Source organism: Hylobates moloch, unplaced genomic scaffold, assembly GCF_009828535.3.
Source record: "Hylobates moloch isolate HMO894 unplaced genomic scaffold, HMol_V3 SCAFFOLD_5, whole genome shotgun sequence".
In the NCBI taxonomy this organism is placed as follows: Eukaryota; Metazoa; Chordata; class Mammalia; order Primates; family Hylobatidae; genus Hylobates; species Hylobates moloch.
This window is the reverse complement of record NW_026652280.1, coordinates 131,420,674-131,492,762: the sequence shown is the minus strand read 5'-3', so window position 1 is coordinate 131,492,762 and position 72,089 is coordinate 131,420,674. Positions and strand designations below refer to the sequence as shown.

At 38.6% G+C, this 72,089-nt stretch overlaps 1 protein-coding gene across 4 annotated transcripts; it reads left to right on the top strand.

The window, feature by feature from the left end:
* Positions 1–25,782: 25,782 nt before the first annotated feature.
* Positions 25,783–46,395, top strand: RWDD3 (RWD domain containing 3). 4 transcript variants are annotated; one of them, XM_032155301.2, is made up of 5 exons: positions 25,783–25,920; positions 37,776–38,263; positions 40,094–40,209; positions 40,307–40,412; positions 45,964–46,395. In XM_032155301.2, the coding sequence occupies exons 1-5, from the start codon at positions 25,836–25,838 to the stop codon at positions 45,997–45,999; spliced, it is 831 nt and encodes a 276-aa protein (XP_032011192.1). In that variant the 5' UTR covers positions 25,783–25,835; the 3' UTR covers positions 46,000–46,395. The 4 variants fall into 4 exon arrangements, with proteins under 4 accessions (XP_032011192.1, XP_032011193.1, XP_032011195.1 ...); XM_032155302.2 differs by lacking the exon at positions 45,964–46,395 and having other exon boundaries at positions 40,307–40,786; XM_032155304.3 differs by lacking the exons at positions 40,307–40,412; positions 45,964–46,395 and having other exon boundaries at positions 37,776–38,216; positions 40,094–40,170.
* The last annotated feature ends 25,694 nt before the right edge of the window (positions 46,396–72,089 follow it).

Genomic DNA, 72,089 nt, shown 5'->3' with positions numbered 1-72,089 from the left:
TAGAGACTGCGTCTGTACTAATCTGAAATCCACATAAACAGTTTCTTTTTATATTTCAATGCTTATTGGGCACTTTGTATGAAGTACTGTTGTAGGTTCTATGTAAACAAATATGAGGCAGAACATGAGGCCTGCCCTCAAGGAGTTTATAATCTAGGCTTGTTGCCAAGCAACTTTAAAAAGATAACCTTTTTATTTTAGAGCAGTTTTAAAGTTACAGAAAAATTGTGAAGCTAGTACAGAGTGCCAGTATACCCCACATACCCTCAGTTTCTCCTTTGGTTAACATTTTAGGTTTGTTTGGTGTATAACATTATAGTCAGTTTAAATCATACAACTGAGAGAATTTTGAATTCTGACCTTTTCACTTTATGATGTATTATAAGCATTGTTTCCATTTAAAATGAATATTAATGCTGGCCAGATATTCTAGATATTACCTTTGCCAGCCACCTCATTTTTCAGATGAGGAAACTGAGGCACAGAGAGCTCTTAAGTGTTTTGGTTAAAACCAGAATATGGAATAAAACTGTACTTGCAGGCAGCTGTCCCAGGTCCCTGAATGTCACATGCTGCTGCTTCTCATTTACCAGGGAGAAGATGTGAGGATGTAGGGACTGCTACCTCTCCACTCAACCAACCAACATTTACTGGGTACACACTGAGGATCAGCGATTGTGCTGGTGGTGAGGAAAACAGCACGGAGTCTGGCCAGTCGCTCTCCTCAAGGAGCTTACATTGTAAATGCCTGGGAGTTGAGATCACAGAATAAAAGGACATTGAGTTACCGTTTTATTTTGGTGAGGTGTCAAGGACAGTGTACTGGGGAATGGGAGTGGAATAATTTCAGAGGGTTGGAGTGGTGGGCTGAATAATGGCCCCCAAAGATGTCCATGTCCTAATCCCTGGAATCCATGGATATGTTACTTTACATGGCAAAAACGACCTTGAAGATGTGATTAAGGATCTTCTTGATCTTGGACTATGGAGGCTGGCCCAGTGTAATCACAAGAGTCCTTATAAGGGAAAGAGGGAAGCAGGAGAGTCAGAAGAGATGTGGCTGGAGATGCAGCTGGCAGTGTGAGGGGATTGTTGGCTGGAGGCCAGGCCAGGGAACAAGAAATGTGGGCAGCCTCTACAACCTGGGAAAGGCAAGACACACATTCTCTGCGAGAGCTTCGAGAAGGAGTGCAGCCCTGCCAATGCTTTGATTTTGGTCTGTAAGACCTATTCTGGACCTCAGACCCCCAGAACGATGAGAGAACAGATTTGTGTTGTTTGAAGCCACTAAATTTGTGGTAATTTGTTACAGCAGAAATAGGAAACTAGTGAGCTGGCTCTGTAGACTACTTTTTATGAAAAGAAAGACATGCTATTCAGATATTGGAGTACAGAATGTTAGATTTAAAGGTTCATCTCTGCTCTAATCTAATAGCTTCATTTTTTTTAGTTGAAATTAATGATGCAAAAAGTATCTGCCAAACTTTTTCTTATTTAAACTGATTAGATTACTTTTGTTTTGAAACTATATATGTAGCAGCATGATTCATGATAGCCCCAAACTGGAAACAGCCCAAATATCATCAATAATAGAGTAGAAAAAGAAATTGTTATATATTTCTTCAATATCACACAGCAATGAGAATGTATGAACTACAGTTGCGTGCAGTAATGTTGATGAATCGCTTGAACTCATGTCATTGTTGCTGGAAAGAAGCTGGATACAAAAGAGTTAATACCCTATGATTCCATTTACATAAAGTTCAAAAATAGGCAAAACTAATCTACGATGTTAAAAGTTACCTTGGACAGTGGTGGGGGCTGAGTAAGGACTGGGAGATGGCAGAACGGAGACCTTTGGGACACTGGCAATGTTGTATTTCTTGGTCTGTGCTGGATATATGGGTGAGTTCACTTTGTGAAAATTCATATTAATTGTACAAACTTGTGCATGTTATATAGTAATAAAAAAGGGGACTTAAAAAAAACTGTATGAATGTGTTTGATTTGAATGGTGGTTCTAACAATAGCTTGCCCTAAAGAATATGAACTTTTAGAAGGAAAGCAATGAGCAAAATCCCATGCTGGGTCCTTCCTGGATCCATTGCCCAAAAGGAGAGCCAGCAGTCCTCCGTGACTTTAGAATACTGAATATACAGTTTTGTCCTAAAATCCATTTGAAACACTTGCTTTATGTGTTGACTTATTAACCTCTCTGCCTCTGGGACACATTATTTTTCAAGCTGGTGTTTAAAAAGATTATTTAATTGTGGGTAAGTAGGTTGGAAAGGAAGTCTTTCTAAGTTAAGGATAAATAACAGTTGCCTAGTAATGATTCTGTGGAAGAACAAGGCTTTCTGGTGTGTTTGGAATTGTCTCTGCTAAGGGCACTCTTATTTATTTTAAGCAGGCTTCAAGTGGAAAGCTAAGCCCAAAGCCTAACTAATGAGACCCTTCACACCAACTATTGTGGCAGGATAATTTGTACAAGGCGGATGAATTCATTTACAGAATGCTGAACAATTTATATATTAAAAAGTGTCTAGATTAAGTGATTTATATAATATGTATTTAAATAAAAATATTCAACAATTTCAATGAAAAATAGAGTTTTCTGTGACAAATGTTTTATAAGCTGTGCAGTCCTCACATCATTTTTGATTTCCTGAAAGTAAAAATGTGTAGATAATAGTTGAATAACTTGGAGAAATTCTTGCTCTTCAGCAAACATTAAGGAGAACTTCAATTAAATTTAAGTAAGTTCTCTACCCTTCCAGGCTTGTGCTGTTTGTTTACTGTGTTTTTGAGGCCACAGGCATGTGAGCACTACAAACATTAACTTATCTTTGCTAAGAAGGATAAGGGCCAACACAGTACTTAGAATTCCCAAAGTACTTATATCAACCAGATTATTTCCTCATAAGGTTCATTACCACATAGAATTCTGACCTCTAGTTTTTCTTTAAGCTTACCTAAGGCTGAAAAAGTTTTGAAGGATTCTTAAAATTTTTTTTACAACTTTAAGGGAGCTCAAATTATGAAGTTGGATATTAACTTGGCACAGTTTGATTTTTGCCAACTTATTTCCTACCAAACAAAATGGATTAAAGTTAGTGCTCAGCTCTGGTAGAGAATATTCAAAACAACAACAGTGATAACAAACAACAGAAACACCCTGAAAACATAAATAAAAGGAAAATAATATACAAACACTGCAGTGCTATCTGAGTAGCTAGTCAAGAGAAAATATGAATGCTCTTATCTTTAGGTCAAAGCTGACAGGATTTTTATATCAACTTCATTAAAGTAATAAAAAAGAATAATTTTTTATGCTACTTTATCCATACTAGTACTTAGGTTACAAAATTGGTTGGGAGAAATTTTGGGACAATGATATATTAAAGAACAAATGAACAGAAAAGGAACGTATCATGTACTACATAAAATTTTTAAAATTTAATTTTAAAATATTTTCTTGTTTGTGAAGTCTTAGACTAATTAAAATCAGTACTTACTAAAATAATAATACTTAAAATACTTACTTACAACTGTAATGTAAGAGTTTTTAAAATAAGATTACCTCCTTTCTTCTCTCCTTACTTGCCCTTTCTCTCCATCAGTGATTAAGGTGCAGTGACAGACTTGCAGTGCTTCTCAATGTGCATTGAGGATTTTATTCAATGTAGGTTCTCATTCAGTAGGTCTGTGGTTGATCCTGGAAATCTGTGTTTCTAATACACTGCCAGGGGATGCCAATGCTGTTGGACCTTGGACTAGGATTTGAATAGCAAGGATTGGAAAGAAGATGTATTAGTCCATTCTCAAACTGCTATAAAGAACTACCTGAGACCAAGTAATTTATGAAGAAAAGAGGTTTGATTGACTCACAGTTCCACAGGCTGTACAGGAAGCATGGCTAGGAGGCCTCAGGTGACTTACAATCATGGCGGAAGGCAAAGGGGAAGCTGGCACATCTTACCATGGAGGATCAGGAGAGAGAGAGAGTGAGGGGCAAACTGCCACACACTTTTTTTTAAATTATACTTTAAGTTCTGGGGTACATGTGCACAATGTGCAGTTTTGTTACATAGGTATACTGGTGCCATGTTGGTTTGCTGCACCCATCAACTCGTCGTTTACAGTAGGTATTTCTCCCAGTGCTATCACTCCCCCAGCGCCCCCAACCCCTGACAGGCCCCAATGTATGATGTTCCCCTCCCTGTGTCCATATGTTCTCACTGTTCAGCTCCCTCTTACGAGTGAGAACATGTGGTGTTTGGTTTTCTGTCCTGTGATAATTTGCTGAGAATGATGGTTTCCAGCTTCATCCATGTCCCTGCAAAGGACATGAACTCATCCTTTTTTTAGGCTGCATAGTATTCCATGGTGTATATGTGCCACATTTTCTTTATCCAGTCTATTATTGATGGACATTTGGGTTGGTTCCAAGTCTTTGCTATTGTGAATAGTGCTGCAATAAACATACAAGTGCATGTGTCTTTATAGCAGCATGATTTATAATCCTTTGGGTATATACCCAGTAATGGGATTGCTGGGTCAAATGGCATTTCTAGTTCTAGATCCTTGAGGAATGACCACACTGTCTTCCACAATGGTTGAACTAATTTACACTCCACTCCCATCAATGTGTAAAAGTGTTCCTATTTCTCCACATCCTCTCCAGCACCTGTTGTTTCCTGACTTTTTAATGATCTCCATTCTAACTGGCATGAGATGATATCTCATTGTGGTTTTGATTTGCATTTCTCTAATGACTGACCAGTGATGATGAGCATTTTTTCATATGTCTGTTGGCTGCATAAATGTCTTCTTTTGAGAAGTGTCTGTTCATATCTTTTGCCCACTTTTTGATGGGGTTGTTTGATTTTTTCTTGTAAATTTGTTTAAGTTCTTTGTAGATTCTGGATATTAGCCCTTTGTCAGAGGGGTAGATTGCAAAAATTTTCTCCCATTCTGTAGGTTGTCTGTTCACTCTGCTGATAGTTTCTTTTGCTGTGAAAAAGCTCTTTAGTTTAATTAGATCCTATTTGTCTATTTTGGCTTTTGTTGCCATTGCTTTTGGTGTTTTAGTCATGAAGTCTTTGCCCATGCCTATGTCCTGAATGGTATTTCCTAGGTTTTCTTCTAGGGTTTTTATGATTTGGGGTCTTACATTTAAGTCTTTAATCCATCTTGAATTAATTTTTGTATAAGGTGTAAGGAAGGGATCCACTTTCAGCTTTCTACATGTGGCTAGCCAGTTTTCCCAGCATCATTTATTAAATAGGGAATCCTTTATCCATTGCTTATTTTTGTCAGGTTTATCAAAGATCAGATGATTTTAGATGTGTGGTGTTATTTCTGAGGCCTTTGTTCTGTTCCATTGGTCTATATCTCTGTTTTGGTACCAGTACCATGCTGTCTTGGTTACTGTGGCCTTGTAGTATAGTTTGAAGTCAGGTAGCGTGGTGCCTCCAGCTTTGTTCTTTTGGCTTAGGATTGTCTTGGCTATGCAGGCTCTTCTTTGGTTCCATATGAACTTTAAAGTAGTTTTTTCCAATTCTGTGAAGAAAGTCAGTGGTAACTTGATGGGGATAGCTTTGAATCTATAAACTACTTTGGGCAGTATGGCATTTTCACAATACTGATTCTTCCTATCCATGAGCATGGAATGTTCTTCCATTTGTTTGTGTCCTCTTTTATTTCGTTGAGTAGTGGTTTGTAGTTCTCCTTGAAGAGGTCCTTCACATCCCTTGTAAGTTGGATTTCTAGGTATTTTATTCTCTTTATAGCAATTGTGAATGGAGTTCACTCATGATTTGGCTCTCTGTCTGTTATTGGTGTATAGGGATGCTTGTGATTTTTGCACATTGATTTTGTATCCTGAGACTTTGCTGAAGTTGCTTATCAGCTTAAGGAGATTTTGGGCTGAGATGATGGGGTTTTCTAAATATATGATCATGTCATCTGCAAATAGGGACAACTTGACTTCCTCTTTTCCTAATTGAATACACTTTATTTCTTTCTCTTGCCTGACTGCCCTGGCCAGAACTTCCAATACTATGTTGGATAGGAGTGGTGAGAGAGGGCATCCTTGTCTTGTGCCAGTTTTCACAGGGAATGCGTCCAGTTTTTGCCCATTCAGTATGATATTGGCTGTGGGTTTGTCATAAATAGCTCTTATTATTTTGAGATACATTCCATCAATACTTAGTGTATTGAGAGTTTTTAGCATGAAGCGTTGCTGAATTTTGTCGAAGGCCTTTTCTGCATCTATTGAGATAATGATGTGGTTTTTGTCATTGGTTCTGTTTATGTGATGGATTACGTTTATTGATTTGCATATGTTGAACCAGCCTTGCATCCCAGGGATGAAGCCGACTTGATCATGGTGGATAAGCTTTTTGATGTGCTGCTGGATTCGGTTTGCCAGTATTTTATTGAGGATTTTCGCATCGATGTTCATTAGGGATATTGGCCTAAAATTCTCTTTTTTTGTTGTGTCTCTGCCAGGATTTGGTGTCAGGATGATGCTGGCCTCATAAAATGAGTTAGGGAGGATTCCTTCTTTTTCTATTGATTGGAATACTTTCAGAAGGAATGGTACCAGCTACTCTTTGTACCTCTGGTAGAATTTGGTTGTGAATCCATCTGGTCCTGGACTTTTTTTGGTTGGTAGGCTATTAATTATTGCCTTAATTTCAGAACCTGTTATTGGTGTATTCAGAGATTTGACTTCTTCCTGGTTTAGTCTTGGGAGGGTGTATGTGTCCACGAATTTATCCATTTCTTCTAGATTTTCTAGTTTATTTGCGTAGAGGTGTTTATAGTATTCTCTGATGGTAGTTTGTATTTCTGTGGGATCAGCAGTGATATCCCCTTTATCATTTTTTATTGCATCTAGTGGATTCTTCTCTCTTTTCTTCTTTATTAGTCTTGTTAGCAGTCTGTCAATTTTGTTGATCTTTTCAGAAAACCAGCTCCTGGATTCATTGATTTTTTTGAAGGTTTTTTTGTGTATCTCCTTCAGTTCTGCTCTGATCTTAGTTATTTCTTGCCTTCTGCTAGCTTTTGAATGTGTTCGCTCTTGCTTCTCTAGTTCTTTTAATTGTGATGTTAGGGTGTCAATTTTAGATCTTTCTTGCTTTCTCTTATGGGCATTTAGTTCTATAAATTTCCCTCTACACCCTGCTTTAAATGTGTCCCAGAGATTCTGGTATGTTGTGTCTTTGTTCTCATTGGTTTCAAAGAACATCTTTATTTTTGCCTTCATTTCGTTATGTACCCAGTAGTCATTCAGGAGCAGGTTGTTCAGTTTCCACGTAGTTGAGCGGTTTTGAGTAAGTTTCTTAATCCTGAGTTCTAGTTTGATTGCACTGTGGTCTGAGAGACAGTTTGTTATAATTTCTGTTCTTTTACATTTGCTGAGGAGTGCTTTACTTCCATATGTGTGGTCAATTTTAGAATAGTGTGATGTGGTGCTGAGAAGAATGTATATTCTGTTGACTTGGGGTGGATGCCAGTCAGAGCTCTACTGTATGAGGTGTCTGTCGGCCCCTACTGGGAGGTATCTCCCAGTAAGGCTCCCCAGGCGTCAGGGACCTACTTGAGGAGGCAGTCTGTCTGTTATCAGAGCTTGAACACCATGCTGGGAGAACGATTGCTGTCTTCAGAGCTGTCAGTCAGGGACGTTTAAGTCTGGAGAAGCTGTGCCCACCACTGCCCCTTCGCCCAGGTGCTCTGTCCCAGGGGAATGGGGGTTTTATCTATAAGTCCCTGAGTGGGGCTGCTGCCTTTCTTTCAGATATGCCCTGCCCACAGAGGTGGAACCTAGAGAGGCAGTCTGCCTTGCTGAACTGCAGTGGGCTCCACCCAGTTCGAGCTTCCTGGCAGCTTTGTTTACACTGTGAGCATAAAAACTGCCTACTCACACCTCAGCAATGGCAGACGCCCCTCCCCCCACCAAGCTCCAGCATCCCAGGTCGATCTCAGACTGCTGCACTAGCAGCGAGAATTTCAAGCCAACGAATCTTTGCTTGCTGGGCTCTGTGGGCATGGGGCTCTCTGAGCCAGGCACTGGAGGGAATCTCCTGGTCTGCTGGTTGCGAAGACTGTGGGGAAAGTGCTGTATTTGGGCAGGAGTGTACTGTTCCTCCCGGTACAGTCTCTCTCACGGCTTCCCTTGGCTAGGAAAGGGAAATCCCCTGACCCCTTGCGCTTCTCGGGTGAGGTGACACCCCGCACTGCTTCGGCTCGCCCTCTGTGGGTTGCACCCACTGTCCAACCAGTCTCAATGAGATGAACCAGGTACCTCAGTTGGAAATGCAGAAATCACCCATCTTCTGTGTCAGTCTCACTGGGAGCTGCAGACCAGAGCTGTTCCTGTTCGGCTGTCTTGGAAGAGTCCTCCTGCCACAGATTTTAAACCATCAGATCTTGTGAGAACTCACTATCATGAGAACAGCATGGGGGAAATCTGCCCCCGTGATCCAATTACCTCCCACCAGGTGCCTCCCCTGACACGTGGGGATTACAATTCCACATGCGATTTGGGTGGGGACATAGAGCCAAACCATATCAGAAGAGTTCCTCCTCAAAGAGTTCATAGTCTACTTGCAGCCACTTCCACTCTCCACTTGAATTCAAAAAGTTTCAGTTGATTTTTTCAGATGACATGTACAACCCAGATGCCAAGCTGGAGTTTCTCCCTTCTTTTAAGATCTAGACAGAATTGGATAGAAACACAACCCCAGTTTGATAGCCTATAAAAATCCAGACTTTCCCACAGTTTATTGAAAGAACCCAGAGGTAAAACTTGGTCCTTCTCTAATTTTCACAGAAAACCACCTGCACAGAGATGCTGTCTATATCTATTTGTAGACTTACTGTTGAAGATAAAGGAAGAGATGATGTAAACAGGGCAAACCCCTCTGAAAGGAACTGTGGGCTCTTGCTTCCACAGATTAGCTTAGTATCTTGATCTTCTCACTGTCTGAAGTGCTGTGTCCATCCTGCAGCACACACTGTAACTGCCATCCATAAGCTTGGGCTTCCCAAATGTGTGCAAGAGAGCAGCACCTGAGCTACATCTAATCAGACCCCTATTTGAACTCTCTTTTAAAACAAGTAAGGCAAAATCTTCCTTCTGTTTGGAGAAATCTCTTGTTTAGTGTAAATGTTTAATAGGTAATAATATAAGTAATATTAAAAACATGCTGAAATGATTAGACAGGATAATAGACAACATAAAGCAATGTTTAATTTCTTGGTAAGTACTGGCTGTGTGCCAACGTACAGATCAACTATCAGGTGTGTGTGTGACTTCCTCCCATTCTTTACATTACTTAAAGTCACTTAATCACATAAGCAATAATATAAATGTGTTTAGCATTTTACTTATATATAGGACAAAAATTGCCAATGCTTTCTGGCCAAAGACCACCAGGAACATACTTGTTATTGAACAAGTTGCATCTATTACTCTGGCAGTAAGGAAGAAGGCATTCCATGGGGAACATCCTCTTATGCTGGCTGCCACTCACCCTACATTTGCATAACTTAGAAGTTTATTCATATAACCCTTCTGAACAAGAAGCTCTAGTTCTATCACCATTTAAAAGGCAAAAATAAAAAATGGTGAAAGGTGAGTATCTTGCTATATTAGTAAACGAGAAGGAGAGATAAAAGGAGAACCAAGGAGACTGTGGTAAGGAAACTGAAAGTTTTAAAGTAGTGAGTGATCAGTACTTTCAATCTTCCTCAGGTTAAGTAAGATGAAGACTGAGGAGAATCCACTGGATTTGGACTTTGAGTCACTGTTGGGTAGACACATGACTGCAGTGGTTTGAAGAGTGAGTGAGAGGTGAAGTAGAGACTGCAGTTGGCCCTCAGTATCCATACACTATGCATCCATGTATTCAACCAACCTCAGATGGAAAATATTTTAAAAATTGTGCCTGTATTGAACATGTATAGCTTTTTTTTCTTTCACTATACCCTAACCAATGCAGTATAACAACTATTTACAGAACATTTACATTGTATTAGGCATTATAAGTAATCTAGAATGATTTAAAGTATATTGGAGGATGTGCATGGGTTATATGCAAATACTATGCCATTTTATATCAGGAATTTGAGCACCCTTGGAGTTTGGTATCACAGGAAGGTCTTGGAACCAGTCTTCCAGGGATAGGAAGGGACAGCTGTATTTGTCTTGCAGGAACCTCGGCCGTGAAAGGATACTGTGAGGGGATACTGTGTGTGTGTGTGTGTGTGTGTGTGTGTGTGGGGGGGAGGGGGGGGGGGGGGGGGGGGGGGGAGTGATGATGTTGCAGGTAGGCTTCCTCAGAAGAAAGGGTGGCTTTGAGGATTTCCAGCCTCACTTTTATTATCTGTCTCTTTAGGAATTTTAAGTTAACCAACGGACTGGTATATCTTGATCAACTATTGAAATGCCAAAATGCTAAGTGAATTATTTTAAAAATAAACTTCATATCTCAAAACAATTTTAGATTTACAGAAAAGTTGCAGTCAGTACAGACAATTCTAATACACCTTGCACCCAACTTCTCCTATTATCTTAACATTAATATGATACATTTGTATAATTAATGAATCAATATTCATACATTATTATTAACTAAAATCTATACTGTATTCAGATTTTCTTAGTTTTTACCTAATATCCTTTCCTTATTACAGGATCCCATCCAGGATACATAACATTTAGTTATGTTTAAAAAAAAAAATAGTAACTGGGAAGCTATTAGGCTGAGAGGGCTCTGGGAAACCATTAGGCTGAGAGGGCTCTGTGTTCTGGGTTTCTATGTAAGCAAACCTTGAAACCCAACTCGGAGTAACTTTACTCATCAGAAACTGCCAACTAGAGACTTTAAGGATACTGTCTCACTTTAACCAGTCAAACATTTTCTTTGTGTTGATTCTGTGAACACTTCATAAAAGCGTTCCCCTCATATCCCCTCTATGGAGCCCAAACCACATGTGGTTTGCTGCTGCTTGATTCATGAATTGCTGACTGCTCAAATAAACTCTAAAAGTTTCATTTGCCAAAGTTTATCTTTTCATGGTGTCATCTTGACTGTGACAGTTTCTCTGATTTTTCTTGTTTTTGATGACCTTGATAGCTTGGAGGATATACTGGTCAGGTACTTTGTAGACTGTATCTCAACTGGAATTTGTCTGACGTTTTTCTCACTATTAAACTGGGGTTGTGCGTTTGGGTGAGGAAGACCACAGAAGTAAAGTATCACTTTAATCCCCTCACATCAAGGGTACATACTGCCAACATTACTTATCGCTGTTGATGTTGACCTTGATCACATGGCCAACATAGTGTTTGTCAGGTTTCTCCACTGTGAAGTTACCCTTCCTTCCCCACTCTCCTTTCATACCGTCCTCACGGATGGAAGTCACCATGTGAAGCCTGTACTCAAGGAGTGGGCAATTGTACTCCACCTCCTTGAGGGTGAGGTTCTACATAAATTATTTGGAATTTTTAGGCATCAGAGTTTTGTCTCTCCCCAGGATAAATGGATTTTTAATCCTTAAAAAGACTGAATGACGGCCAGGTATGGTGGCTCACGCCTGTAACCCCAGCACTTTGGGAGGCGGAGGTGGGTGGATCATGAGGTCAGGAGATCGAGACCATCCTGGCGAACACAGTGAAACCCCGTCTCTACTAACAATACAAAATGTTAGCTGGGCATGGTGGCACATACCTGTAGTCCCAGCTACTTGGGAGGCTGAGGCAGGAGAATCGCTTGAGCCCGGGAGTCGGAGGTTGCAGTGAGCCAAGATCACACCACTGCACTCCAGCCTGGGTGACAGAGCGAGACTCCATCTCAAAAAAAAAAAAAAAGACTGAATGACTTCATGCCTTGCTTACAAAGATTAAACTCATAGGATAAATTTTATCCAGGAAGCTAGCTATTTGGTTCATTTTTTTCAATACAGATTAACATGCTGACGGTAGCAGAAGTTGAGAGCAGTGAAGAAAAGCCTCACGAAAATAATATTCAATGTGTCTTATTCACATATTTCTTTGCACAGTCATTAACATTTCCACAGGCCAAGTAAAAAGTCATATAGTGGAAACTACTTGTAACTGAGTGATTTGAATAACACAATGCTGAAGTACTGGATCAACATTTTTATTTTTTTATTTTTTAAATTTTTATTTTTTGAAACAGGGTCTTGCTGGAGTGCAGTGGTGTGATTACAGTTCACTGTAGTCTCGATCTTCTGGGCTCAAGTCATTCTCGCACCTCAGCCTCTTGAATAGCTGGGACCACAGGTATATGTGTATTTTTAATTTTTTTTTTTTGTAGAGAGAAGGTCTTGCTGGAGTGCAGTGGTGTGATTACAGTTCACTGTAGTCTCGATCTTCTGGGCTCAAGTCATTCTCGCACCTCAGCCTCTTGAATAGCTGGGACCACAGGTATATGTGTATTTTTAATTTTTTTTTTTTTTTTTTTTTTGTAGAGACAAGGTCTTGCTGTGTTGCTCAGGCTGGTCTTGAACTCCTGGGCTCAAGTGATCCTCCTGCATCAGCCTCCCAAAATGCTGGGATTATAGGCATGAGCCACTGCACCTGGCCTAATTGTCACTTTTATTTTCTGACTTCTGAGTAGGTAGTATAGTGTACAAAATTAGAGAGTTTCTTGTCTGTATAATTAGCATTGGGAATGGAAGAGAAACCGCAGAAGAAAGCAAACTGGTTGTGCTGGTCAGCCATAGTTCATCTAAGTTCTACCACTTAACTAGTTGTGTGACCTAGGGAAAATTACTTGACCTCTGTAAGCCTCAATTTTCTCACCCATAAATGGAGAAAAGTAATAATACCTACATAACATAATTTTGGGGGACTAAATGAGATAATATACTTTTACATGTATTTGTAAACTCTAAAGTTGCACTGGTTGCTCAAGCTGACACTCAATTGCTGGGGCTGACACTCAGCCAGGGTGCACTGCACCAGCCAGCAGAGATGTTTATACCTAGTGTTTACATTGGCCAGGCCTCAAGCTGCATTCGCTGTTAAATATTGTGAATATCACCACCGCTAGTGACTGGGGAGCCATACTGAGTCAGCTTCCTCCTGGCAGTCACAGCCATTTATGTACTGTTGGAACTAGCACCATAGCTGGGCCTCACTACATGTGGATGATTAAGATTCCCTGATGTCTGGGGATACGAGTGTGGGCAGCCAAAGATTTACCTTGATGGATTTTGAAACACAAACTTTCCTCTTGCAGAAGGTGTACTGGCTATCCTTGGGTCAGCATGTAATATTGGTGTATTCCTTCACAGAGTATGCACAGACAGGCAGACAGACATTCCTGTATTCATTCTGTGGACGCCCATCTGCTGGTGCAAACAATTAAAACAGTGGACATAATTAGTATTTAGTAAATATAGTTTTGTTCCTTTCCTTGCTTTCCCTTTCTTAAAATGTTACCCAAAGTAATGAACACATGACGGAAATCATACCCCTGAATAATTGCTTAAGTATAAGTAGGTTAGGCATCAATACAAAGCTATCAAAAATTCCAAGCCATATTTATTACTGACTTTGGAGATGGTTCTTTCAGTGAATCATATGACACCATTAAATATAAAAATATATTGAGTCGCATCCCCTCAAATACATTATAACTTTAATGCTCTTTATTGAATCAATTCTACTTCTGTTGGAAAAAAATGATTTGTGCTTTTGAGAGAAACAATAATATAATAATTTCCAAATTGCATCCTGTGCTTTGTTTTTCCAAGTCAATATTTTGGCTAAGGAGTTTAGTTTTTGATTTGTAAAATTGTATCAACTGGCTAAGATTGAGTACACACACTTTTTTTGTAATTGCAAGTTACTTATTAAGGTGGGCTTTTAAAAGGTCATTATTTTGGTGACAAAAGCAATCACCCATTTGATTTTGGTAATAAAAGTTAAAATCAAGCTAGGTGCCGTGGCTCACACCTGTAATCCCAGCACTTTGGGAGGCTGAGGCAGGTGGATCACTTGAGGCCAGGAATACGAGGCCAGCCTGGGCAACATGGCGAAACCTTGTCTCTACAAAAAACACAAAAATTAGTTGGGCATGGTGGTGTACTCCTGTAATCCCAGCTACTCAGGTGGCTGAGAGATGAGACTCGCTTGAACCTGGAAGTCAAAGGTTGCAGTGAGCCTAGATTGTGCCACTGCACTCCAGCCTGGGCAACAGAACAAGACTCTGTCTCAAAAAAGAAAAAATAAATAAAATCAATAGTCCATAAGGAAAAACAAGAACATTTCCGTTTCCTTCTCATTGTCTAGCTTTGAAGACCTGACTTCAGCTGCAGGGAGAATGGAAACTCTCTGTACCATTTCAGAACTTAGTGATTTTTCCTTTTCCCAGTCACAAGTCTTATAGTATAAAAACTATCATGAGGTAGATAAGGTTTATAACATCAGTTTATTCTTTTATTTCATCCATAGGTATTTCATACTTCTTAGAAATTCTCACTACTGAGCAAAATGATATTGTCTTCACTTAACTTTGTTAAGCGTATCACTTGATAATACTGAATTTGAATTCTATTAAGAAGAAAATACATATGATCAAAGAAGCTGGGAGTGAAATGGGCCATGAAATCCACTGGATATACTCACATGTAACCCATGCAATGTCTGGATGACTTTAATCTGTGCAAGAAGAAAGAATTTTAAAAACCAGAAAGGTTCTCAGAAATCATCGTGTAATTTGCATCTTTTTACAGTGGAGGAAACTGAGTTTCATCAAAGTTAAGCAACTTGCAGTAAAACAGAGCTGCTCAGGAAAACTGAGCTGACTCATGGTCTAAGTTCTTTGTGCTTATTTTACTGCTTCTTACCCAGTGCTGATTAGGGCATAGTTTAATCCTACAGAGAATCAGATGCTTCCAGAGCCACAGACTTGTAACTGAAACAGCCAGCTTCATTCATTGCACTTTTAAAGAAGTGAGACAGCAGGGCTCAAATCTGGCTGTTAGAGGTGTGTGAAAAGTAATATTTTATTATTACTAGTAAAATGTATAAATGTATTAAAACTGTGAATGATTACAATGGTATCAATGGTTTTTTTTTTTTTTTTTTTTTTTTTTTTTTGAGATGGAGTCTCGCTCTGTCGCCCAGGCTGGAGTGCAGTGGCACAATCTCGGCTCACTGCAAGCTCCGCCTCCCGGGTTCACGCCATTCTCCTGCCTCAGCCTCTCCGAGTAGCTGGGACTACAGGCACCCGCCACCACGCCCGGCTAATTTTTTGTATTTTTAGTAGAGAGGGGGTTTCACCGTGGTCTCGATCTCCTGACCTCGTGATCCGCCCGCCTCGGCCTCCCAAAGTGCTGGGATTACAAGCGTGAGCCACCGTGCCCGGCTTACAATGGTATACTTTTGGTTGCAAGGAATAAAATCCCAGATAGAACTAACTAAGGCAAAAAAAGAGAATGCTTTGATATTAGGATTCTAATAAAGGGCATAATTGAAGAAAGAGCTGCACCACCAAATCAAGGATAAAGCTGGCTTTGAGAACAACCTGAACAGTGACTGAATGTTGCTGGGATTCTCATTCTCTCTATCTCTTTCTAGCTCTCAGCACCTTCTTTAAGCTTTTACTTTGAACTCCTAGGGATGTTGGGAGTGGGGTGAGGGTAGTTACAGTACAGAAATTAAGAGCTTTTGGCAGGGGGGTCACTCAAAACTAGGTTCAAATTCTGCTTTGCACTTTTACCTTGGACATGTTATTTAATGTCTCTGAAGGAAAAAAAGTTCAATAATAACTGCCTTTCAGGGTTTTTGGGAAGAATAACATGCAATAATGTACATAATGCAATTAACATAACTGTTGGCCTATAGTAGCTAATAAATGGTACTGTTATTGTTATACATTTAAGATATTATTTGATTATAGGTTTTTCATCCCTGCTCTTCCACGCTATAACCCTGGCTGAAAAGCCAACAGACACAAAGCCAAATGACAAAGATCAGTTTTCATAGAACCTAAGATGCCATCAATTGTGAGATGGACCACTATTTTATGTGGCTCTACAAAAGAAAATAGCTGCCAGTTATACTCTGGGTTATTTACCATTTGAAATTTTTATTTTATACTTCTTGACAAAGCTCTTTTAGATTTAGTTAGATGTATATGATCAAATATCACTATTATTCATACGTAGAAAGGAAGATATCAGTCAAAACTTGGCTAAAGTATTCCCAAAACTTTTTAACATTCTATGTCTGTGAACCACATTTCAACTCAGAGGCATTGGTGTCTGTATTCTTCCATATGTATTATCCTTTGTTTCTTTGACAGCATTGGTGAAACTGCGTTTCTTAAGAAACAAACAAACAAACAATCCCCCCCAAAACTCCACTAATACCTCCAGGACTTCTTTCCAAGATGTTAATAGTCATTCTGCCATTCTATAAGATTTCATGATCTCAGAAATCAAGTCATCAAGGAAATGACAAAATAATGCATGTACAAGCCATCTCGTCTGCTGCCCGGCTAATGCCAAGGCAAGATGCCATTGATGGTATGGAGCTACTTGATTTCAGAGATGTTAAAATATATATAAAAAATGTACCTAAAAAGTGATACACAGTCTGGGCATGGTGGCTTACACCTGTAATCCCAGCACATTGGGATGCTGAGGCGGAAGGATCATTTGAGGCCAGGAGTTTGAGAACAGCCTGAACACAGCAAGACCCTGTTTCTACAAATAATAATAATAAAATAAAAAGTGATATATAAAGAATACTAGACTGCCCATATCATTACAGGTACCTCACTTTGCCAAAAATAAATATAATTATAAAATTATTTGAAATAGTTTGTTTAAAGCATTAAAAATTATTTGAATAATGGCTGGCTGCAGTGGCTCACATCTGCAATCCCAGCACTTTGGAAGGCTGATGTGGGTGGATCACTTGAGGTCAGGAGTTCAAGACCAGCCTGGCCAAGATGGTGAAACCCTGTCTCTACCAAAAATACAAAAAATTAGCCAGGCGTTGTGGCTCATGCCTGTAGTCCCAGCTACTCAGGAGGCTAAGGCAAGAGAATCGCTTGAACCCGGGGGGTGGACATTGCAGTGAGCTGAGATTGCGCCACTGCACTCCAGCCTTGGTGACAGCAAGACTTGGTCTCAAAAAAAAAAATAAAATTTTTTTTTGAGTAACTACTCAGTCTGTGTAAAATGAGGTGTACTTGAATCAATCATTTTTTTTTCTTTTGGTTAATATTAACAGACAATGGTAGGCTGAGCTTTTAGGCTAAAAACAATTTTCCCTAAGTGAAGATTTGGTTTTCTTCAGTTCTATTAGCATTTCATTCACAGAGACAGATTGGTGCCATTTGAAGACACTTGAAACGTGTATTTTTTTCTTGCCAAGATTTGTTGTTATAACCTAAAAATCAAGCAGTAGCAAAGCTTACATATTTTTTAAAAGAATAAATTCCCTTCAATTTTTAAGCTGAGAGCATATTCAGCTCAAATTCAGAAAAAAACAGGAATCTTATGAAAATATTATGAACTTGCTTACCTGTCTATTTTCCCCCAATACTTTTAAAAATTGTGATGTACATAAAATAAAATGCACAGCTCTTAAAGATACAGTTAAATGGCTTAAACTCATGTAACTACTACCTCAAGTAAGAAATAGAGAATTTTAACCAACAATAAAAAGTTCCCTTGGGTCCCTCTCCAGTGAATCCCCTGCCCCTTTCAACATAATCTGATCTGTTAATTTAAGCCATGGTCAACAACATATTGAAGCATCAGAAAAATAAAAGGAGAAGCACCAGAAAAATAAAAAAAGAATAGAAAAGAAAAAGAAACTTCTGAAGAGATCATGACTTATAGACTAAGATATCTAAGTGCCTCTTCTTAATTTTAATTACCATGGTTATATTGTTATACATCACTTGCCTTGAGTGACTTAGCTATTTTAAAAATAATTAATAGTAACTTGTATAGTAACAAAACATTATACCCTACTCACTTATTCAGGTGGAAATAGGATAGATTTCTAGCTAGCCTGGATCAGGTACCATGGGGCATCTCATTTCAGTTTGGGACATAAACACTATATAGATTTACCTACCACATGATTTCCAGACTCAACCCAGTAATGTCAAAACTTTATATTGCATAGTAGCTTTAAATTACTTTAAAAGCCATTTTTATTTGTGCATAATACAAACAAGTGAAGTGGTAACTGTGAGCAACTATTAGTCAAATGTGAAAAGTTACTGTTAAGGTGACATGCACTCCTCTTTTCAGCTCCCTGTATGAAACTGTGGGGCTTCATTAGGATTAACCCATTGTTGCATTTGCCCATTTGTATTTTCTTCACTACTCTCAATGTGAATCAAGTAAAGACATCAGTATTAATCTGCCTGCTTAACACTGATGTGTGTCAACATGTTCAAGGTATGATAAAATCTGGTAGAAATCAGAGTGGAGGTAATAAGAAAAGTGAACCATAACGCATTTACTTACGCACTACAACCATGCATTAATTCCACAATATTAAATCCACAGATATTGAATGCCTTTTATATGCCAGGCCCTGTGCTAAGAGTTGGAGATACAACCAAAGATGACATAGAAATGCACCCTCATCTCATGAAAATCATAATCTACTGGGATTATAGACATATAAGCAAATACAGTTCCCTATGATAAGTGATGGGGAAGTATAGGATGAGTGGGATTCAGACCTGAAGAATGAGTAACAGTTCATCAGGGGGAGAAGTAAGGAATTATCTTAGGAAAAAGGGGAAAGAAGTAATGACAAGCATTACCACATACAAAAGTATGTGGTAATATGATCCCAAGAGTAGAAGCTCTGGCTGTGTTTCATCTGGAAGTATAATGTTCATTTTGAAACTAATGAAGCTCTCAGTGAAAAAATTTCTGGCTAATTAATGTTTTGAACGGCAATGAGAATCACGAAAATATACAAGGATTTTACCTAAAACAACAAATGACAAAGTATTATAGCCTAGCCTTTTATTCTTAGATAGCTTTTATATCACTAAGGCAGAGAGACAAACACAGACACACACACACACACACACACACACACACAGAGAGAGAGAGAGAGAGAAAGAGAGGCAGTCAGGCAGACAGAAACAAAAGCCAATGTGGTATTAGCAGGTGGCAATTGTGCTACAAGGGAGATTTTCTCCATTGACTTTTTTTCCCCACTAAAAACAGAAGGAAATAATGTTAAAAAGTGAAAAACAACAGGGAAATGCAGAAACACTCCCACAAAGGGGTTATTGTTTTGATCCAGATTGTGTTAGAAACACCAGCAAAAGAGTGCTTCTTTGTTTCATTGCCAGGAAGTACATCACCGTCATTGTGAAATTCTTGAGATTCAGACCGGCAATCATCCACTCCCATGATTTCAACAGGCTGCAGATGACCACATGTATGATCTTTTTTTTTTTGAGATGGAGTCTCACTCTGTTGCCCAGGCTGGAGTGCAGTGGCGCGATCTCAGCTCACTGCAAGCTCCGCCTCCCGGGTTCACGCCATTCTCCTGCCTCAGCCTCCCAAGCAGCTGGGACTACAGGCGCCCACCACCACGCCCGGCTAATTTTTTTGTGTTTTTTTAGTAAAGACGGGGTTTCACCGTGTTAGCCAGGATGGTCTTGATCTCCTGACCTCGTGATCCGCCCATCTCGGCCTCCCAAAGTGCTGGGATTATAGGCGTGAGCCATTGCGCCTGGCCATGTATGATCTTTTAAGACCTGTCTCTCCCACTATACTACAACTTCTAAGAGATTCCTGTTGCAAATCAGTTTCCCTGGGACCTAGTGCAATACTTGGCACATAGTAAGGTGCTCAATAAATGCTTGTTGAAGAATAAAGGCAGAGATCTATCTTTCCAGCCACATTTCCTTAAGCTTTCTTCCTCCCCCCCTTATCCTATGATGGGGCATCTCTATCACAATGGCCAAACCAGGCATCCGAGGCCTTCTCCAATGGTTTTTTACTTCTTTGGCAGGACCTTCATCACTTCATCCCAGGAAACGCTGGTGCCACTCTGGGATTAGATTCCAAGTGCCTGGAGGGCAGTGACTATGTCTCATTCACTCATAAAAACGCCTGAAAGTTTACAAAATGACTAACATATAGCAGGTGCTTGATAAGTCTAAGTTATTTTATCAAGAATTTATGAACTTTATGATGAATTTATTTGTATCAATAAATATTATTGAATTTCTAATCTGCCAGGTGCTGTTTTAGGTGTGGAAGACACAGAGGTGAAAAAGCATGATGAGGCCCCTGGAAGCTTACTGGAAGTTTAAATTCTAGTGGAGACAAACTAGATCCCTATCTTTCACCATATACAAAAATCAATTCAAAATAGATTAAAGACTTAAATTTAAGACCAGAAACTATGAAACTACTAGAAGCAAACATAGGGGAAATGCATCAGGACACTGGTCTAGGCAAAGATTTTTTGGGTAAGACCTCAAAAGCAGAGGCAACATAAACAATAGACAAATGGGATTACATCAAACTAAAAAGCTTCTGCACAGCAAAGGAAGCAATCAACAGAGTGAAGAGGCAACCTACAGAATGGGAAAAAAAATATTTGCAAGCTATCCATCTGACCCAAACCCATCTTGATGAGTACAGGGCCTCTCAGATTAAAACCAATATTTTCAAGCTCCCTTTTAACTGGCAGCAGTCATGGGGACTGAGTTCTAGCCAATGAAATTGGACTGAATCCCATTCTTCTGACTGGTGGCCGGAGCTCCAAAAGCCACCCTGAACCACAGCATGACCATGGGAATCAAATCTGTGCAGAGCAGAGCGACAAAATAGATGGAACTTGTATCCTGACATTGGGGAGCACCAAAGCTCTGCCCACCTCCAGACTTGAATGTTTAAGAGAAAACAATTTTATCTTGTTAAAGCCAGTGCACTGTTAGGCTCTGTGCTTTTTTTCACCTGAACTAATCCTAAATCATACATCTGTTAAACACATCACTTTAGAACCTGTCATCTTCTGTCTCTTAATATCATCCACCAACTCTATTCACTCTATTTGGCCCCGGTTTTCCTTTTTCTTCCCTATTTTCCTGCCTTATTTTTGTCCTTTTTCCCTTAATTCAGCATTAGGCAAAACTCAAATATCCTGATGTATTATCTACTGAACACATTTTAAAAATTAACATTTATTAAAAAGAATATGAAATACACAAATGTAGAGGGAATGAAATACTGAATCTTCATGTACCCATCACTCCACTCCACCAATCATTAACCTATGATCAGCTTCCGCCCCACTCACACTATAGCCTCTTCCCCCCTCCTATATTATTTTGAATCAAATTTCAGACCTCATATTGTTATTGAATCAAGTTTCAGACTTCTTTATTTAAGAAGCAGGCAAGTCAATCTTTTTTACTTTTTCCTGACATAAAAACAAATTCCTAACTCATGACTTCTTTTGCCTCATAAAAATCAACCTTTTCTTTCCCTATTTCTCCTCCTTTTCCCCATTCCCCTCTTCCGCCTCTTTTTTTTCTCTTTCTCTTTCCCTTCCTACCTTCTTCCCTCCTTCCACTATAATTTTTAAAAAGGAAATCCAGGTCTAATTTTCCCAGTTTTACCTGTGGTTCCTTGATATACATCTATCTTTCCATTTTCAATCACTTTTGCTAAAATGGCAGAGTTTACTCATGGATAGCCCCTTTATGAGTTTGGAGAAAAGGATATTTAAGTCACACAATCCTCAACCCTCTTTTAGATAATAAAAACTGGCTACACTAGTAATACAGTGGGAAAATATAATGAATAAGAAGAATCCACTTATAGTAGTCACCAAAATTAAATATTGGATACTATTTTAACTAGAAAAACTAAAAAACCCCAATGATACCACTGACTTGTTTTTATAACATTGAGAAGGCATTGAGCTTTTATATTGGTGGATTTGGGCCATATGGATGGGTTACCATAAAGCAAGCTGGAACTGTCTTGATACCATTCATGCATAGAAATCAAGCATGGCAGAGTGCAGCCAATATTTTGGAGGGAGTGCAGATTACTTGGACATGATGGAGGCAGATCTTTCCACACAAGGGTATGATCACAGAGCCAGTGGCAAATTCTCATAGATTTTATTTGCTTTTATCATTATGAAAAATAAATTTATGATCTGTATACTGTAACAAAACAAAACAACTATGACTAGTTAACATCCCAGACTTTGTGTACTTTTGGAGGGCAACTGTGTGCCTGAGCATTTCCAAATTATTTCTCCTCTGGGAAACTGTGGGAGGTATATGCTACTTCTACTCTGTTACTTTAACCTACATCATAATGTTGAACTTTACACCGCTAAGGAAATGTGATAATTCTTGTATGCTCAGCTTGGCAAAAGAATTTATAATTGTTTCATATTGTGTTTACTTGTCTAGACCAAAGGCTGTAGTAACTGGAAACATGGACTTGTTTTCATCTCTAACTCTCCACCTCTCCACACTCAGCCTGCAGAGCCCGGCCAACAATCAGTGAGTGTCTTAGAACATTTTGTGAAATGAGTATGAGAATGCAGAAACTCATTAGACAGAACCAGTAGCACAGTTTCTTGGAGTTCAGATTTATTTAGGAAGTTGGCATTTAAGTCCTCTTGGTTGTTTTGGTGGTTCATGAAAGTACTTTTACCTTTCTCAGTTTTGATTTGATATTTTTTCTTATCACACTCCACTCCAGTATTAGGATCCTCACCTTTTTTTGACATAACACTCAACTCTCCTAATACTCTTGAAATTGTGCATTCTCATTTCTATGCTCATGTGAGTTTTGACTTAAGATTTCAAACTTAGAGTTGAGTAAGTCTACATACTACTCATGAGAAAGTGAGTCGAACTGTTTCCCCCCAGAATGAAAAGAACTATCTTCTGGGTTATTGGTTTTAACTGAAGGTGAAAGGTTTTAAACCTTTTCCCCTTATGGTCTTGGGGAAGCAACTATTTAGAAAATTTGCTTGTAAAAACAATACTTGTAAAAATAATAATTGTTCTAGCAAATCATACACCTTTGTGTGTGCAAGGGTGAGAAGGGAGAGAGAGAGATGGAGGCAGACAATGCTCTAACTGTAGACATTCATCCTACATTTAAATATTTTGAATTTTCAGTAGCCTGTGAATATGAGGAAACTTATTACATTAAGGTAGACTTTAGAGATTTGACATGTAGCTGATATTTTCACAGTGCGAGAAATATCAAGCTGACATTATGCAGTCTCTGAGATGATTATCTCCAAATGTCAGAGTGCAGAAACTTATTCATGGGACTTCAGTGCCTTAGGATAGTGTCAATTTAAAAGACACTCACATTGACTTCTTTTTTATTTAAACATGCTAAATGAGGTATGAAAAGTAGGTTAAGAAATCAACTGAGAAAGGAAGAGCAAAGAAGAAACCTATTGACAAGGAAATTTTAAATAATAGATTGATGTACTCTTTAATCAATCTTCACAGACCTCTTGCTGACAGCGGGCTTCAGCAACTGCCTCCTAATCCTTCCTACAGCTGTAATTTTGCTCTTCATGTTATTTCACTCATCTCACTTATAGTGAATTTGGAAAATTAAAAATAAGTAAAAACTATTTGAATATTTTATAGATTTTTTTTTTTTTTTTTTTGCTTGAGATGGAGTCTCGTTTGGTCGCCTAGGCTGGAGTGGTGCAAAGGCGCGATCTCGGCTCACTGCAACCTCCGCCTCCCAGGTTCAAGCGATTCTCCTGCCTCAGCCTCCTGAGTAGCTGGGATTATAGGTGCCTGCCACCATGCCCAGCTAAATTTTGTATTTTTAGTAGAGACAGCGTTTCACCATGTTGGTCAGGCTGGTCCCGAACTCCTGACCTCAGGTGATCCACCTGCCTCGGCCTCCCAAAGTGCTGGGATTACAGGCATGAGCCACTGCGCCCAGCCTATTTTATAGATTATTTTCAATAAATAAGTCAAAAACCAAATTGTTTGACTTTTAATAGTAACACTGGATTTCGAATTAAAATAACAGTAATATTTTAAATTAAAAATGTATTCTTTTGTTCAATCTCTTTAGCAGTTAAGTATGAACCTACTGAACCACTGGAATGTCTGTTATTTTGGAAATAAAGGAGTTTTTTTTTTTTTTTCTTTAAGCCAATTGGCCATATCAGAGATAACTGAGTTTAAATAAGCCTTCATCTTCCCAATTATGTGCTCCTAATTACTCGGGGTCACTGAAATCCCATGGCATCTTCTGAAAAGCATTTTCCCTGCAGTCCCTCTTGTTAGGTTTCCTTTCTGTTCCAGGAAGCCAGTATCTTTTCCTTTATCAGATTCCTTTTTTACCAACAGCGGGAATGGTAATGGTGAATGGATGCAGGGTTTTAAAATCAGCCAACTTTGTACTGACTTCTGTAGGTCAGTGACTGGAGTCACTGTGTAACAACCTAAATTCCCAGATTTATCTCATGAAATGTGATTTCTCATACAAACAAAAGTTGTGAGAACGCCATGAGCAAGACCAGCTGCTTTTGGGGGCTGCCAAATTTTAAACTGTTATTTGAAAAGCAAAAAGACCAGGCAAACATCCGAGAGACAGACCTAACTGCAGATAAGTATTGTAATCTTGTTCACTATAATCAAAACAGAATGGATTGCTTATTCTGTTACCCTATTGGTATTGCTCACATTTTAAAATTTAGGTGCTGGGCTCAATAATGATAATTTGATTATTAAGCTTCAAGAGTCACATTGTATTGTATGCATCGAATATCATGAAATCGAAAACACTGAAAAGCTAGCCTTTACATTCTTGGATCACACCCCCAATGGCCAAGGATTCCCACTGGCCGCTTGAAGCAGGGCTGTCTCCTGTGAAGGCAGGAGACAAACGAGGAGCGTTATGACACTTTGCTCCCAGGACTTTGGCGCACAGTTCCCATGAGTCCAGGTCCGCCCAGTCAACATCCTAAAGCCAGGACTGGCAGGTCCTGACCCTCCCTTTTTGCACCTGTAAGGGGAAGGGCCCGGGAATCTGGACCTTGTCTAGAGTCCCGGTGCCAGTACCAACCAGTTCGGAGGGCATCCTGGAGGTTGTTACTAACCCAGGCCTCTTCCGGGCTTCCCAGACACCAGGGTTGCTAACACCTCCACGGGGGCGAAGAATTTTGTTTATTTTGTTAACTGTGGTTATCTCCAACACTCAGTTCACACCTGAGCCGGGCAAAGTCTCACCTTGTCTCCCGGTCACTTCCCTGCTTGTTTGTTTCTTCCTAACTCCCAAGTGCCTTTCGCCCAGTTCATCCCCACCTCAGCAGCCCAAGGCTCGGCGGGGACGGTCGAGGTTCGAAGCCTGCAGCTAAACTTAGAGGGTTTCAGGCTTTGCTGGGAGGCCTCCCTGTGCTCAGAAGAGCCGAGGGTAAGCTGGGCGGTCGCCTTGGGTGCAGACAGAGGCGCAGGACCTCGGCCTCCAGGAAAATCCCCAAACCGAGGGGCTGAGCTTCGCGTCTGTAGTTAATGAGCAGAAGCTTCTGGGCGGAACTTCTAAGGGCCCCGCCCGCCCCGTCTACCCTGGCCCTGGCCCCGTCTCGCCCCGCCCACGTCCCGTTTCGCTCCGCCCCAGCTCCGTCTCGCCCCGACCCCGTCCCGCCCGGCTGCGGTGGCGCGGGCGCCCCCGGGTGGCCGCGGGCAGTGCTGCTCCTGGCCGGTGGAGGCGGCGGCGGCGGCGGCGGCAGCGGCAGCGGAAGGGGAAGCGCTGAGGCGGCGGGGCCCACAGCCATGGCGGAGCCCGTGCGGGAGGAGCTCTCGGCCCTGGCCGCGATTTTCTGCGGTCCCCACGAGTGGGAGGTGCTGAGCCGCTCAGGTGACTACCCCCGAGCGGGAGGGACAGGGCGCCCTCAGGGGCCATCCGCGTTCGCTTTGCGGCTCCTCCCCACCACGGAGCCTGGGCACCCCGCCTGGACCCACGTATGGGGACCGGGTTAGTTGAATGATGGAGTGACACGCCCCAGAAGCCGGAGTGGTGTCGCAGCGGGAGGGAGTGTGAGGCGACCCCAGAAACACTAAGAGAGCGGCGCGGCCCACTGGGGCCTCTGCCGCCGGTCCTGCTTCCGGAGCCGGGGGCCCCTGCGTGCGCGTCCCCAGGCCCTCCCCCAGCCTCCCAACCCTCAGATCTCACCCTATAAAGAAGCCTTTGCTGACGCCCCCTCGTTGTTCTGTGTCCTTCCTAAGCCCTAGGCCCCCCGGGAGCACTCCCGGGTTTTAACTCTACACGGGTATTTGTACGTCTTAAGTTGCAGGAGGGCAGGGTCTGTTTGGTAATAACTCCAGGCACCTGGAACGGTGCCGCCCAGGCACATGGTAGGTAGTTGGTAAATGTTTGTTGACTGAACTTTTTAATTTATCCAGTGCTCAACCTCAACTTTATCCGCATTCTATTTCCAAGTTGATTGCTTTTCTGATACTTTTTTTTTAGGTGGAGTCTCGCTCTGTTGCCCTGGCTGGAGTGCAGTGGATCCATCTCAACTCACTGCAGCCTCCGCGTCCCCAGTAGCTGGGATCACAGGCGCGTGCCACCATGCCTGGCTAATTTTTATTTATTTTATTTATTTTTTATTTTTTTAAGATGGAGTCTCGCTTTGTCGCCCAGGCTGGAGTGAAATGGCGCGATCTCGGCTCACTGCAACCTCCGCCTCCCGGGTTCACGCCAGTCTCGTGCCTCAGCCTCCCGAGTAGCTGGGACTACAGGTGCCCATCACTACGCCCGGCTAATTTTTTGTATTTTTTTTTTTTTTTTTTTTTTAGAAGAGACGGGGTTTCACCTTGTTAGCCAGGATGGTCTCGATCTCCTGACCTCGTGGTCCGCCCGCCTTGGCCTCCGAAAGTGCTGGGATTACAGGCGTGAGCCACTGTGCCCGGCCTTTTTTTTTTTTTTTTTTTTTGAGACGGAGTCTCTTTCTGTCCCCCAGGCTGGAGTGCAGTGGTGGGATCTTGGCTCACTGCAAGCTCCGCCTCCTGGGTTCACAGCATTCTCCTGCCTCAGCCTCCCGAGTAGCTGGCACTACAGGCGCCTGCCACCACGACTGGCTAATTTTTTGTATTTTTAGTAGAGACGGGGTTTCACCATGTTGGCCAGGCTGGTCTCAATCTCCTGACCTCGTGATCTGCGCGCCTTGGCCTCCCAAGGTGCTGGGATTACAGGCGTTAGCCACAGGTGCCTGGCCTTCTGATACTTTTTTTTAAACAAGCTCTTGAGGGCTTTATTAGTCATTTAGCCCACATTTATTGAATCCCTGCTGCCTGCAGATTTTGTCAGGGTTTCAGAGACACCGCTACCCATGGCCTCTAGGAGCTTACAGTGTAGAGAGGTTCTTTTGACTATTTTTTGATGATAGGTGAAACTTACTGTCCCTGTATGTGGCTTCTATTGAGTAAAAACAAACAAACAAACAAAAAACACTGCCATGTATGAGAAAGTGACTCAGTTTTCACTTAGCTTTCAGATAGATACATTATGTACATGTTTGGGACATGAGATTTATCGTTATAATGTTATATTGTAGCTACTATTAAAATTGGCTTTCTGACCATAAATTGGTTAACCTTTAAGAAGGTAGTCTAGGCCTGGCACAGTGGCTCACGCCTGTAATCCCAGCATTTTGGGAGGCTGAGGCAGGCGGATCACTTGAGGTCAGGAGTTTGAGACCAGCCTGGCCAACATGGTGAAACCCCATTTCTACTAAAAATACAAAAATTAGCTGGGTGTGGTGGCACGCACCTGTAATCCTTGCTACTCAGGAGGCTGAGGCAGGAGAATCACTTGAACCTGGGAGGCGGAGGTTGCAGTGAGGCAAGATCTCACCATTGCACTGCAGCCTGGGTAACGAGTGAAACTGTGTCTCAGAAAAAAAAAAAAAAAAAAAAGTCTAAAAATGGGCTGCATATTGTGAGAAAACCATTTAAGATTAAGATCCTTCATGATATCCATCGGGTGTGTTATTCACTGAGGGACAGGGAGTTCCATTTATTCCTTCTTGCATTCATCCACTCACATCCACTCATTGGGCACTGTTATGTTCCAGGCACTATGTACCTATTAGTGTAATGGAGTTGCTTTCTTTTTAGTGCCCAGCCTGACTTGTATCTTTTGAAACAAATCCATATGAAGGGATTTACTCACTTTTAGTGTTTTCTTGTCATCCCTCTTCTGATTGGATAATTCTTCACCATCTCCCTCTCTGTCTCCACTGTTCTCTTTATTGATAATTACTTCTGCCTGAGGCAGCTATTTGAAGAGATCATCAGTTTTCCTAAATTCCTTTATTATGGCTCAGTTGGGAATATCCTGGAAAAATGAACCTGCAATTTCCCATCACACCTTAAAGAACTGGTAATGGTCTGGGTTATTAGTACACAGCTGAGCATAAAACACTGCTGAAGGGTCAGAGAAAACCCAAAAATGTAAGCATAGAAAGAAAACAGTTTCTTAATCTTGAGAACACTGTAGACCCTTTATCTGCTGTTAAATTGAGCATGACTTTCAAGCCATGCCTCCTAATTAATTTAATTCAGTGTTCTGGCATCAATAAGTAATTGAATTATAAAAGAATTCAGTGTAACAACTTAGGACATTTTGTTGCTGAGAGGTAGAATAATTCAGTGATTGAAATGGGGATGTTTGATGTTCACAACTGGGAATTAAGGGTAAGGTAAGGCCTTTTTTTTTTTCCATGATTTTCCTAACATCTTTTTACAAAGTAAGGACTTCTTTAACAGACCACAGTAAACATGCAGCAGACTGCTGGCTACCACTCACCGTCACTGTCAGTTTGGGTTGGAGGGTACACACTTGATTGCCGCTGGAATCAGGAGAATGTTGCAGAGGAATTACATTCCTGCTAACAAGATAACCCAGCAAGACTCAGACTGCTAACCCAAGGATCAACTATTAAGGCCGTAAGATTGAAGAAGCTAAATAATTGGATTCCATTTAGCTGGACTACTTTTATGCTGAGAATTTCAGGGGATTTTATCTGCCTTTTGATCTCTTTCCAATGGTTATAGTAAGCTTCTAGTAAGAGGCATAACCATCTCTTACGGGTGCAATAAATAAGTCCCTACACTCCCATCTACAAGGGAGGGCTGTGGATAGACCACATTAGGGATATTCTGTTTTTCTCTATGCATTGTAGTCAGTCTAGGTGCCAGATTTGATGGGGTGACCTGCCATGTACGTGATACTTTAAATGCATCTTACTTGATGAGGGGTACTATTGGTCTTACTTCACAGAGAAGATAACTGATACTCAGACTGGTTAAATAACCACCAGGCTCCAGGTGTATGGGCCTTTGCACTGCATCATGCTCCTTAATAGAGAGATGGGGCTGTTGCATCAGGAAAATAGTTCTTGGAAAGCAAGGAAATACTTGTCCAGAGAGAGTAATAATGAGCACCCAGAGAAAACACATGAGTGTGAGCCAACTTATGTTCAGAACAATCCCAAAGGGGAGTGTATGTGCATTTATGTGTGGATCTATGAGAGGCATGAGATTGGTATTGTATTGCCATTTTCCTGATGAGGAAATTGAGTGACACAGATTATGTGGCCATAGTCAATGTTCATTATTTTTTTTTCTTTCTTTTTTTTTTTTTTTTTTTTGAGACGGAGTCTCGCTCTGTCGCCTAGGCTGGAGTGCAGTGGCGCAATCTCGGCTCACTGCAAGCTCCGCCTCCCGGGTTCACGCCATTCTCCTGCCTCAGCCTCTCCGAGTAGCTGGGACTACAGGCACCCGCCACCACGCCCGGCTAATTTTTTGTATTTTTAGTAGAGAGGGGGTTTCACCGTGGTCTCGACCTCCTGACCTCGTGATCCGCCCGCCTGGGCCTCCCAAAGTGCTGGGATTACAAGCGTGAGCCACCGCGCCTGGCCTAGTCAATGTTCATTATATGTGGGAGTTGTGCTTCTGGAAAGAATCTCACAGATAAAAAAGTTGTAAGATGGGAGAACCCAATATCATGTAATAGGTTTTCACAGAAGCTGCAGAGTGAATTTTTGCATTTTATCAACACTAATGTTCAAATTAGTTTGGGCCCTCTTATAAAATGAATCATGACTGTCACACATTGACCCCTCTAAATCTGCTCAGCTCGGTTTTCTGCTGATTGTCAGTATTGAGCTGACTTCTATAAAACCGATGAGATTGCTACTTTTAGCTTCATTTATTTTTAGTTTGTTTTTTTTTTTTTCTGAAGCTACATTGAAACTTATGTAAAAATCCAACTGAAGCATAAAACAAGCACTGGTGTATGCTTGCCTGGGAGCTGCCTGGGAGCAAGAAGAGACAGTCTTGTCTTACCAAGTATGAGAGGGTGCTGGAGGTTTCTTTGTGGTTTTCTTCAAAGTTGTATGTTGAGGATATACAACAGTTGCAAAGGAAAAAAAATACAAGTGTAGGGAAAGTCAGATGTATATGGTATGTAAATAATTTCTTAATGGGCTCTTAGTGAATCCTGAAGAACCCATTCTCTTAAATTTTACCTTTTTTTAAAAGTGTCTTCTGTTATTTGACTGCATTTATAGAGTTTCTGTTGTGTGTTGTATTTTATTAAGTAGAATGAAACCTTAAAAATAGCATTAGTGTGAACTTGGAGTTCTAAAAGTTTAGTTTCTCTAGTTTGAATTTCTGTTTGGAATGCGGTTAGCAGCATACTTTCGGATGTTTATAAGGAAGCATAAGGTTTGAAACCTGTTTCAGTTTGTGTTTTAGGTATGAAGATGATACACTTACTATAAGACAGAATGATTTGGTTAGAAACAACAAGTAGTCAATTTATATCAACTTCAACCAGAGGACAAGACCTACATCTGTTGGTAGGGTCTTTAGAATACATGAAAATAGCCTTGGACTTAGGGAGATTTTAGTTTTCTGGGGCAAGCCTTAAGTTTTCTAGGGCATAGATATTTGTTGAGAATGATCAGTTTGTGAATTAAGCTTATTAACTAAAGTTTTGGGGGGCTAAGGAGGGGCAGAGATTAGTATTAGATTTAGAGCATAATTATTTTTCTGCTAATCACTGTTTCTAAGCTGTTAATAACCTTAAAGCAGATAGGGGCAACTTTGTTTTCTTTTTTATTATGGCAAAAAAAGAAAACAAAAAATCAGACTTACAGTGCATGTGTTATATGAAAAATTCTGAGGCAGAAAGGAGCCAGTTTAATTGCTTGTACAATGTCAAGCAGATGAGAAATGGAAGAGTAAAATACATACTTCTAGAGTTTTTGGGAGAAAGTGAGTTTTTAAAAGTATGTCATTTTATTGCCACATTAAATACCAGAAGAATGGAGTATGTTATTGGGCTTTTCAGTTTCTTGTAGAGATGACAGTATCATTTTGTACAATCTTATTTTGCAGCTACAGTGTATGTGTAGGTGGGCAGGGGGATTTACCAAGGCCAATTAGGAAGAATGCTAATCCTTTCCAATTCTTAAAAGAACTAAGGCAGTTTTCTTCCGAATATATAACTAGTCTGAGGGTCACAGTTTTCTAAGGTGAAAGTCAGGAGTTTCACCCATTGCTATTCTGTTTGCTGACTAGGACCAGAAAATAACAGAGAAAAATGAAAATTGGTAAGGACTGACATGGCCGGCTCAATAGCTTTTCAAGACTTTTCCCCTGGACTACCAACATGTTTCTTTCATGTGGTTCCCTGCACTAGAGAGGACCCGGTAGGTGTTTATATGGCACAGGTTAGAGAACACTGTGGGTCTCAGGGTTTTGATCAGAAAAGGATTCTTCAAAGTTTGCAGCATAGCATCTTGCTTCAGTGTGGATACATTGCTTTCTTTTGTGGTAAAATCTCTGTCTCCTCCTCATAAGGACCCTTGTGATTACATTCAGGGCTCACCTGGGTAATCCAGGAAATACCCCCCTCTCGAAATCCTTAACTTAATCATGTCTTCAGAGGCCCTCTTGCCATGTAAGGGAGCATATTCACAGCTTGTGGGGAACAGAATGTACACATCTTTGGGCCCATTATTTACCACAGGTACCAGGGATTTCTGCACCTGTGAGATCCATGATTACAAACTACTAGCACAATTCCAAGAGCTGTATGACTGTAAAATTTAAGTTTTTTGTATCCCCCCATTTTGGTTGTTGTTTAAAAAGAAAATCAAGATATTTCAGTGCTGGAAAAAATGTTAATTTAGTTTAACCACAATAATTCTGGGCATGAAAATACCATAAAATAAGTTTGAAATACCATGGAAGTCATTAGGTGGGACTTAGGGAGGAACTGTGGAACTGGACAAACTTTTAGTAGACAGAAAGTTAAGGGCCTTCTTGGAGATAATGGGAGCAAGAGGCAGAGATGGGACACCCAAGACTGAGGACATGGTATAAAATGGGTAGTTGAAGCAAAGAGTGAGGAGAGAGGAAGTCAGAGTGGTAGGCTGGCCCTAGGCGTTGCATGGAGGAATTTGTAATTCATTTCAGTCTGGGAGAGTGGTATTGGGATAATTTGGTGTGGGGAGAGGCAGGCGGCGAGGAGACCACTATTGCAGAAGCCAGAGAAATGCCTGAATTAGGAGGGTGGAAGGGAGAGAAATTCTGGAGGACTTGTGGGATTTGGCAGTTGAATGCTAAGTATGAAAGAAGGAGGGAAAAAAAAGAGTCGAAGGCAGCTTTAAGATTTTATGCCTAGGCCAGGTGTGGTGGCTTACACCTGTAATCCCAGCACTTTGGGAGGCCGAGGCGGGTGGATCATCTGAGGTCAAGAGTTTGAGACCAGCCTGGCCAACATGGTGAAACCCCGTCTCTACTAAAAACACAAAAATGAGCTGGGTGTGGTGGCGGGTGCCTGTAATCCCAGCTACTCGGGAGGCTGAGGCAGGCGAATTGCATGAACCCAGGAGGCGGAGGTTGCAGTGAGCCGAGATCACACCACTGCACTCCAGCCTGTGTAACAGAACGAGACTCCGTCTCAAAAAAAAAAAAAAGAAAAAAAAATGCCTGGATAACTGGAGGAAGAAAGTTGTTTTTGGAATTATGCTTTACAGAATGCCTGTCATTTAGGGGTTTAGGAAAAGTAGAAAAAACAGTGCAGCAATGAGCAGGGATATAGGAAAAGAACCAGGACACTGTGATGTCTGGGAGGTAAGGGAAGAGAGAATTTTGAGATTGGTTCAGCAGGTTCAGATGCTATAGAAGGGTAGGATTGGATAAAGGCCACGGAATGTGGCTATGTCAGGGGTGCCCAAAGCACCCTCACACTCAGTGACTTGCCAGAAGCACTTACAGGACCCAGAAAAACTGTTACATTCATGGTTGTAGTTTATTGCAGCGTAAGAATACAGACTAAAATCAGCAAAGAGTTGCATGGAATGAAGTCCAGGAGAAATTGGGAGCAAGTATCCAGGTGTCTCCTCCAGTAGAGTCACACAGGCATGCTTAATTTTCTTAGCAATCATGTGTGACAACATGTGACATGTGTTCCCAGCCAGGACACCTCATTTGAACCTCTTTGTCAGAATTTTAATTGGGCGTCAATCTTGGCAGCATGTAATACCTATGTGACTCGTTTCAGCTTCTCAGACTCCAGTCTCTAGAGCAAGAAGATTCACCATAAATCACATTGTTGGCCTAAATCATTTAATCAGACACTGTGTGGTCCAACACTTCAGGCATACAAAAATAAAAAAAAAAGGATAAATAAAAAATAAAACCTACACTCTTTTTTTTTTTTTTTGAGATGGAGTCTCGCTCTGTCGTCCAGGCTGGAGTGCAGTGACGTGATCTCAGCTCACTGCAAGCTCCACCTCCTGATAAAACCCACACTCTTAACAGGCAGAATGTTACTAGGACTCTTAGCTCAGCTCTCAGGAGCCAGCCATGGGCCAGTCCTCAAGACAGGCTGTTCGTGGGAATGTGCAGAATTTGAGCACCCCACTCCTCCTGAGTTTTCTCTTTCTTGCACAGTGGCAATTAGGAGGTCATTGGTAATGTTTGAGAAAGGAGCTTCAGAGAGAAGGTATGTCGGAAGCCACAGTACAAGTAGTTGTGGAGAGAGTGGCTTGTGGGAAAATGGATGAGAGAATTATATTTTAAGAAGACTGCAGATGAAAGGATAGAGAATGATAGGTTAGTAGCTTAAGGGAATTAGTAGCATTGAATTTTTTTTTTTTATGCAAGGAGAAGATAAATACTTTCTTAGTGGAGGAGAGGAATAATTAGAGGGAGGGATAGAAAATGCAAGCACTGTCCAGGTGTGGTGGCACACCACCTGTAATCTGAGCACTTTGGGAGGCCAATGCGAGAGGATTGCTTGAGTCCAGGAGTTCAATACCAGCCTGGGCAACATAGCAAGGCCCCCATCTCTACAAAAAATAATAATAATAATAATTAGCCAGGCATGATGGTACATGCCTGTAATCTCAGCTACTCAGGAGGCTGAGGTGGGAGGACTGTTTGAGCCCGGGAGGTCAACACTGCAGTGAGCCATGATCATCCTACTGCACTCTAGTGTGGGTGACAGAGTGAGACTCCGTCTCAAAAAGAAACAAAAACAAAAAACAAGCACAAGACCAGTGATAGGGTTTCCTGTGGAAGGGAGGAAGACACTTCTTTCTCAGATAAAACAGTGAAAAAGAGCAAGATGATTAAAAAAAAAAAAAGTATAATCAAGTGGCCCAGCAGTTCCTAGGCAGCAATGACAACTGCAGTTCCTTGGTCACTAACACATTTCCATGGATTCAGCCAGTAAGGAGACAGTGAACTCAGATGGATTTGGACAGTTACTGCTTAATGCACAGTAGGAAGCATTAGCTTCATGTTCACATTGATTCTCCTTGTCCCCCAAGTTCAGGGGGGTGATGTGGAGGTAGGCTGAGGTGCATAGTATGCTCTCAGTGGGTCTTTGTTATAGCTGAGGGGCAGTGAGCTTAGGAACCCTCTGGTCTTATGAGGGGGCTGCTAGTGATCCTGCTCAATCTTTGTCCTGAAGGAGTATGTTACCTTATATTGCTTAGGAAACAAATCTGCCCCCTGACCTGGAGGGAGAAACTCTAGCTTCCAAGGCTGTCGGTTATGCAAATATTCTTGTACAAAGTTATTGATGCCCTTTGCTCAGAAGGCATTCAGAAATGCCAGATTGTGGGCATCCGACCCACAGACACTGACCTAGCGATGGATGAGAGACATACACTGACACAGATATTTTACTTGTCAGTGTGGCTAAGGGGGTTCTGCTCCTGAATCTGCAGTGTAGGCCACGATAAGCTGGCGAAGTTCACATTTATTTAGTACAGATTAAGTGACAAAGGTCATGAGTAAACATCACTAGAAGGTAATTAACATTGCCACCCCCCCCCCCCGCCCAGGGGAGAGCAGTCATGTACCCACAGATAATCAAAGGTTAGTCTTAGGACCACATGAGTAAACAAGCTATTTAGGTAAACTCTCCCACATTCCCTTGTTAGTTGCTCTTTTGCTATCAACTCAAGGTAAAGAGGATTAGGCTGCTTTCAGCCAAATCCTTTACTGAAGCTATGTAACACCACCCCCCGGCCTTCCAAGAAGGTTTGTGACTATTTCCTATAACTATCTTTACAATTTTTCCTCTACAGTTTTTCCCTCCACCCTGACTGAACTCCCACACCAGATCCCTGGAGAATTATCTACCAACACAGACATTTATGTTTATATAAATTATATGTACATGTATATGTATGCATATTTATGAATAAAGAAATGTTTAGGTGTAGAAGAGAAGTCAAGGAAGATCACTTGGGATATATCCCTGCTCTCGTGTTCTGAAACACTGGATTGAGTCAATATGATGGGATCTGTGTCTTACCTGTCATTTTCCCTCAGAGACTAGTACAGTGCCTTGAGCTTAATAGGTGTTCAGTGAATGCTTGTTGAATGATGAATGATTGAAGATCTTTAAAAGTTCTCCTCCTCCTTGAAGAGAGAATGTCAACTCCCTAGATGATTATTAGAAAGTTTATTCAGCCTAAATGGTCATGTGTTGTCTGCAGTTCTATTTGTAATGTCTGTTTTACATATTGAAATGTACGATTTTAACATAAGCAGGCTACTTTAACAATAAAGTATTTTTTTAAAAAGTGTAAGTAGTTAGGCCCGGTATGGTGGCTCATGCCTGTAATCCCAGCACTTTGGGAGGCCAAGGCAGGCAATTCATCTGAGGTCAGGAGTTTGAGACCAGCCTGGCTAACATGGAGAAACCCTGTCTCTACTAAAAATACAAAAATTAGCTGGGCATGGTGGCATATGACTGTAATCCCAGCTACTCGGGAGGCTGAGGCAGGAGAATTGCTTGAACCCGGGAGGCGGAGGTTGCAGTGAGCCAAGATCATGCCACTGCACTCCAGCCTGGGCGACAGAGTGAGATTGTGTCTCAAAAAAAAAAAAAAAAAAAGAATAAGTAACTAGATAGAAGAAGAAGGGTTTTGAGAAACATGATGGGTTTTGGAGGAATGTACAAATTTAGATTTGGAAAATTTTTCTTATGAAATACACATATAAATTGTATCATTTTCATATAGTCTTTATAACGGTTAACTGTCTGTGTTTCCAGATGATGTCCTAAAATAGTCGTTCCTTGCAGCTGGTACTGAAGAGTGTATGAAAGAAAAACTCTGTAACAGATGTGTCTGGTCGTGTATGAATCAATGTCTGTAGCAATGGCTTTTATATATGTGGAATCAGAAGGCTAGGAAGCAATTTTAATGTTCTGTTAGGTTCTTTAAAATGGGGATACATTCAGGTCTCAGTTGTTGAGGCTGTTGAGCAGCAATCCAGGTATGAAAATGGGAAAGATTTGACTGCTTCTCTCATGCAGAGGAATAAAGCAAAGGCACGTGCAGAGGGAAGTAGGGGTGGAGAGAGGCAAGTTAGCTTCAGAGAGATTTATTTGCACCCAGTTCTGTTCTCCTCAGCCTGACGTTTTATCATCTTTTTGAAAAGTGGCGTGAAGTGGTGTGGAACACATCAGAGGGTGAAGCCGAGCAAATCTGAAAGAGAGCAGAGGATTTCATATGATATCCTATGTGTGCTTTCCCCTTCCTTCTTAGGAGCTGGAAGAGGCAGAATTGATGTCCACTCAATTTCAGTTCATCTTGCCACCTTCATATTACACTGATACTAATATATTTGAAATAAGAAGAGAACATTCCAGGCAGTTACTGTGTCACATGCAGTCATCAGTTTCTCTGCAACCCTACAACCACAAGGGATTCCATTGTTTGCTTTGACTTGGACTTCCCATAAAATGACTTTCGTTGGATTTAGTGTATAATTTTTAAATTAATTACTGATTTTGTATATACGTGGTATTGTATCTTTGAAAGCTCATATGAGTTTATTAGGGATTTTCAGAATTATCAACTAAGTCTGGCTAGAAAAAAAATTATCGGATGAAAAACCTTTCTGGTAACTTAATAAAAATGGGGTGATAGCAAGTGGAAATGCCAGTTAAGTCCTGGGTGCTGGTGTGTGTGAATACATGAATACATGTGTATGGTTGAAGGAAATAATTTGTAAATCATAGCTTTCCTAGTATTACGTGTCCCTTCATAAAATCGCTCAGAGTTTTCTCGTGAAAAATAAATTGACATTTGAGACAAAAGTTTGAACTTGCTAGTGTTCCATTCAAATTGAATAATGTACAGCTAATGATTATTTTTGGATGCCTTCCAGAGACAGATGGGACCGTGTTCAGAATTCACACAAAAGCTGAAGGATTTATGGATGCGGATATACCTCTGGAATTGGTGTTCCATTTGCCAGTCAATTATCCTTCATGTCTACCTGGTATCTCGGTTAACTCTGAACAGTTGACCAGGGCCCAGTGTGTGACTGTGAAAGAGAAGTTACTTGAGCAAGCAGAGAGCCTTTTGTCAGAGCCTATGGTTCATGAGCTGGTTCTCTGGATTCAGCAGAATCTCAGGCATATCCTCAACCAACCAGAAACTGGCAGTGGCAATGAAAAGTGTACTTTTTCAACAAGCACGACCGTGGATGATGGATTGTGGATAACTCTTTTGCATTTAGATCACATGAGAGCAAAGACTAAATATGTCAAAACTGTGGAGAAGTGGGCTTCAGATTTAAGGCTGACAGGAAGACTGATGTTCATGGGCAAAATAATACTGATTTTACTACAGGGAGACAGAAACAACCTCAAGGTGCCAAAAAGTTAAATGTTGAGTATGAATCTGGCTATTTTCTGCTTAAAATGGTGTGTCTTTAAGTGTGTTTTATAACAATGGGATAGATTAATTATTAAGATGTTTCTGCTTTCATTATTACCATCTTAATGGATCTTCCTTTTCTTTTTAAAGAATGTCTGACTGCTAATTACAAGTACAAACTTGCAAACCTTGAAGAATAAGATTACATTTTAAAAATCATGTCACTTAATAAAGTGACAGGTTATTTTAAAAGCTCTGTGGTACATGGGTGTTTGTTTCTGTAATTAGCTATGAGCTTGAATTTTATAAATGTGCACTAAAAGTTTGTGCATATTAATATTTCTTCCTATAGTTAGGTACAGCAAGGTGTGTATTTGTGGATAGTCTGCAAGATTTGTAACTTTCGGGCTGTTAAAAATACATTCTGACACTTTAATTTGTATCTATAATACCTGGAAAGAGGAGCTTGTCTGTTATAACTGAGATTTCATGTTAGTAGAAGTAGAATCATTAGGGCTGTCAACTTGTCACCTCCTACCTAACTTTTGCTTTCCACCTGACTTGTCTCAGCAGTTGCTTTCAAAATCATCATCTTCTTCAGATTTTTCAGATTCTTATTCTAAAATCATCTGACCTGTTTTAGGTGGGACAAGATGAGGAAAACTGTTTTTTATATTTTAAATATTAGAAGAGCTACAAATCACTTAATAGGTTTTATACTTTCAGATAGGTCACGAATAATTACATTTGAATTTATTTAAGACAAATTTAGTGTGAACAGCCTATAATCTTAAAGATTTGTAGAATAATGACCTAGTTTTTTCATGATGGGCTCTTACCACAAAACTGCTTTGGCATTTGGTTAACCAGACTCGTGCTGGGTTAAAGTATATAGATACAACAGTAATTCAGATTTAATGCATATCTTGGATTGGGACTGACTGAGGAACCTCTTGTTTTAAAGTGATTTGTAGTATATCTATAACGTTTGATCCTTTTGGCTAAAATAGTAGCTGACAAAAAATAAATACAAATTAATTTTCATGCTTATCTTTACCTAAAAGGCTCAGATTTCTCTTTAAGCCAGCTCAGGAATATTAGGCTAAACACAGCTGTTTTGCAGATGTTCTTACTCAGACTGAAACATCAATTAATTAACAAGTATTTATTCATGTTTACTAGAACCCTGCTAATGTAGGGAAATAATACTTTTTTAGGAGATCTTTTTTTCAGCTCTGTCTAAAATGTCATTTTATGTAAATTTCTCTTATATTTTTATAAGATTGTGTACTAGGATTGAGGATGTATAGGTGCGTATTTATAGATGCTATCAATTTGGAATGGTAAGTGCTGTGTGCCTGGTAATGTCATTTAGCTGCTGAATTTGTAATAATAAGAACAGTGGCTTGTGCTCTCAAGTGTGCCATGGTGCTATATCCAGGTACTCCTCTAGTGCTTTGCATGTATTATCTCATTTAATCAGTACAACTTCCCCATGAGGTAGATCCTGCTATTAATTCCATTTTATGGAGAAGGCAACTGAGCCACAGAGGATTTAAGTAACCAGCCCAGAGTAAGAACTAGTAGGCAGTTCAGTCCAGATTTAAACTTGAGGGGTTGGATTATATTGTTCTTTACTCCTGTATCCACCACTACATTATTCTGCCAAGTATGTTAAAACAAGTATATAAAAATTCTTACTGCTTGATTTAAAAAGGGGGTATTTAAGCATGAAAATAAGCCTACAGGTTTATGGCTCCTTTAAAACTGGGACTTTGAGATTCAGAGTAAGATATGTATTTAATGTACTGATTTATTATTTAGGAGTACTTGATTCTTCAGAAAACCTCCAAAGTAGATGTGGACTCAAGTGGAAAGAAATGCAAAGAGAAAATGATTAGTGTACTGTTTGAAACAAAAGTACAGACAGAACACAAAAGGTATAATTTAGTACTATTGTAGATGGAAAAGCAACTGAATCGATAATTATACTCGACAAATCTAGGCATATTCATGAGTTTCTCTTGTATAATGCAGGTTTCTGGCATTTGAAGTCAAAGAGTATTCAGCGTTGGATGAATTACAAAAGGAATTTGAAACTGCAGGACTTAAGAAGCTTTTCTCCGAATTTGTACTTGCTCTGGTAAAATGAAATGGAAGACAGGAATCTTTTAGTAAAATAGCAGTGTTTTTTGTTGTTTTTGCATTGGATTTTGGGAGTGGTTAATTGAAATAGTCACCAGGGAGCAATTTTAAAGTTTCTCTGAAGCAAAATGATAGGCATCATTCTAACTTCAGGAACAAAAGCCAGTTCTGTTTTATGAAATATTAAACATGAAGAAAACTTGTATATTCTAATGTTTGCCAGGAAAGGCTAGGTTCAGTAGATGAGACATTATTTAAAAGATAAATTTAAAAAGATGGTAAATGAACACTTGTTTTTATAGACAATATTTGTTTGGAACTATGTAATTTTCTGGCTAATTTTCTTGTAATTAAATGATTTTTTAAAAAAGATTTGTTTTCATGTTTACTTTTCTTATGTTTAAATTTTTAGCATTTGATCACCATTTTCCCCCATCCAGCTTATGTCTAATGTTTTAATAAATGTTAAGAAAAATATAACACTGATTTTTTTTAATGGAATTGCTTAAATTGTTTAAATACAAAGTTCTATAGAACAAGATTTACAGTTGCTTTTTGAGGGTGTTCTAGAATCGCATGATACTTGCTAGCCTTAGGACTAGAGATTTGATTCCAGTTAAAATTCTTATTTGGAAAATTGAACTTCTTGTTTGATAAGAAGAGAAATGTTCATACAGAATGAACCTGGCTTGCAAGATGGAGGAAATTATATAAAAATACTGTTTTTTATTTCTTATGAAATCTGTCAAAACATGGTAAAACATATTTATCATGACCTAATGAGAGAAGAAGCCATAAGATAAAACTTGTGTTAAAATCTGTAATAAAAATGTAAGTAGACATTTGTATCTCAGAAAGGATATTTGTACGCATGAACTCACTTGGGCTGCTAAAATAAGGGGCTGAGTCATGGAAGAAAGGCCAAGTGAATCCCTTTGGCTGCCACCTATGAAGTATAGTGATATCATTATGTAATTATAACTGATGGGGGAGGGAAGTGAGGAGAATGTGGCATGCTGAGCAGTGTTTCCTGACAGTAATACTCTGTGACGATGTCAGTTCAATCTGATTGTCTTATTTTCAGGTACCTTTGTAATTTAATTATACCTCTCTGTTGATTATTTTATGGGGTTTCTTTAATGAGGAGATGTTCAGTTTACTCTCATTCTAGTGTGTTGATTTTTTTTTTTTTGGAGAACTGGTAAATGTAGTTAGATTGTTCTATGGCAAGAGCATGTATAGCAAGGAGAAGCTACCCTTCTGGTATGCAGAACTGAGAAAATAGGCTTGAAAATTTGGGACTGCTTATTATTACCCCTTCATTTGATTTACTATAGTTTCAGTGAAAATTAAAATAATGAAAAAGAATAGAGTTGAGAATATTGGCCATATGGTTGAGATGGATTGAGGGGATCATGATATAATAATATTTTACCTTGACTCTTCTCTGCAAAAATATATTCCTGCTTATGCTTTCTGGTGCCCTTTTAGCCTTTCATCTTCAAATTTGACTCTTTACAGAAGAGCTTGAATCAGATCAACTTGAATGTTTGCTGTAATGATTTTTTCCATCTTAATGATATTTTTATCTGCTAAAATTATTTTTAAAAAGTGTTGGTTATTATTACTTTCTTAGATGTTTACATCTAAGTCTTTCACAGATACATACACATCAGAATAGAAAACTAAACCTTGACAGAGTTAGCAATAGATATAAATGTAATTTGACCTCTGGATAAAAGAAAATTTTAAATTATATACCAAAAAGCTATGAGTCTCTTTGGTATTTCTTTAGTATTAGAGGAAGAGACTCTTAATTATTTCCATTTATATTTTTGCCTCAAACTCTGCTGCTTTCTTTTCAGTTTGAGATACTTATGAAAAGATAATTAAGACTTCTGCTTCAGTGATGGAAAGAGAACTTTCATCACTGAAGAAAACTAAAAACAAAATATAAAACATCCTCTTAAAAGAATCAAAGTAAATAAGACAGTGAAAATTGCTGGGCTAAATCTTGGAGGGGAGAGGAATCCAGAGAAGTAAACCCAGCACTTAGGGCTATTTTTTCCTATGGGTACATTTGCCACCCTGCAATAGTTAGCTGAAGGGCCGAGTTCATTTTTGTCAGCTTGAAGATGTAGGGAGTACATTTGGGGTCTGGAGGATAAAGTAGGTGGGGCCAAGAGCTAGGACCCCCAAAGGACTACACTGTGTTAATAAAGGTGAACTGTACATAAACCAATTGTCCTAGACTATAGGTAAGGTTTGAGAATTCTGGTGGGTCCAGAAAATCTTAAATCTTCAACTTGGATGATTCTAATACTTTCAAATCCTCCAAATCTTCTTTGAAGAAAGCTAACATCCTCCTAAGGCCTCAAATTATATCTATGAATAATTTTAAAATTCAGTATCTCACAAATGATCAGAGGTAACTGGATACATGAAGAGACAAGATAGAAACAGCAGAAAAAACAGGCAATAGAAAGCTGGTTGTGGTGGCTCACATCTGTAATCCCAGGAACTTGGGAGGCTGAGGTGCGTAGATCGCTTGAGCTCAGGAGTTCGAAACCAGTCTGGGTAATGTGATGAAACACATCTCTACAAAAAATACATAAACTATTAGCTGGGTGTGGTGTCATGCACCTGTCATCCCAGCTACTCGGGAGGCTGAGGTGGGAGGATGGCTTGAGCTGGGGAGGTCGAGGTTGCAGTGAGCTGAGCTGAGATCGTGCCACTGCACCCCAGCCTGGATGACAGAGTGAGACTCTATCTCAAAAAAAGAAAAATTCTGGAACTGAAAAATGTAAGAGTTCAAGGGGTGGTTAATCAGTTAAGGTCCAGTTAGGAAATCAGAAACTAGGCATTTCAAACAGTAAATTTAAAACAGACATTGATTACAAATTAAAAAGGCTGTAAGAGTTAAAAGGAGAGGGAGTGGGGCTGGATAAAAGAGAAGAAAAGGAGGAGGGTGAGACACTGAGTTTAGAAACTGCTAAGAGCCTACATCTGCTATTGCACTATTGGAGACGTTGTAATAGCCTATATCTGCTATTGTACTATTGGAGTCTGCTCAAATGCTGCCTAGACCAGAGCTAAAATTGCTAATAGGCACTGTCTCTGGTCCATTCGAATCTGGAATCACTCCACCCCTGTTGCGGCTATACCAACTGCCAACAAGGATCACAGTGCTATCTGTGCTACCTTCTGATCTCCCAGAAGTGCCTTCTATTGACAAGCCTAACAGGAACCAAGCTGGCAAGGAAGTCTGGGGAAAGTAGATCGCAGAATTTCAGCCTCAGGAGAACAGAGCTGACTACAGAAGGATGACTGTGTGTGTGAAATGGGGAGAGGGCTGAGTGCCCACAGAAAATAACCAACCAGTATGCTTACTTTCAGCTATTAAGTATCCACACACACATCCTTCTACCTATATTTAAACTTCTATGCAGCAATAACAGTTTTATGCTTCTGTCTGTGTAGATTTAACTCTGTTGTTTACGAAACTCACCATTCCCTCAGAAAGGGGAGAAACAGTCCCACTAGTTACTATTGTTCTTATTGGTGTTAATTCTTCTAGTTTAGTCACAATCCCACCTAGATATTCTGTAGCTTGAAGATTAAACTGTAAAGTTCACTATCTCTAGTATTAGTGGCATTCGTATACTCCTATGGCTTGAGAGGGGGAAGGAAAAAAATAGTTACTATATACAAAGATACTTAGAACAAGCAATGAAGCACATTTACACAACTACTTTGGTACTTGTTTCTGACTGGTCATGAAGCTGTAGTTGATATTTGTAACTTCTTCCTCTACTTAATTTTTCATTGCTCCTGGCCAGCACTTCAGCTGGCAAGTGCTCTTTACCTAGTAGGGTAGCTGAATCTTCATTCTGGATGGGTCTGACTCTTTAGCAGTTGGGGTGCTTATTTTCACCATTAAATAAGTCTTAAGAGGCAGTCCAGAGATTCCCCTGGGGTCCTTGACCTCATTGTGTAGCAGCAACCCAATATCTGTAATAATAATCTAGATCAGTCATCCCAGCCAATACAGGGATCTCTTTGTTTTTTAGTTTAGCGTCATAAGAAACCTAATATATCTAGGCATCAGTCTCAATTTTCAATTCATTTGAACCATTTTATGTGCCTTGGTAGAAGCATTCTTTCCTTGTGAACTAAGACCTGTAAACTAGCATAGTCCAAGTTTGCAGGGATGAGAATTAGAAATTCTGTGAGAGGGTTATTAAGTAGACTACTGAGAGGAATCAGTCCTATTTTTATGCCTTGATTCCTGGACCCATGTATTCTGGCAATGGGAGAAATACAATTGTATGCTGATCACTGGTTCAAACTATATGCTACATTTTGTATAATAGCACTGAATTCTCTCAGGGGCTTGTCTCCCACCAGGACTAATAACTGAGTTTTTTTTTTGAGACAGTCTCACTTTGCCACCCAGGCTGGAGTGCAGTGGTGCGATGTCAGCTCACTGCAACCTCCGCCTCCTGGGTTCAAATGATTCTCATGCCTCAGCCTCCTGAGTAGCTGGGATTACAGGTGCATGTCACCACACCCAGCTATTTTTTTGTATTTTTAGTAGAGATGGGGTTTCATTATGTTGGTCAGGCTGGTCTCAAACTCCTGACCTCAAGTGATCTGCCTGCTTCAGCCTCCCAAAGTACTGGGATTATAGATGTGAGCCACCACAGCCAGCATAACTGAGTCTTAACAGGTCATTATATTATTCTACCAAGCCAGCCACTTCTGGATGATTAGGTACATGGAAAGGCCTACGAATTTCATCCATTGCTACATTTATTTTGTTGTGAAATGAGTTTCTGATTCAGACGTTATATTGTGAGGGATATCATGTCTATAGGATCATAGTTGGTTGTATTATAGGAAGGGACTTCAGATTCATATCCAGAAGTATCAGTTTAATAAGGACAATTTGCTGGCCCTTCCATTAGGGAAGGGGTCCAATGTACTGAATCAGCTACCAGGTAGCTGGTGTTTTTTAGGAGGGGAGGCCTTTTTGGTGGCTCACTATGGGTCTTTGTTTTTGGCAGGTTAGGTACTCACCAGGTTAGCAAGATCACCCTTGGTGAGGGGAATTTCATGTTGTTGAATCCATGAATAACCTGCGTCCCTGCTGCCATATTTACTTTGTACCTGAGCCCACTAAGCAAGCACTGGGGTGCTAGGGAAAGAGGCTGACTAACATCCACTGGAGGATTCAACTCATCTATTTGATTAATGGAGGCCTTCTCTGTGGTGGTTGCCCTTTGATAAACATCACGTGGGACACAAATATCCTCACATTTTGTGCTCAGCCTGAGAATTCCATTCATATACCTCTGTCCCAGATCTCCTTTTCATTAGTCCTTTTATTTTGTCCTTCAAAGTCTATGACCTCCTGGTCAACCTGTTAGCTGCTGCTCATGAAATACTGTAAATCTATACCTCAGGGCATCTGTGAGAAAGTACACAACCAGAATTACTGCTCAAAGTTCTACCCACTGAGTAAATTTCTCTTGACTTCTATCTTTCAGAGACACTCCAGATTGGAGTCGAAATTGCTAAAGTGAAGAATATTGTGAAGAACCACCCATAAATCAGGTCTGAAATCTTTCTTCCTTGGTTATTAAGTTATCGGAACTCCCCATAAGATCCTCAGTGTGGACTGAGAAAGAGGAAGCTGTGCAGAAGGAGTAGCTACTATAGATAACTGAGCCACCTGATCATGCAGCTTACTTGTACCTTTGGGACCCGCTTGTGCCTCATCTCATATATATTACTTCATCTGCACAGGCCCAACTTTACAATTTCATGAATAAAGTAATTCCCAGTTCATGATATGTAGCTCCATGTTCAATTGATATCTCATGGTCAATTGTTCAATTTTATCTAAGACCCAGTACCAAGCTAGGAGCTCTTTTTTGAAAGAAGGGGACGGGTGCCATGGCTCACGCCTGTAATCCCAGCACTTTGGGAGGCCGAGGCGGGTGGATCACGAGGTCAGGAGATCGAGACCATCCTGGCTAACACGGTGAAACCCTGTCTCTACTAAAAATACAAAAAATTAGCCGGGAGTGGTGGTGGGTGCCTGTAGTCCCAGCTACTCGGGAGACTGAGCCAGGAGAATGGCGTCAACCAAGGAGGTGGAGCTTGCAGTGAGCCAAGATCACACCACTGTACTCCAGCCTGGGCAACAGAGTGAGACACTGTCTCAAAAAAAAAAAAAAAAAAAAAAAAAAGGATAATTATTTGCAGAAGAGGGCATGGCTTTGATTAAAATCTTAAGGCTCTGTTGGGCTTGTGAGTTCTCTAATATAGCATCATTATAGGCCATAACTATATTGAGCACCACTGGATCTTAAGGATCATAAAGCCCAAGTAGCAGGGCAGTTTCATCACAGTCTGGATGTGTAGCCTATTATTTTGCTCTGGGCCCCACTCAAAATAGGCAACTCCAAGAATTAATCAGTAAATAGGTTACAGTATACATTCAAATATGGGATATATTGCCACCAAAATCCAAAGATACCTAGGAAACATCATAACTTAATGGTAGGAGTACAAGGTACGGTAAGTAACCTTTCACACTGGAATATTCTGGGATATACCTTAAAACACTAGACCCCTAAAAACTTCACTTAGGTAACTGGCTTCTAAATTTTCTTGGGGTTTATCTCCCTCCCTCTGATAAGTGTCTTCTAAGGCATTTAGGGTGTTTGCTACATTCTTTTCACCAGGTTCAATCAGCATGTTTGGTGAGATGTTAAAATGAATGAAGTCCTTGAATACTGGTTTATGACACAGATTCAGAAAGTTGATAGAGTCCTAAAGTAAGATATAGTCCTAAAGTGGAATTTTGTGGCTGTGGTTGCTTCTAGTGGCCTTTGCAAATTAATATAGAGTAAAAAGCATTTGCCAAATCAAGAGCTAGATATCAAGTACCCAGAGGTATGTTGATTTGCTTCAGTATAAGACTACATTTGGAAGAACAACTGTAATTAGAGCCACTAGCTATTTTTATTTGATAATCTGCACTTATCCTCTAAGACCAACTTGATTCTGGACAAGCCCAAAAGGTGAGTTAAATGGGGATGTTATAGGAATCACACTTGGCAAGAACAGTCTTTTCAACACATGGTCCTGGCACAATTAAATTTTGCTCCATCTCATATACTCTAGGTTAATTTCAGATAGATTACAGGCCTTTGTGAATATAGAATATTTTCTTGACTTCTGGATCCTAGTCTTAAACCGGACACAAAGCAATAATCCTTACAGAAAAACTGATAGATTTTCTACATCAAAACTAGGAACAACTGCTCATCAAAAGATATCATTAAAGATAATAGAAAAACAGGCCGGGCACAGTGGCTCATGCCTGCAATCCCAGAACTTTGGGAGGCTGAGGTGGGCGGATCATGAGGTCAGGAGATCGAGACCATCCTGGCTAACACGATGAAACCCCATCTGTACTAAAAATACAAAAAATTAGCCGAGCACGGTGGTGGGTGCCTGTAGTCTCAGCTACTCAGGAGGCTGAGGCAGGAGAATGGTGTGAACCCAAGAGGCGGAGCTTGCAGTGAGCCGAGATGGCACCACTGCACTCTAGCCTGGGCGACAGAGCGAAACTGTCTCAAAAAAAACAAGATAACAGAAAAACAAAACTCAGAATAGGAGAAGCTATTTGAACACATTTAATTGCTATTGTTCAAATATTTAGAACATTAATAAGAAATAGACAATCTAATAGAAAAATGTGCACAAGAATTTTGAACAAGTATTTCACAACTGAGAATATCCAAATAGCCATAAAACATATGTAAAGGTGCTCAACTTCATTAGTAATCAGGGGAAATGCAGAGATAAAACTATAGTAAGATACCACTGGTCACCCACTAGAACAATTAAAATTTAAAAGATGAATATTTGCATCCACCGAAGTACAGAAATAAAAATTTAAAAAAATATATATTTTTAAAAAGATGGATAATAGCAAGAGTTGGCAAAGAAGTGGAGCAATGCCAATGCTGATATACCATTGGTGGGAGTATATATTGACCCAATTGCTTTGAACAAACAGTTGGGTATTATCCATAAAAACTCAAGATTCTATACCCAAAACCCAGCAATTCTACTTCCAGGTACATACCTTACAAAAATGTTTACCTATGTGTAGGAAGTTACATGTACAAACATGTTCATGACATCATTTTTAATAGTCCAAATGAAGCAACCCAAGCATTTATCAGCATAAAATGGACAAGTAAATTATGGCATATTCATACAATGGAATACTATATAGCAAACTAAATGAGCAAATTACAGCCTCATAGGGCAACATGGATCCATCTTTAAAAAATCAACATTGAATCAAGTGAAGTAAACACTAAAGAATATATACTATCTGATTCCAAACATTCAAAAGTAGGCAAAACGATGCTTAATTATAATGAGGGACGCATACTTAAGTGCTAAAACTAAAAGACGAGCAAGGAAGTTGGTATAATAAAAGTCAGGATGGCAGTTACAAATCAGGGCATGGAAGGGGTTGTGACTGGAGAGAGGCATGCAAGGATATTTTTTGGGAGATGGCTACATCCTGTTTCCTGACCAGGGTGCTGGTTTATCAGACATTTTGGTTATAATAATTCATTAAGCTATACAATGACTTTAAGATATAGTTCTGTATGTCTTCCCCAATAAAAGTAAGCTTGGCTTAAAAGTGCCAATTATTACAATATTTTTAGTAAATAAAAATATTAAAGATAATTCTTAAATCTTTGTAATTAATAATAATATTTCAACCCTAAAATTTGGCTTAGCCACAGACAGAATTGTAAGGTAGATGCTGAAGGGTAGGCTATTATAAGTAGAGTGGTTAGAGAAATCTCCAAGGAGATGGCATTTGAACCAATACCTGAATGAAAAGGGACCAACCAAAGGAAGATGAGCAAAGTTGAAGACAATTTGGTTTAAAATCAACTGGTAGAATTGAGGAGTATCAGTCACTGTTACCTACTGGTAATTTTGGCGAATCATGGAGTAAGTAATTTTGCAATGTTTGCACTTTTGAGTCTCCTGTAACCTTGCTACTCAAGCTGTGGCTCATGGACCAGCATCATCTGTTGTTAGAAATACAGAATCCCATGCACTATCCCAGACTCACTAAATTTGAATCTACAATTTAATAAGATTCCCAGGTGGTTTGTGTGCATATTAAAGTTTGAGAAGCATTATCCTATAATTATATGTTCATAAACAGATATGAGGAGATTGAATGTGAAAAGTTGAACAATAGACATACATATTGTAAAGGGCATTCCAGTCCCAGAAAGCAAAAAATATATAAAATTCATAATTATCCTTTGTCTATCAATCAAACAATATTTGATCATATTGCTTTAGCATTCTTACATATTTTAAATTTTGTTCTTTGTCTCATGATTGAACACTCAAGTGCGTAAAGATTAATGATTGTATGATAGAAGTTGTACATCCACCTTTCTTAGCATGACAACTGATCTCCATCTTATCTCAATTATGCTAACTTTATGAGAACTTTTCTTGTTAGCACTATTTTTGACCCTTCAATTTGTTGTTTTTCACTTATTTTTATACAAAAGGGAACACATACCACTCAAATAATAGTACAAATACAGCTATGTAAGATGAAGATGCTGTTGAAATTTTGGAACCTTCACAAAGTAGCTTAATTTGTTTGTCAGTTGATGCGCAAAAGTCTAACTATGAGCAATAAAAAAAGTTTTAAAGTATTCACTATTATAAAATGCATAGGGCAAGAAAATGAATTTGAAATTAAAAGATTCAAAGTAGGAGCAATCTCCATACTATGAAAAACAGACAGAAATACCTAAAGTTTGCAAAACTGCCAGTGATGCATAAAAATTACCAATAAGTGAAAAAAATTGGGGAATGGAATCTTCATTTTTGATAAGTTAATTATTTCAACTAATTTAATATCTCAATCAGTTTGCTTTCCACTATTTTGTTTTTGAGAAGATTGCTTTTTTCTAAGTAACCTGGATCATAGGTTTCAATTTCTTCAGATCACTTGGGTATGTTGCTTTATTCCTTCCATCGCCTTTATATTAGTCAGGGTTCTCCAGAGAAACAGAACCAATGTGTGTGTGTGTGTGTGTGTGTGTGTGTGTGTGTGTGTGTGTGTGTTGTGTGTGTGTGTGTGTGTGTGTGTGTGTGTGTGTGTGTGTGTGTGTGTGTGACAGAAAGGGAGAGAGACAGAGATTTATTTCAAAGAATTGTCTCATGCATTTGTGGAGGCTGGCAAGTCCAAAATCTACAGAGTGAGCTGATAGGCTGCAGACTCAGAAAGAGCCTGTGTTGCAGTTCAAGTTTGAAGACTCTGAAGGTGGATATCCAGGGAAGAACTAATGTTGCAGTTGATGTCTGAAGATAGTCTGCTGGCAGAATTCCCTTTTGCTTCGGGGTGGAGTTGGAGGGTGGGGTGAGCCTTTTATTTGATTCAGGCTTTCCACTGATTGGAAGAGGCCCGATCACATTATACAGGTCAATCGGTTTTACTCAGAGTCCACCAATTTAAATGTAAATCTCATCCAAAATACCCTCACAGAAACAACCAGAATAACGTTTGACCAAGAACGAGGCCCATTCAAGTTGCCACATAAAATTAACTATCACACCTCTCAAGAAATATCCTGTCAGTTGCTTTGCTTTTAGAGGTGAGGAATGTGGCTTTCAGTTCATATTTGCTTAACTCATTGCCATCTCTTCCCTACCATGTTTTCATTGCTATAAAACGTTAAATACTGATATGAATTTGTAGTAGCATTGGTAAGACAGATACCTTTTACAAAATAAGTTAACAAACTGTAGTTTCTTTTGGCTTGAGTGACTCCTCTTGAGTCACAACTAAGCATGATAACAGATTCCACAAAAAGCTACATTTCTGCTAGCCTAGGAGTATAACAAATGTTGACTGAAGGACATATATTGATTTTTTTAAAAAAGTGAGCTCATCTGCTTTGGGATATCTCTCCAAAGCTATAAACTTGTGTTTGCTCAGTTCACTGTTGGCAAGACACCCTGAAGTAGTTATTAGGAAGGAATTCAGGAATTGCACTTTTATCTGTGTGATCCTTCACCTGGTGCATTTCTGGTGCTTCTGATAATGCTGCTCCTCCATCACTAAGGCATGGTTAGCCTCTGTTAATCTTTAGCAATAGACCTTTCATGCAACCAAGAGAGCTATGCTGTAAAGTGCTAGTGATTTACCAAAATTCCATGCATGAATCTCTTGATTCTTTAAGTATTCCATCCATTTTCATAACTTTCATTAGTTCCCTCTATGTAGTTGAGTCTCAAATTTACACCGCAGGTCCTGACCTCTCACCTGACCTCTAAACACTAATTTCTAACTCTCTGCCTCACATTACAACCTAGATGTCCTGCCAACATCTTAAATCCATTATGATTAAAGTAAACCCATTAATGATCTCATTTTTGTTATTGCTGACTGTTGAAATTACTACTAGGCTTCCACGATTAATCTTGGATTTTCCTTTGATGTCTTCCTTACTCCCTTACATCCAGTTAGCTTCCAAGTATAGTTTCCAGTGATTCTTATATACACCCATCTTTCCCATTCTCATGGCCACTACCGTATGTAAGTGGCCAGGACTATTGGAGGTCACCAAAATGGACTTCTCACCTCTGTTCTTCCACTTATCCCATTCTATACATTGTTACAGTTGATAATCCCTCATCTAAAACTGTTGGGATTAAATCTGTTTTTAGAATGAAGATTTTTCTTTTTAATTTTTGCATTTTTAGAAAGGTAATATGGTTGTACCATATATTTTAAAATCTACCCAGTGGGGCTGGGGCAACATTCTGTAATCAAACACAGTTATTTCTTCAGTGAAACATATAATATTCACATTAAGATAAATAAAGAGCATAAATGTTCTCACTTTGATTCAGGTAAAACTTGGATGCTAAATGAATTCAGATTAGATTGGCTTTTTAAGGTTTCAGAAAAAAACCTTAATATTTTTGGTTTTTTAGAACTTTTTGGATTTTGGAATTGTGAATTAGGGATGGCAGACCTGGACTAGATAAATCTTCCTCAAGTAGTAGTATCACTCCAGTTTCCTCCTGAATTAGTTGTAAACTCTTCACTCTGGTATCTTCAGATGCCTTCTCAATTTGACCCCACATCATTATTTTCTGGGTTTATTTTCCACTCATTCTCTATGTAGCCTTTTTGCCTCAGCCAAACTGTATAAATATTGCTTATTTTTCTTTCCTCTGCATATAATCAAATTTGTCCTTCTTCTTGAAATGTTATTTTTTTCTCGTCCATTCTTCTACAAACTGTCTGTTGACATCTTTTCTATATTTCCAGAGCTGTTTCCTGTATAAAATGCTTGATCCCTATTTTTGGATCAATAATTGTTCTCTGGTCTGAATTCTTGTAGCAAGCTTCAGTTTTGACATATGTACAATCAATCAGAATAATACCCCTTTCTTACCTCTTAGACTTGTCATTACATTAAATAATGTACAAATGCCTCTAGCACGGTGTCTGACATGTAGTAGGAACTCAATTGACATTGATTATTCCCTTTTCCTCTCTTCCTCCTTCCTTTCCTTTTCTTAGTATATGCTGTACTTTATGTTATCATTTTAAATGTACTTTGTTCTTCCCATTACTAGATTGGAAGTTTCGAGGGTAGGACCTTACTTATTGGAGGCACAGTAAATATTGAGTTATGTGAAATGAATACAAATGGTGTTACTAGAGAAAGTTAAATTCCTCTTCTGGATTCTGGAAAGACATTGATTTGTGTATATATGAATGTACATTGAAACTTCAAAACAAAACCTATGATCACAAATATAAGTCTTCAAAATCTCCATCAATAACATTCTAACTGCCAGAGATCACCCAATATGACCTTCCATATACTTCCTTTGGTTCAAATATTTTTTGTATTATTATTCCCTTCTCCTTCCTAATCTGGAGACAGAATGGTTGTCTTTTTTAAGGCAAGACCACTTGCCTATACATACTTGATTCCATCCTCTGTCTTCTATGAGATTTCATAACATTAATTCTCTGTTGCATTTTTAATCTTCAATAATAAAAATGCTCAAATATTTCCTCTTATAAATAGCATCCTCTCTTTGATTCCCACTTTGTTTTGTTCATTGAACTGATATCTATTATATTATTATGTCGTCGCCTCCCATGCCTCTTTAAAAAATTGTTTGTGTTGTGAAATATAACACTCATACACAAATGAATAAGATATAATTGTACAGCTAAAGAAATTATTATGAAGTAAAATCTGTATAAATACCACCTGTTCAAGAAATAGAACTTTGCTAGCATCTTTACACTTCCCAGTCTCAACCCCCTGAATTGACCACTATTTGGATGTTTATGGCAATCATTTCCTTGTTCTTTTTTTAATTTTACTACCTAAGTAAGCTAACAGTATAATTTAGTTTTTTGAACTTGTTTTTAAACTCTTTATAATAAAGTCTGATCTTTTCTGCTCAGTCTTATATTTGTGAGATTCATCTATTTTATTGTTTATAGCTATAAGGCATTCATTTTCATTGTTGTATGGTATTCCATTATATTTATATAGCCCAATTTATTTGTCGAGTCTACTATAGATTGTTATTTATCTAAATATTTAAATTTTTTGCTATCACAAATGGTGGTGCAATACATATTGTTGTAGATATCTCCTGGTACATGTAAATATGCATTATTGTTGAATATATAACTAGCAGTGTGATTACAAGGTTTTAGTGTTTGCCTATCTTCAACTTTACTGGATGATGCTAAACTGTGTTCCTAAGTGGTTGGGGCAATTTACACTCCTGCCAATACTTGGTACTGACAGTCTTTTTAATTGTAGTCATTAGAGTGTGTGTCTAGTGGTGCTGGATATTAATAATATTGAGCACATTCTAATATATGTTAGCCATTGGACATCCTCTTTTGTGAATTGTATCTTCAAATCCTTCATTCATTATTCTACTGGGCAGTCTGTTGTTTTCTTACTGGGTGTGGAATTTATTATGCATTCTGGTTATGAGCCCTTTGTTGGATATTTGTATTGCAAGTAGCTTCTCTCACTCTGTGGTTTGCTTTCTGTTGAGTCTTTTGATGAACAGAAGTTCTTTTTTTTTAAATAATATGACTGTAAAAATCAAATTCATTTTAAGGTTACAATTTGATGACTTTTGACTCATGTACACATCTGTAATCACCAACCACTACTCCAATTGTTGAGTCCCCCAACATCCTCTCTGCTTTTTTCCTGTGTCCTGACCAAGGAAAACAGAGTGCCTTGACCACTCTGTGACCTGGCCAGCTACATGATTTTCCCTGCATCCTTGAATCCAAGCTAGGACGTTGAACATTCCCCACTACTGATAAAGCTGTTTAGCTTGTTGCTGGAAACACAGAGATTGATTATATTACTATACATGTAGAAGGTGGCCACCTTCAGAAAAATTCTTTAAGCCCTCACATAAACTCCATAACCTGACCTCTCATTGCGGACATACCCAGGAAGAACATCTCCCCCTCACTGTCGCTCAGGCAGACCTGCTGCAGCCTCCTCCTGTATAACTTGTAAGTTCCCCTAATGAATGCTTCAGATTGGTCACCCTGGAGTTTAGTGCTTCCTTCTCTGAAACCCAAGCCAGCCCAATCTCAGGAAGGTTTGGGACAGTCCCTTGAAGGAGTTCCCCTGCCACCATTCTTGGGGTGACTCCAGCTGCTGGGTTTGGCCACAGAGAAAACCAATCTACACGTACAACCTTTCCACCTTTCCGCCTCCCCAGAACCTTTCCACCTCCCCAGAAATTGCCCTCAGCCCCATTGCAGTCAGTTTCCTCCCCTCCTCTTCTTAGGTAATCACTGTTCTGATTTCTATCACTGTAGATTAGCTTTGCCTGTTCTAGAATAAAGGTGTTACTGAATAATGTGTACTCGTCTGTGTCCAGCTTCTTTCACTGTCTGTGATTTCATCTACATTATGTTGTGTATTGTGGTTTGTTCCCTTTTATTGGTGGCCAGTAGTCCACCATATAAATTTATTTAGCCATTCACCTATTGATGGATATTATGAATAAAACTGCATAAATATTTAGGTATAAGCCTTTTTATAGATACAGATTTTCACATCTTTTGGTAAATATATAGGAGTGGAATTTCTATGTCTGCTTAACTTTATATAAGAAATAGCCAAATTGTTTCCAAAGTGGTTGCACCATTTTATGCTTCCATTGGCAATGTATTAGATTGGTGCAAAAGTAATTGTGGTTTTAGTCATTACTTCCAATGCAAAAACTGCAATTCCTTTTTTTTTTTTTTGAGATGGAATTTCGCTCTTGTCACCAAGGCTGGAGTGCAATGGCACGGTCTCAGCTCACTGCAACCTCTGCCTCTCGGGTTCAAGCGATTCTCCTGTCACATCAGCTTCCCGAGTAGCCAGGATTACAGGCGCCCGCCACCAGGCATGGCTAATTTTTGTATTTTTAGTAGAGACAGTTTTCGCCATGTTGGCCAGGCTGGTCTCGAGCTCCTGACCTCAGGGAATCTGCCTGCCTCGGCCTCACAAAGTGCTGAGATTACAGACATGAGCCACTGCGCCCAGCCAAAAACCACGATTACTTTTGCACCAACCTACCTATGTTCCAGGCGCTCCATTCCTTCACCAAAAATTGGTATTGCTATTCTTTTTCATTTTAATCGCTCTAGTGGATGGGATATTACACCAAGGTTTATGTTTAGTTATCTGTAGGTTTTCTTAAATAGCCTGAAACAAGTAATTAGCTCAGAATAAAATATTTTAGCAACAATGCTGGCAGGATTACATCTATAAAGAGGATATTGTTCACGAGTTTTGGTTCTGAGCAATCTTGAGCTAGTCCTGTGCTGGTGTGAAGTGTGCTAGTGCTTTTTTGTACAATCAGGATGCATCTTGATGGTTAGTGTCTTAATTTCTGTTTCAGTGGCCTTCTGAATGTCCAGAGCCGTTGTAAGGGGGATTGCCTATGCAGGCCATGCCAGGTCTCAGAGCATAGCAGAACATATTATAATACTTGTGGTGCAGTAATAGGCCACTGTGCTTTTGGGGGTCCCTTTCCAGAAACTAGCGGTCAGGATGATTGACGAAGGTCTTCTGCACAGTGAGATAAGGTGCTCACTTGAATGGAACTTGGGTAGTGGCAGGGCACTGACTCTGTTCCCAGATCATTCCCTGGGGCTCACTCTAGGTGGTCTATGAATACCACCTCGCCTTTGTCCGCCTGGTCTTTTCAGATTGGTTCCCCTTATCTTCAGGCTCTACTGTCTCACCCTCTCAAAACAATTCCTCTGAAGGCTCTTAACCCACAATCCATAGAAAATTATGTTCTCTGGTGGGAGAGAAGCTAGTGGTGGTACAGATCACTAGGTGTTTACATAGTGTGAATTTTAACCTTCCTTTATAGTAATGAGCCCCAATTTCTACCTAGGCACAGTGCCATTTAGAATAAAATCCATATTTTTTAGATTTCCTTTAAACTAGGCAGGGCCATAAGACCAAATTCTGGGTCTTGAATGTGACTTCCAGGAAGGCTTCTTGAAGGTGCTGGCTCACTGGGCGCTGTCTCCTTTGCCCTGCCCCTTCCCCTGCCCCCGGCATGTGGACACAGTCCCAGACATTCCAAAGGCATCTGGGATGATGAGGTGAGCTTGAGGGTGAAAGTGGAGCAGACAATAGGAATTACCCTCTGAATGTTTTTTTATGTGAAATAATATAATTTTGTGGCTTTAAGCCACATTTTAAGTTTTCTATCACGTCATCAAATCTAGTCCTGACGTACATATATGAAATTTGGAACTTACTACAAGTAACAGAGTATAAAATGTGACTGACTCTGAGTCATTCCAAATCTATTAGTTATGGCTTAAACTTTTTGTCTAGAGTTCTTAGAAACCTAGATTTTTTTAAAGTAAGCTTTTGAAACATAATATCCAAGAATTTAATTTTTCTTTACCTGTGTCCAGCTTTAACAACCCTTCTTTGTTGCAGTGAAGGTGAGATGGACTTTATGGTTTGGGCTGAAGAAAAGATACAAAAAAAAAAAAAAAAAACCGCAAGAGGAAAAGACAAATAAGTTAATATTTTAAAATACCATCCCATATCATATTAAATAAATATTTCTTTGACTACTTGTAGCAAAATATCACATTAGCATATTCTCAGTTTATGTTCCCATGTTTCTAATAAAGTACAAGGCAATTTGGCATGCTTTTTTGTTATTATAATCTGTTTCCTAGAATTATTACTAATAATTATTCATAATTTCCGTGGTGTTAAGATAGTATACTCAGAATGGCGCTAAACTTTTTGCTCTTATTTCTCCTGAAGACACAGATTCCTATGAAAATAACACACAGGGGGGAAAAAGGAGAAAAGTCTGCTGTGAATTTAATTTATGGCCACTTCTTGGTTTTCATTAGGCCCACTGCTGGATTTACCTTATCAGGCCACAAAAATGTGAATTCCCAAGATATCCAAGTAGAAAGAGAATAGAGAGAAGGGCAGAATACATTTGATTTCTTAAAAGTTAGAGCTTTGTTCTAGGCCCTCAAGTATGAAGTTATTTAGATCTATTTATAACTCATCTATGTATCTATATTCATAAACCAACTCCATGTGCAAGGGAGCATCTCAGTTAACTTTGAATGAATGAGGTTCCCCATGATCCAAAGGTCAATTCCTTAATTAGCAAGGCCTTTTTGGAAACATTTTGGAGATGAAATATTTTAAAATGTTTTAGTCATGTGTATTAGTCTGTTCTCACACTGCTATAAAGAACTACCTGAGACTGGATAATTTACAGAGAAAAGAGGTTTAATCAGCTCTGAGTTATGTGGGCTACATAGGCTTCTGCTTCTTGGGAGGCCTCAGGAAACTTACAATCATAGTGGAAGGTGAAGAGGAAGCAGGCATGTCTTACATGGCTGGCATGAGAGACAGAGACAGAGACAGAGAGAGAGAGGGAGAGACAGAGAGAGAGGAAGTGCTATGCTCTTTATAACAACCAGATCTCTTGAGAATTTATTCACTGTCACAAGAACAGCAAGCGGGGAGTCTGCCCTCCATGATTCAATCACCTCCCACCAGGCCCCCACTCCAACACTGGGATTACAATTCGACATGAGATTTGGGTTGGGACACAGAGCCAAACCATATCAGTCGTCTGATAAGCAAAGTAGATTGAATATACTAAGTATGGCACAACTGGGGTTGGTACTAACAGCTTTGATTACACCCTGTTGTGATATGAAGGAGCTCTCTGCAGTTCTACTGAAGTAGAAGAACCTCAGCTTCCATGTTTTGCAGTCATCTGATAAGCAGAGTAGATTGAATTTACTAAGTACAATGCACCTGGGGGTTGGCACTAACGGCCCCAATTCCATCCTGTTGTGACATGAGGAAGCTCTCTCCAGTTCTGCTGAGGGAGAAAAACCTCAGCTTCCACATTTTCTGAATGGCCCTATTGCCTTCAGGTTCCAGCAGCTGTTTGACACTCTTTTCCTTTTGCTACCTCTGTTTCATTTCTCTCTCTGTTTTTCCCTACTTGCCATTCTTGGTGCTTCTTTTAATCTCTGCCATTGTAGAGATTGGCTGCTTACTGATTTCTTTCCTCTTCTCTCTTTTTTGTCTTTTTTCTTCTTTGCTGTCTTCTCTTTCCCTTTCTTGCCACTTCTTCCAAATTTTATGGTTTTATTTTATGGTAGCAGGGGTTAGCTTTTATAGCCATCATCATTAATCAGAGTGGATCTTCTTTTAGTCAGTACAACAACTGATCACAACAAATTTCCCTTGGTACAATTACAGGTTTTAGAAATTGGTTTTAAGTTCATGGTTTGCTCCTGAAGGTTGACAGTGCTTGACTGCATAAGTGGGGTATTGTATGTGTAGAAGTCATAGACCTGAGAACTAGAAAGAACTAAAAAGATCATCTAATCTGCTTTTTTTAAAAAAATAGGGCTACTGAGGTAAGTTATTTACCCAAGGCCACTCATATATCTGATAGCAAAACCACAACTAGGACATAGGTCTATAAAACTATACTTGGGAGATAATTATATTAGCTCTTTAGTCCTATATATAATGCAAAGAGAACTCAAGGAGCCAATGAACAATTGTTGTCCGATAGTTATAGCCTTTTAGGGAAAATATCTGCTCCATTCTGCTCTGGCACTTTAGAGAGGTGAGATGATTTCCTTCATTCCTTTTTTTGGGGACAGAGTCTCCCTCTGTCATCCAGGCTGGAGTGCCGTGGTGTGCTCTTGGCTCACTGCAACCTCCACCTTCTAGGTTCAAGTAATTCTCATGCCTCAGCCTCCCGAGTAGCTGGAACTACAAGCATGCGCCACCATGCCCAGCTAATTTTTGTATTTTTAGTAGAGACGGGGTTTCACCATGTTGTTCAGGATGGTCTTGAACTCCTGACCTCAAGTGATCCACCTGCCTCAGCCTCCTAAAGTGCTGGGATTACAGGCATGAGCCACCGCGCCTGGCCAATTTCCTTTATTCTTGAATTGTAAAATTATCCTTACACTTACAGTGAATTCATAGATTTTCTTCACAAATAAAAGCTATTTTCTTAACATTGCAATTATTTATGTATGAATAGAACATATAGTACCTGGTGCCTGAAACTTGCTATACTTCTTGTTTCATACATATTAGGAGTTTCAAATGACCAGACGATTTTTTGTTAGGGAGTAAGCATTCCATGTGTCACAAAATCTTTTATTTACTTTAAGAAAACTAATTAAATATTTTGCTGTCAGATAAATGAGCATATAATAAAAATCTCCTTTGGAGCTACATTTATGCATTTCATTTTATATAGAGAAATAGAATTTGAAACCTGGAAAGAAGCTTAGAGATTTCTGGTTCAACTTTCCAACCAGTGCAGTAATTGTTAAAAATTGTAACTGTGATAGCCCTCCACTTCCTGCTTGAAAAACTCCAGAGATTAGTATCACCCTCATGAAGCAGCTGTTGTTACTGGCAGCACAGTAGACAGAAAGTTATTTCTTGCATTTAATCAAAATCTACATTTCTTAACCTATGGCTTTTTATTCTAGTTCTGGCCTCTGGAGCAACACAGAATTAGTATACTTTTCTCTCTATGACAGCTCTTCAAATATTTGAAAGTAGTGATTATGCCTTTTCTTATTCTTCACCTCCCAAGTTGCTTGAATAATTTATCAAAAATTATAGCTTCTCCCACTCACCTGGACATTTGCCTTTCATTACATTCTAATTGGTCAATGTCCCTCTTAAAATGTGGCATCCAGAATTGAATTCTATGTTATAGACATGGTTTAACTAGCCAGAAATACAATATAACTGTCACAGATAGTGATCTGTGGGTAGTAATTTCTCAAGGAAGCCTCATCCTTGAGATAGACTAAGACTCTTAAAAGAAAGGGACTTGTAGGAAAACGCTTGGTAAATTGTAGAGTGCTTTATAAATGAAATAATTTGTTGTGTCCCACTTAAGACTTTAAAATACAACAAATAATCAAAGAATGTAATTTTTTTACACTTTCTTTATAGCATTTTACACAGGGCTGATTTCAACCGTTGTCTGCATAGGGCTAGTTTTTTTTTTTTTTTCCTGTGGAAAAGTAGAAAACCACTTTAAATCTCAGCCATTATTCTTGGTTACTGGGCCCTTCCTTGAGTTGAACAAATTGTATAGTTTTTTTTAGGACATGATTTTTTGAAACAAATGATAAATGTCATTTTTTTCTTACCTGTACATACTTATTTAATGAGGTAATAGCAGAATCTTCTATTGACAAGACCTTTTAATAAGTAGAACCACTTTTACATCTGAAGTAGTTTTAAATATGTAACCTATATTTCTTCAATTTTAAAGTAAATTTAAACTTCTCTGATTTTAGCTAATTTAGAGTAGAATGGGAATCTTACCTGAATATGGTTTAATATTGTCATCTAACCATTCATTAATTCTCAACTGCTTGCTTAGTATTGATTACATGTTAAGGACTTGAAAAAAATTAATAAATTGTTAATTTTTCTTTCATTATTAACTCTAGAAAAGTTTTTTAAAAGAATAACTTTTTTCTAAGGTGTTTGGCATATATTTGTATGCTGAACATTCTGATTAAGGATTCTAACATTCTAACAGCAGGTTATAGTTGGCAAATACAAATGTGAATATGAATGTGTATAAATAAAATTGTGAAATATAAATATGTGGCCCCAATGGGAAAATCATAATGATGAGCGCCCAGCACACTCCCTGCCACATAGTAGATTCTTAACTACTTAATATTCATATTTGCCATATGAATATTACATATTAGGGGAATATTATTCCTAGTCTTGGCAGTGAACCTGTAATTACAATGGGAGATTGAGTCCTGTAGATTTCTGTGCCATTGTTCAAATGAATGAGACGCTTTGGGACTGCACTATATTTTAAGACCTCATATCTCTTTTGGAGGGACATTATTTCTTGGTCGAAAGAAATTACTGTATTTTCTAAAACATGACAATATTGTGGTGGTTGTAGTTTGATTTGTAACGTGTCAAACTCTAAAAAGCATAAATTGTTTAAAAATACATAAATACTCAGAATAAAATCAGTCATTTAGCACTAGCTACATTGGAAAGAAATTTAAGAAAAACCTAGTAAATCACTTTTAAGGATATAGTATTCTAAAATTTATTTAGAAATATAAGAGAAAATTAGAATTCTGGAGAATCATCCATTTTTTTGCACACTTTTAAAAAAAATTGTGCAATTTAAATTTTTTTTTCTTATTACAAATCTTGGCAACTAGGGCAATGTAAATTAGAGGGTAATTGCTTTGTAAAATTAGATTTGAAGTCATATAATTTAAATTTATACTAGTAGGTCCAGAATTTCCCTTTCTATTAAATTTACTTTCTAATAGTTTGAAAAATTATTATTCAAATAAGTAAACATTTCCAGAGAAAGACTGTGTTTTCTTTTTAGAGTTTGTGAACTTAAATCTTCTTAAGCTAGGTATTATTTGGCTAATCATACAATTTATACTCATAATAGGCTGAAGAGCTATAAATATTCTAATAGCTTCTAGTGGTTATTGTTTTTGGCAATATGATGTGTGGGCTTTTATATCAATATTAGTTAGTGTTTTTAAAACTTCATAGTATTTTCCTCCAGCAAAGAACTGTTTCTTTTCTGAATAAGAAGAAAATTTCTGCTTATAAACTGAGGCCATTTTGCATATTAATTAGGAGGTCTTTGAACTCTAAGAATAAAATCCATTAATGCTTTGGGTATGGAACAATTATGCATTCAAGGACTTTAATTTTATGCTAATAATGTGACAAGCTTTACATTTCTTTGTTTTGTTTGCATTTTCTAAAGATAATTTAATGCAAATAATCCATCCATGTACTGCACAGAGCGTGTCGGATGGTTTCCCTATAGTTAAGATTGTATCAGCTCTCCTATTATAAATCTCTATTACCCATGGTTTATAATTTAATTGAAAAAACTCACTGCAGGCAGAAACTCAACACTTAGAGTTTCAGGCTAAAAGCAATATTTCTCTTTTTAAAAATTGCCTCCTCTATTTAATTTCATAGTTAATGGAAATATAAGAAGGATGATCCTGGAGCTGATTTTCAATAAATCCAGACAGATCATTGTCTGTAACTAAAATAATTTCTAAATAACAGTAGTTGATATCTTATCATTGGTCTAATACTACAATATTTAACCAAATAAGAAAAGACAACAGTGAATTCTGTTTATCCTTTTCTTATATGAAAAATACACACTTTCAAGGAGAACAAGAAAATTCTGTAAGACCAGACATGTGGAAAATGTATAATTGACAATATTGTCTGAGGTGTTATGTTTTTGTTTGGTTTCAAAGTGCATACTTTACTCCTTTTAGTGGATCTAGACTAATGCTATGGAATCTGCTTTTTGTTGAATGAATATAGGAACAGGGCATAGGGCAGGAAGATGCATGCTCTGAAATTCTTCACTTTATCTGTCTTCATCTTAAGTTTATACTTCAGTTACCTTTATGGGATTCAGGGGTTAATTAACAGGCATAGCAACTTCAGCTGCCTTACCAAGTAAAACTGAGAAGAGTTTTTAGACCCATGATGGTTTTGTCATCAGCTTTTGAACTCAAATCCTGTAGTATGGAAAGGTTAACCTGCCAGGTAATATGCAATCTCCAATCAAGAGTAGTAGTTTTATCAAGCCCAATGAGACAAAGAAAATATTAGTGAGTTAGAGCAATATGTACTCTATTTCCCTCAACCCATGAACATTTTCCTATTTAATTCTTACTTGTAACGCTGCATGTGACATATACGCCATAATTTTTTTAACTGTAGGTAGTTATTGGAAACTTGCTTAAAAATGATCTGGCTCTATATATGCAATGTATTGTGTTTCTAAATCAGTTTCCTTTGAGCCTCTAAGGAAAATTATTGAGGACAGTAATACAAACTTACATCTCTTATAACACTTTACCATCTACAGAGAGCTTTAATACACATGATATGCACAAATACTTAGATAATAGAGAAAGCAGAAGCTAAAAGATTAAGTGACTTGCTCAAGATGATGAAGCTAACAAGTGGTGCTTAGTGCTAACATTCTGTCTTCAAGCTAATACACCTTTTCCTGTAGCCCAGTGGCTCACTCCTTAGTTCTTTTGGCGGACCTCATATTTTTAACTTTGAGAAGTAGAGTCAGTGATACCATCTTAGTTTGTTCCTAATGTTATAATAAAATATCTTAACTAGGAAATTTATAAGTAATAGAAGTTTATTTCTTACAGTTTTGGAGGCCGTGAATCCGAAGATTAAGAGGTTGGCATATTTGGTGCTTGGTGAGGGCTTGCTTTCTGTTTCACAGATGGTGCTTTCTTGCTGCATTTTCTAGAAGGGACAAATGTGGTATCCTCACATGGTAGAAGGAATTGAAAAAAAAAGGCAGCTCTCTGAAGCCTCTTTTATAATAGCATTAATACCATTAATAAGGGCAAAACCTTTAATCACTCCCCAAAAGACCCCACCTGTTAGACTACACAATGGAGATGAAGTTTCAACATGAATTTGGAAGAGATACAAACATTCAGTATATAGCAGATATCATGAGGAGAATGCCTTGTATATACTTGAAATGTGTCAGAAACCATAAGGGAATTTATAAAGTTTCTAGTCAAAATCTTAAAATATTCCATATTATCTTAGATTCGTAAATAAATAACTTAAAGCTTAGATAAAATTATGTACATCTTAAGCATAACCTTGAATGTAAATGGATTAAATTTCTTATTTAAAATATATAGATTGGCTAAATGGATTAAAAAAAAACACCTAAGACCCAACTATATGCTGTCTACAAAAAACTCAACTCACCAGCAAAAACACACATACACCAAAAGAGAAGGGATGGAAAAAGATACTCCATGCAATTAGAAACCAATAATGAGCAGGAATAGCTATACATATATCAGACAAAACAGACTCCAAGTCAAAAGCTATACAGTCAAAGATGGACATTATATGATAATAAACTGATTAATTCAGCAAGAGAATTGAGTTACAATTGTAAATATATATGCACAAAACATCAGAGCACTCAGATATATAAAGCAAATATTATTAGATCCAAAGAAAGAGATAGACTGAAATACAATAATAGCTGGGGACTTCAACACCCCACTCTCAGCATTGGACAGATCATCTAGACAGAAAATCAACAAAGAAACTTTGGATTTAAATCATACCACAGACCAAATAGACCTAACAGACATTTATAGAACATTTCACCCAACTGATGCAGAATATACATTTTTTTCATCAGCATGTGGGACATTCTCCAGGACTGACCATATGTTAGGACATAAAGCAAGTCTCAAAAGTTTTTTAAGAATTGAAATCACATCAAATATCTTATTTGAACCATGACGGAATAATACTAGACATCAGTAATAGGAAGAACATTTGAAAATATACAAATACATGACAATTAAACAGCATACTCTTGAATAACCAATGAGTGAAGAAAGAAATTAAGAATAAAATCTACAAAATTTCTTGAAACAAATGAAAATAGAAATATAACATACCAAAACATTTGAGACACAGCAAAAGCAGTATTTAAAAAAATTATTAACTTTGTACAAGTTTAGAAAAGCAGTATTAAGAGGCAAGTTTATAGTAATAAATGCCTACATAAAAACTACATGTATTTAAAACACCCTAATGATGCCTCTGAAGGAACTAGAAAAGCAAAAATAAACTAAATCCAAAATTAGTAGATGGAAAGAAATGATAAAGATTAGAGCACAAATAAAGGAAATTGAGACTAAAAATACACACAAAAAAATCAATGAACAAAAATACTTTTTTGAAAATGATAAAAAATTGACAGACTAAGAAAAACAAGAGAGAAGACCCAAATAAATAAAATCATAGATGAAAAAGGAGACATCACAATGAATACCACATAAGTAAAAAAATCACTAGAGAGTACTATGAACAACTATACACCAATAAGTTTGAAAACACAAAGAAAATAGATAAATTACTAGACACAGACAACCTAAAAAGATTGAATCAAGAAGAAACAGAAAACCTGAACAGACTAAAAACATATAACAAGAGTGAATCAATAATAAAAAGTCTCCCAACAAAGAAAAGCTCAGGACTGAATGGCTTCACTACTATATTCTATCAAATCTTTAAAGAAAAATGAATAACAATTCTTTCAAACTATTCAAAAAAATTAAAGCAAAGGGAATTCTTTTTGATAATTCATTCTGTGAGGCCAGCATAACCCTGATGCAAAAGTCAGATATGGACATAACAGAGAGAGAGAGAGAGAGAGAGAGACAGAGACAGAGAGAGAACTACAGGCTAATAACATCCCTGATGAATATAGATGCAAAAATTCTCAAGAAAATACTCGCAAAGCAAATCCAACAACACATCAAGAAGATAAAACACTATGATCAAGTGGAATTTATTCTAGGAATGCAAGGATAGTGCAACACAGGCAAATCAATAAAATGTCATGGATCACATCAGTAGAATGAAGGTCAAAAGACCATATAATTATATAATTGTCTTAAGTGTTGAAGAAAAAGCATTTGAGAAAATTAAACCTCCCTTCATGATTAAAACTCTCAGTAAATTAAGTATAAAGTACCTCAACATAATAAATGCCATGTATGAGAAACCTGCAGCTAACATCTTACTGAATGAAAAAAAGCTGAAAGCTTTTTCTCTAAGAACTGGAATAAGACAAAGATACCTGCTCTATCATTCTTATTCAATATAGTACTGCAGTTCTACCTTGAGCAATTAGGCAAGAGAAAGAAATAAAGGGCATCCAGTTTGGAAAAGAGGAAGTCAAATTGTCCCTATTTGCAGATGATGTAATCTTATATACAGAAAAACCTAAAGATTCTACCATGCAATTTTTGAACTGATAAACAAATTCAGTAAAGTTGCCAGATACAAAATCAACATACAAAAATTAGTAACATTTCTATATGCCAAGAGTGAACAATCTGGAAAAGAAACCAAGAAAGTAATCCTATTTACCATAGTCACAAATGAAATAAAATTCTTAGGAATAAATTTAACCAAGGAGGTGAAAGACGTCTACAAGGAAAACTACAAAACATGGGTGAAAGAAATTGAAGAGGATATAAACAAATGGAAGACATCCTATGATCACGTATCAGAAGAATTAAAAATATTGTTAAAAAGACCATACCAATCAAAGCAACCTGCAGATTCAATGCAATCCCTATCAAAATACCAATGACATTCTTCACAGACATAGAAAAATAAAACCTAAAATGTGTGCAGAACCACACACACACAAAAAAATCCCAAAGAGCCAAAACAATCCTAAGCAAAAAAAAAAAAAAAAAAAAAAAAAAAAAAAAAAAAAAGCTAAAGGCATCACATTACCAGGCTTTGAAATATAATACAATGCTGTAGTAACAAAAACAGCATGGTACTGGCACAATAACAGACACATAGACCAATGGAACAAAATAGAGAACCCATAAACTAATGCACGTATTTATAGTCAACTGGTTTTTGACAAATGTGCCAAGAACACTTATTGTGGAAAGAGCAATCTCTTTAATAAATGATGCTAGGAAAACTGGATATCCATATACAGAAGAAGGAAACTAGACCCCTACCTCTCATTCTATACCAAAATCAACTGTAAGTGGGTCAAAGATCTAAATGTAAGACCCAAAACTATAACATTACTAGAAGAAAACATAGGGGAAACACTTCAGGACATTGGCTTGGGAAGAGACTTATTATGAATGAGACCTCAAAAGCACAGACAGCAAAAGCAAAAATAAGCAAATGGGATCATGTCAAAGCAAAAAGTTTTTGCACAGCAAAGGAAACAACCAATAGAGTGAAAAGACAACCTGCAGAATGGGAGAAAATATTTGCAAACTGTTCATCTTACAGGAGATTTATATCTAGAATATACAAGGAACTCAAACATCTCAATAGCAAAAAGGCAAAAAAAATCTGATTAAAAAGTGGGCAAAGGATCTGAACAGACACTTCTCAAAAGAAGAAATATGAACAGACAACAAAGGTATAAAAAGATGCTCAACATCACTAATAATCAGGGACATGCAAATAAAAACAACAGTAAGATATCTCACCATGGTTTGGATGTCCATTATCAAAAAGACAAAAAATAAATGCTGGTGAGGATACAGAGAAAGGGAACTCTTATACACTGTTGGTGGGAATGTAAACTAGGGAAGCTACTATGGAGAACAGTATGGGGATTCCTCAAAAAAACACAAATAGAAGTACCATATGATCCAGCAATCCTGCTACTGGGCATTTATTCAAAGGAAAGGAAATCAGTATATTGAAAAGACATCTGCAACCCCATGTTTATTGCAGCACTATTTATAATAGCCAAGATATGGACTCAACCTAGGTGTCCATGAATGGGTAAAGAAAATGTGGTATATATACACAATGAAATACTATTCAGCCATAAAAAATAAAATCCTGTCATTCGTGGATGGAACTGGAGGACATTTTGTTAAGTGAAATAAGCCAGAAACAGAACATTCAACACTGCATGCCTTCACACATATGTAGAAGTTAAAAAAAAAAGTAGATCTCACAGAAGTAAAAAGTAGAATGAAAGATACTAGTGGTTTGGAAGGGGAGGGGAAAGGGAGGAATAGGGAGAGATGTATTAAAGGATACAAAATTATAGCTAGATAGGAGGAATAAGTTCTAGTATTCTATACCACCGTAGAATAACTATTATTAATAATAATGTATAGTTTCAAATAGCTAGAAGGAGAATATCCAATGTTCCCAACACAAAGAAATAATAAATGTTTGAGATGATAGACATGCTAATTACCCTAAATCGATCACTCTAATTGTATGTATCAAAACATCACTATGTACCCCATAAATATGTTATGTCAATTAAAACCTATTAAAATCCATATACATCTAAGCTACACAATAAATCGGTAATAAAATAAAAGAAAGTCATGAATTTACTAGTCTGTCTGATGAAAAACTGTTCTTAATGTTTTGATTATATCAAAAACATTGCTTAGGTATTAAGGTTATAAGAAAAGATTGTGTGAACACATGTGATTGTCCAGTCTTAAAGAGATTTTTGAGACAATAGTAGATCATTTCCAAAGATGTTTTAAGGTTGTAATGGTATAATAAAACAGGGAATACATTAAAAAAACCTCTAGGATTGCTTTGAATCTGGAAGTCCGTATTTTTTGTGCATAGTGAAAAAGTAGACTATTTCTAAAATTTACAAACCAATTCAAATTTCTTTTTTCCATTATAAGAATTTGAATAAGCCATTACTTCTATCCCTTTTATTTGTTGCTTTTGAATTGAATAAATTTAGAATGTAAGGTAGGGTTTACTTTTAAACTTTCTTTTCTTAAAAAAGTTTTCCTGACTCATTAGGTTTTGTGAATGTTGTGTGATACTGAGTTCAGGTATTCAACTTGATAACATTTCATGTAACTGAATGGTCAGTCCATATGTCATATAAGAACCAATAACCCTGTTTCCTTCTACCTTGTCCTGAGCAGACATTATCATCTAAGTCTCTTCATTCTTACAAGTTGAATTTGCTCATCCCTTTTATCTTTTTTCCATTGAAATACTCTTGCTAGGGCCCCCAGCGATCTCTCAATGGTAGCATCCAATGTATGATTTTTAGGCAGTACCTGGAGAGACAGTGAGATGTAGTTGAAAGATGATGTGTTTTTTATTTAGACCAGGTGTTGGCAAACTTCCTGCAAAAGACCAGGTAGTAAATATTTTAGTTACTGTGGTCCATAAGATCTCTGTCACAACTACTTCACTCTGCGACTGCAGTGTTAAAGCAGGTATAAAAAAATATTTAAACAACTAAGCATAACTGTGTTCCAATAAATGCTATTTATGAACACTGAAACTTGAATTTCATATAATTTTCATGTGTCACAAAGTATTTTTTTTTAGTTTTTTCAACAATTAAAAAATGAGGCGGAATATCCACGTCGTCCAGAGATTACTGTCACCCGGGAAGACCGCTGGCTTTTTCCGGAGAGAGCCATATAAAAGAAGCTGAAAATAAAACACAGCAAACAAGAGGTGGCTGAGCTCAGAACAGATGACATCGCCTATTTCTCTGCTTTTAAGGTTGTGATTAAATCTGGTGAGGACCCCCGCCGGGGGAGAGAATTTTTGATTTGAAGGTTAAGCCAATATTAGCAAGAAAAAATAAAATAAAGTGAGTGAAAAAAAAAAAAAAAAATGTAACAGTCAGCTGGGCGCCCGGTGGCCCACGCCTGTAATTCCAGCACTTTGGGAGGCCAAGGCGGGTGGATCACTAGAGGTCAGGAGATTGAGACCAGCCTGGTCAACATGGTGAAATCCCATCTCCACTAAAAAAACAAAAATTAGCTGGGCATGGTGGTGGGCGCCTGTAATCACAGCTACTCGGGAGGCTGAGGCAGGAGAATCACTTGAACCTGGGGCCAGAAGTTGCAATGAGCTGAGATCGCGCCACTGCACTCCAGCCTGGGTGACAGAGTGAAACCCTGTCTCAAAAAAAAAAAAAAAAAGGTAAAAGTCATTCTTAGCTCACAGGCCTTGGAAAAATGAGGGGTGAGGGGCATTTGGCACGTGGGTTGTAGTTTGCAGATCCCTCCTTGCTTTAGACAGACCTGGCTTTACATAGTGGCTCCATCAATTATTGGCTTTATGTTCTTGGGTACGTTAGTTTACTTTTCTGAGTTTCAGTTTTGTCAGTAAAATCAGAATTTGTGTATGAAGTATTTGTAAGGATTAAATTAGATAATGTATGTAAAACACATACTGCAGTAATTGTTAATAGTAATTTGTAAATAGCAAATATAAGGGCAATAGTTCGAATCATAAATGATTAACTTACTTGATGACTCTTCCTCAATTAATGCTGTTAACTTCTTTTTTCTCAAATGGAAACATCTTTCTTATTCATGATTAAAATAATATATATTCTTTTAAAAACAATATGAAATAGAAGGATAAGAATAATAAGATGATAGCCAGGCACAGTGGCTCACGCTTGTAATCCCAGCACTTTGGGAAGCCAAGGCGGGCGGATCACCTGAGGTCAGGAGTTCGAGACAAGCCTGACCAACATGGAGAAAACCCATCTCTACTAAAAATACAGAATTAGCCAGACGTGGTGGTGCATGCCTGTAATCCCAGCTACTCAGGAGGCTGAGGCAGGAAAATCGCTCGAACCTGGGAGGCAGAGGTTAAAAAAAAAAGAATAATAAGACGATAAGAATAAGATTAACCCACAGGGTTAATCCCATAACAACCCTAGTATATAGACATGACCATCTCCTTCATTTCATATATAAGGAGACTGAGTCTCAGAGATGTTAGATATTGCCTAAGGTTACCGTTTATATAACGTTTATTTACTTTTTCCGCCCAGAAAAAAATTTCTTTCTTGGGGGAATTGTGCTTTTCCCATCCCAAATGTGGCTGTGGTGGGGGGGTCAATCAGATTCTCACCCCTGTGGCTAGAGGGTAGACATGTGTGTCGGAAAGGGTCTAACCCCATGCCCTGCTGCCCTGGCCTGCTGTATTATTTGTCCACGGTTGACCATGTGATCCAGGCATGCCCAATCAGCAGCGTTTCCTGGAATAATTTTAACTGAGGCACCAGGGAGCCTCTTTTCTCTTTAGCCACGAGTCTTGGACAACGTAAGTTTAGTATTACCTGAAGCCATGGATTGAACTTGTGGGAACAGCTGGCCTGGGAGAATGAAGCCAGTATGAGGAAGCAGTGCTGGTAAGCTCTGGGAAGGGAGAGAGAGAAAACCTGATGACGATTGACTCCCCAGATCCAGGCATTTCTGAAGGCAGATCTGCCCCTGGGTTCCCTATGGCTTGATGGTGCAAGCCTTGACCAAAACTTTTTCCTTGGGTTGGTTTTATTTTATTTTTCCTGTGTGTGTGTGTATGTTTTCAGT

What these genes read in the sequence shown, in the direction of transcription:
- RWDD3 (XM_032155301.2), top strand. Translation starts at nt 25,836, where the DNA reads ATGGCGGAGCCCGTGCGGGAGGAGCTCTCGGCCCTGGCCGCGATTTTC. An exon ending in GTACAGACAGAACACAAAAG is followed by an intron (nt 40,210 to 40,306) that starts GTATAATTTAGT and finishes TGTATAATGCAG; the next exon opens with GTTTCTGGCATTTGAAGTCA. An exon ending in CCGAATTTGTACTTGCTCTG is followed by an intron (nt 40,413 to 45,963) that starts GTAAAATGAAAT and finishes TCTATCTTTCAG; the next exon opens with AGACACTCCAGATTGGAGTC.